Source organism: Zea mays, chromosome 9 (genome assembly GCF_902167145.1).
Source record: "Zea mays cultivar B73 chromosome 9, Zm-B73-REFERENCE-NAM-5.0, whole genome shotgun sequence".
In the NCBI taxonomy this organism is placed as follows: domain Eukaryota; kingdom Viridiplantae; phylum Streptophyta; class Magnoliopsida; order Poales; family Poaceae; genus Zea; species Zea mays.
In genome coordinates this window covers 146,136,003-146,207,426 of record NC_050104.1, presented here as the reverse complement: position 1 = coordinate 146,207,426, position 71,424 = coordinate 146,136,003, and the positions used below count along the sequence as shown (strand labels likewise).

The following is a 71,424-nucleotide window of genomic DNA, read 5'->3' as shown; positions in this document are numbered from 1 at the left end:
GCTGGCGACGACGATGTCGTCCACATATGTAAATATATTTCTGCCGACCTGCCCTTCGAGTACTGTTTTGGTGAGTCTGGAGAAGGTGGACCCGGCGTTCTTGAGTCCCTCCGGCATTCTGATGAAGCAATATGTGCCGAAGGGTGTTATAAAGCTGGTGCTAGCCTTGTCTTCCTCCTTCATGTATATCTGGTGGTAACCGGAGAAGCAGTCGAGGATTGACATGACCTCGCATCCGGCCGCGCTATCGACTATTTTGTCGATCCGCGGCAGTGGGAAATTGTCCTTTGTGCAGGCCTTGTTGAGACTGGTGAAGTCTATGCACATTCGCCATTTCCCGCTTTTTTCTGCACCATTACAACATTTGAGAGCCACGTGGGGTAAGCCACTGGCTCGATGAATTTAGCTTCTAGGAGGCGGTGCACCTCCGCCTTGGCGGCCTCTGTCTTTTCGTCGGACATTTTGCGAAGCCTCTGCTTTTTTGGTCGCACCGAAGGGTCAATTCCCAAGCTGTGCTCAATTATGGATCGACTGACTCCGACCAGGTCGAGGGCGGACCAGGCGAAGAAATCTTTATTCTTGGACAGGCAGCAGAGCAGTTTCTCTTCTTCATGCGAGGTGAGGTCTTCGCTGATAGTGACTGTCTGCTTGGGCGTGGCCTGATCGAGGGGGACAGTCTTGGTCCCGTCTTGGCTCTGCAGCTGTATCTTGTCGTGCTGCTTATCGGTTGGGCTGGCGGGCGCAGGGACCTCGCGCTGGGCCGTGAGGCAGTGCACGTTTCGTTGACCGGGCACGAAGTCCCGCTCTATGTTGCGCGCAGTCTGTTGATTGCCGAAGACTGTGATGACGCCTAACGGACCTGGTATCTTCATACATAGGTACAGTCCGTGAATGGCTGCTTCGAACTTATTGATGGAGCCGCGACCCATGATGGCATTGTAAGGATATACCATGTCCACGATATCAAAGGTTATTTGCTCACTTCGGGCATTGGGTGCTACACCAAAGGAGAGAGGCAGCTCTATTTTGCCGACGGGGAAGGTGCCCTTGCCGCCGAAGCCATACAACGGGTTGTCCGAAGGCTTAAGTAGGCTGTGACTTATGCCCATGCGATCGAAGGCGTGAAGGAAGATGATGTCCGCCTGACTGCCGTTGTCAACTAGGACTTTGTGCAGGTCCCAGCCTGCCACGCTGCAATTGATAACCATGGCGTCGCAGTGGGGGGCGCTGCGCAAGTCGACATCTCGTGCGTCGAAGGTTAGCGGTATGTGGGACCACTTTGTCTGCACGACTGGGCCAGTGACAGCGACATGGTTGATGCTGTGGTAGTGGTCCCGCTTCTGCCGCTTGGTGTCGAAGTCTGTGCTGGACCCCCCAGTTATCATGTGGATGACTCCGCGATATGGTTGGTCGGCGAAGTCTTCCTGCTTTGGGGCATGGGGGATGTTTTGGTGTTGCTGGTGTGGTGGTGGGGGTGGAGGAGGTACGATTTGTACTTCCTGATGGTGTTGGTAAGCGTGGTGCGGTGGATGCGGGGCGGGAGCATGGATATATGGTGGAGGGGGTTGCTGGTAATTGTGCGCGACAATTCTGGGGTTGTCGGCTGGCTGCGCCCGTGCCATTCTGTCTCTGGTGGCCTTCGTCTCGGGGCAGTCTTTGGTTTGGTGGGCGCAGTCTTCGCCATGAAAGAGGCAGTAGAATCGGCGCGACGGCTGTGCGCGCCCTCGGCCCCTACCACGAGTTCCATTTCCGCGGCCCTAGGGGGGGATATTCCTAGCGACGGGGGGGGGGGGGGGGGGGTCAGCAGCAGGATGCTGGTTGGCGATGTTGTGCACTTGCTGCTGATTACGGCCATCTCGACCGGAGTCTGGCTGCGGAGTCCTCGTCCACGTACGGCTGGACTGTGGGGCATCTTTGGGTTTCCGCTGTGACTCGACCTTGCGCTGGTGGAGCTCTTCAGATTTGGCATATTTTTCAAAGAGCTGATATAGCTCCTGGAGGTTCTTGGGCGGATCTCTGATGCAGTGGCTGTAGAGGACGCCGGCACGAAGGCCACTGATGGCATAGTGGATAGCTATCTGATCATTAACGGAAGGCAGCTGCGACTTGAGTGTTAAAAATTTGCGGTAATACTCCCGCAGAGTCTCCTTTTCCAGCTGCTTGCAAAGCGAGAGCTCGGCCAAGGCGTCGGTGTCTGGGCGGTATCCTTGGAAGTTGAGCAGGAACTTGTCCCTGAGACTTCTCCAGGAATCAATGGACAGCGGAGGCAATCTGGTGAACCAGGTGAGAGCTGGGCCCTCTAGGGTGATGATGAAAGACTTCGCCATTGTGGCGTCGTCCCCTCCAGCGGATGCGACGGCGACCTGATAACTCATTATGTATTGCGCCGGGTCGATGCTGCCGTTGTACTTGGGATATGTCCCTGCTCGGAAGTTAGCTGGCCAAGGCGTCACTTGCAGGTGTGGCGCCAGGGGACTTCGCTCATCGAGATAGTTGACTCCTTGGAATGGCGCGGCGTGCTGGAAGATGTGGTCGCGCTGGGGGAAACGCGGGTCTTCCGGTTGTGCTCGGTGTTGCAGGGGTGGCCCATGCTGCAGGCCGAGGTGGCCTTCGCGCGTGTCTTCCAGTTGTGCACGCTGGTGGAGGGGTGGCTCATGCTGCAGGCCAAGGTGGCCTTCGCGCTGCATCAGCGCGATCTCCCGCTCGAGGTCTTGGGCCTTCTGCTCTTCGTCGCGTATCATTTGCCGCACTTTGGCTAGTGCGGACACACGCTGGCGCTTGGCCTCCAGTATCTCTTTTTGCCTCTGGAGATTGCGGTTCTTGAGGCACAGGGCGCGCAGCTGTAGCTGTTCTTCCGCTGAGACGCCGAGGACTTCACCATCCTCGGTGAGGTCCGCGCCCTCCGGTGGGGCGAAGCCTGGGGGTGGCTGCGATTGTCCTTCAGGGCCGCAGGTGCGGAAAGTGTCGTCCTCGCAGGTGCGGGGAACATTGTCTTCGGTGGCCTCTTGGTGGGTGGATTGGGTGAGGACGAGGGCCTTGCCCTTTCTTGCGGCGAGCAGTGCTGCCTTCACAGCCTCGTCAGCCTTCGGGTTAGCTCTCTTGGGTGCCATCGCGGGTGGTTTTCTCGTAGCACGAACGGTGGGCGCCAAATGTTGGAACTTGCTCTCTGTCGCAAGGAGGCCAACAAGGGTGAATAGTGATGACAACAGGGTTACGTGCTAGAAGGCAATAGCTCTGTTGATCTGGCCTCTCACGGGCACTGTGCGGGGGTATTTATAGGTACCTGAGCGCCCAGCGCCTTGTGTTAAGGACGCATGTGCCCTCAGCTACCCAGGTTATCCCCGGAATATTCCCATAAAGCAGGGTTACAGACTGTAATTATAGGAATGCCTTTACAAATGAGGCCTGTAACACACGGCGGCCACGCAGGGCCCATTACGATGGGCCGGATCGCACGTGGGCCTCCGAACTGGACGAGGCCGCACGGTGGGAGGACCTCGTCGCAGGCCTTCGTCTGATGTCGTACCGAGCGAAGGGTGTCCCTGCCCGTTTTGTCTCCGTCGGACCAGCGACTGCGGCGAAGACTTCGAGCGGAGGGTGGCGGCTTTGCCTTCGCCCCAACAAGAGGATCCAGGTGTACAATGGGAGGTGTAGCAGTGTGCTAACGTGTCTAACGGAGAAGAGCTAGTGCCCTAAGTACATGCCGTCGTGGCAGCCGGAGAGGTTTTGGCACCCGGTTCGTGTGGTGTCGTGGCCGTCGGAGGAGCGCTAGAGCCTGGCGGAAGGACAGCTGTCGGGGCTGTCGAGTCCTTGCTGACGTCTCCTTGCTTCCGTAAGGGGGCTGAGAGCCGCCGTCGTCATGGAGCATGCGGGGCGCCATCATTACCTGTTTACCAGGGCGAGCCAGATGGGACGTCGGTCTTGTTCCCCGTAGCCTGAGTTGGCTTGGGGTAGGGTAATGATGGCGCCTCCTGTGATGTGGTCGGTCCGAGCCCTAGGTTGGGCGAGGTGGAGGCTCCTCCGAGATCGAGGTCGAGTCTGTCTTTCGAGGCCGAGGTCGAGGCCGAGCCCCTGGGTCGGGCGAGGCGGAGACCGTCGGCTGAGGCCAGGGCTGAGCCCGAGTCCGAGCCCTGGGTCGGGCGAGGCGGAGTTCGTCGTCTTCCGGGGCTGAGCCCGAGTCCGAGCCCTGGATCGGGCGAGGCGGAGCTTCCTATGGCACCTGAGGCCGGACTTGGCTGCTGTCAGCCTCACTCTGTCGAGTGGCACAGCAGTCGGAGCGGCGCGGGAGGCGCTGTCTTCTTGTCAGGCTGGTCAGTGAAGCGGCGAAGTGACAGCGGTCACTTCGGCTCAGTCGACTTAAAGGCGCGCGTCAGGATAAGGTGTCAGGCCACTTTTGCATTAAATGCTCCTGCGATATGGTCGGTCGGCGTGGCGACTTGGCCAAGGTTGCTTCTTGGCGAAGACTGGGCCTCGGGCGAACCGAAGGTGTGTCCGTTGCTGGAGGGGTCCTCGGGCGAGACGTAAATCCTTCGGGGTCGGCTGCCCTTGCCCGAGGCTGGGCTCGGGCGAAGCGAGATCGTGTCCCTTGAGTGGATCGAGCCTTGACTTAATCGCACCCATCAGGCCTTTGCAGCTTTGTGCTGATGGGGGTTACCAGCTGAGATTAGGAGTCTTGGGGGTACCCCTAATTATGGTCCCCGACAGTAGCCCCCGAGCCTCGAAGGGAGTGTTAATACTCGCATGGAGGCTTTTGTCGCACTTTTTTGCAAGGGGACCGACCTTTCTCGGTTGCGTTTCGTTCCGGTGGGTGCGCGCGAGCGCACCCGCCGGGTGTAGCCCCCGAGGCCTCGGAGGAGTGGTTTGACTCCTTCGAGGTCTTAATGCGTTTCGCGATGCTTCGGCCGGTCTGGTTGTTCCCTCATGCGAGCTGGCCGTAGCCCGGGTGCACGGTCGGGTCCCAAGTTCTCGGGCTGGTATGTTGACGCTGTCAACGGTTTGGTCGGAGCCGGGTTTGCGAGAGCAGCCCCCGAGCCTCCGCACAGAGCGAGAGGGCGGTCAAGGACAGACTCGACTTTTTTACATGCGCCCCTGCGTCGCCTTTCCGCAAGGAGGGGGGGAAAGCGCCATGTTGCCCTTAGAGGGCGCCAAACATGGTGTCTCCAGTGAGCTGCTAACGGGTAATCCGAGTGGACGCCCGTGCCCCATTTGTTAGGGGTCGGCTAGAGGCCCGGAGGCGCGCTCCAAAAGTACCTGCGGGTGATCTGCCGGACCCGGTCCCCTTTTGACGGGGTTTGAGGGCTCGATGCCTCCCTCTGATGGGATTCTGTTACAAGATCGTTCCCGCTGGTCTCAGAAATGTCCTAGGGTACCTCGGGAGCATAGCCCGAGCCTTGGTTATGTATCGAACGTACCCAGGGTCATCCCTCGCTCTGCGTCTGAGGCGGCTGTGAACCCTTCGAGGGCCAGCCTACGAACCCCTGATCAGTAGTGGGCGCGGAGCCTGAGTGGCCTGAGGCGGCCGTTGAACCCTTCCGAGGGGCCGGCCTTCGAACCTCTGAACAGTAGCGGGCACGGAGCCCGAGCGCTCTGAGGCGGCTGTTGAACCCCTCCGAGGGGCCAGCCTTCGAACCTCTGATCAGTAGGGGGGCTCGGGGCCCGTTTCCTTCACGGAGAAGGATCCCTTTCGGGGTATCCCCCTTTCCCGGTCCCTGTTGTAAGAGAGAGAAAGAGGAAAAGGAAAATGATACGAAATCGAATGACGTGGCACACCTTTTTTTGACGCGGTCATTATGGCGAAGGCGAAGCGTCGCCCGCTTCTCCTGCCAAAGGTGCCGCCTGTCCTGCCGCAGAGTTAATGCGACGGAACGAGTGGTTCACGGGGCAGCCGTTGCGCGCATGCGAGCCGTTCGAGGAACGGAACACGGGCGCGCCGTCTTCACACCGTGAGGGAGGGTTCCCTTGCTGTTCCGTGATGGGACGTGAGTGAAAAGGAATTAGGCTTACACCTAGTTCCTAAATAATTTTGGTGGTTGAATTGCCCAACACAAATAATTGAACTAACTAGTTTGCTCTAGTGTACAAGTTATACAGGTGCCAAAGGTTCACACTTAACCAATAAAAAGACCAAGTATTGGGTTCAACAAAAGAGCAAAGGGACAACCGAAGGCACCTCTGGTCTGGCGCACCGGACTGTCCGGTGTGCCACCGGACAGTGTCCGGTGCACTAGAGGACTCCAACTCAAACTCGTCACCTTCGGGAAAATCCAGAGGCGCTCCGCTATAATTCACCGGACTGTCCGGTGCTCCAAGGAAGAGCGGCCTCAGGAACTCGCCAGCTTCGGAAATTCGCAACGGCTAGTCCACTATAATTCACCGGACATGTCCGGTGTGCACCAGACTGTCCGGTGTGACAACGGAGCAACGGATATTTCGGCGCCAACGGCTACCTGCAGCGCATTGAATGCGCGCCAACGCGCGCAGAAGTCAGGCACGCCCATGCTGGCGCACTAGACACTCTACAGTACATGTCCGGTGCGCCATCGGACATCCAGGCGGGCCCAGAAGACAGAGCTCCAACGGTCGGAACCCAACGGCTTTGGTGACGTGGCTGGCGCACCGGACTGTCCGGTGCACCATACGACAGTCAGCCCCACCAAACGGCTAGTTTGGTGGTTGGGGCTATAAATACCCCCAACCACCCACCATTCATTGCATCCAAGTTTTCACACTTCCAACCACTTACAAGAGCTAGGCATTCAATTCTAGACACATTGAAGAGATCAAATCCTCTCCCAAATTCCACACAAAGCTTTAGTGACTAGTGAGAGAGATTTGCTTGTGTTCTTTCGAGCTCTTGCGCTTGGATTGCTTTTTTCTTTCTTGATTCTTTATTGCGATCAAACTCACTTGTAATTGAGGCAAGAGACACCAATCTTGTGGTGGTCCTTGTAGGAACTTTGTGTTCCAAGTGATTGAGAAGAGAAAGCTCACTCGGTCCGAGGGACCGTTTGAGAGAGGGAAAGGGTTGAAAGAGACCCGGTATTTGTGACCACCTCAACGGGGAGTAGGTTTGCGAGAACCGAACCTCGGTAAAACAAATCCACGTGTCTCACTCCTTATTCGCTTGCGATTTGTTTTGCACCCTCTCTCGCGGACTCGATTATATTTCTAACGCTAACCCGGCTTGTAGTTGTGATTATTTTTGAGAATTTCAGTTTCGCCCTATTCACCCCCCCTCTAGGCGACTATCAATTGGTATCAAAGCCCGGTGCTTCATTAGAGCCTAACCGCTCGAAGTGATGTCGGGAGAACTCGCCAAGAGGGAGATGGAGACCGGCGACAAGCCCGCTACAAGCCACGGGTCAACTTCATCGGAAGAGTCCCGCAACAAGAGGAAGGAGAAGAAAAACTCCTCCAACAAAGGGAAGGGGAAGGAGAAGAAACCCTCTTCCCACAAGTCGGATCGGAGAGGCGACAAACACAAGAGAATGAGGAAACTGGTCTACTACGAGACCGACTCTTCATCACCATCGACCTCCGACTCCGAGGCACCGTCCGTTACTTCTAAGCGCCAAGAGCGCAAGAAGTATAGTAAGATTCCTCTACGCTATCCCCATATTTCAAAACGTACTCCTTTGCTCTCTGTTCCATTAGGCAAACCACCGGTTTTTGACGGTGAAGATTATAATATGTGGAGTGACAAAATGAGGCATCATCTAACCTCACTACACACAAGCATATGGAATGTTGTTGAGTTTGGTGTACAGGTGCCATCCGTAGGGGATGAAGACTACGACTCGGACGAAGTGGCCCAAATTCACCACTTTAACTCCCAAGCCACTACTATACTCCTCGTCTCTCTAAGTCGAGAGGAGTATAATAAGGTGCAAGGGTTAAAAAGTGCGAAGGAAATTTGGGACGTACTCAAGACCGCACACGAAGGAGACGAGGTGACAAAGATCACCAAGCGGGAAACGATCGAGGGGGAGCTCGGTCGCTTCATGCTTCACCAAGGGGAGGATCCACAAGCCATGTACAACCGCTTGAAGACCTTGGTGAACCAAGTGCGCAACCTCGGGAGCAAAAAATGGGATGACCATGAGATGGTCAAGGTTATTCTTAGATCCCTCGTATTTCTTAACCCTACACAAGTTCAATTAATTCGAGGTGATCCTAGATATAAACTAATGTCTCCTGAGGAAGTTATAGGAAAATTTGTGAGCTTTGAGCTAATGATTAAAGGCTCAAAGAAAATCATCGAGCAAGGCACCTCCTCCACACCCGAAGCACAACCAGTCGCGTTTAAGGCGACAGAAGAGAAGAAGGAGGAGTCTACATCAAGTAGACAACCCATCGACGCTTCCAAGCTCGACAACAAGGAGATGGCGCTCATCATCAAGAGCTTCCGTCAAATCCTCAAACAAAGGAGGGGGAAGGACTACAAACCCCGCTCCAAGAAAGTGTGCTACAAATGTGGTAAGCCCGGTCATTTTATTGCAAAATGTCCAATATCTAGTGACAGTGACAGGGGCGACGACAAAAAGGGCAAGAGGAGAGAAAAGAAGAGGTATTACAAGAAGAAGGGCGGCGATGCCCATGTTTGTCGGGAGTGGGACTCCGACGAAAGCTCTAGCGACTCCTCCTCCGACGAGGACGCCGTCACCAAAGGCCTTCTCTTCCCCAACGTCGGCCACAAGTGCCTCATGGCAAAGGACGGCAAAAAGAAGAAGGTTAAATCTAAATCCTCCACTAGATATGAGTCTTCTAGTGATGAAAATGCTAGTGATGAGGAAGATAACTTACGCACTTTTTTTGCCAACCTCAACATGCAACAAAAAGAGAAACTTAATGAATTGGTTAGTGCTATTCATGAGAAGGATGATCTCTTGGACACCCAAGAGGACTTCCTTATTAAAGAAAATAAGAAGCATGTTAAGGTCAAAAATGCTTACGCTCTAAAAGTAGAAAAATGTGAAAAACTTTCTAGTGAGCTAAGCTCTTGCCATGAAACTATTGACAACCTTAGAAATGAAAATGCTAATTTGTTAGCTAAGGTTGATTCTCATGTTTGTAATGTTTCAACTTCCAATCCTAGAGATGATAATGTTGATTTACTTGCTAGGATTGATGAGTTAAATGTTTCTATTTCTAGCCTTAGGATTGAAAATGAAAAATTGCTTGCTAAGGCTAAAGATTTTGATGTTTGCAATATTACTATTTCTAACCTTAGAAGTGAGAATGATATATTACATGCTAAGGTTGTAGAATTAAAATCTTGCAAACCCTCTACATCTGTCGTTGAGCATGTATCTATTTGTACTAGATGTAGAGATGTTGATATTAATGCTATTCATGATCACATGTCTTTAATTAAACAACAAAATGATCATATAGCAAAATTAGATGCTAAAATTACCGAGCATAACTTAGAGAATGAAAAATTTAAATTTGCTCGTAGTATGCTTTATAATGGGAGACGCCCTGGCATCAAGGATGGCATTGGCTTCCAAAGGAAAGACAATGTCAAACTTAATGCCCCTCCTAAAAGATTGTCTAATTTTGTTAAGGGCAAGGCTCCCATGCCTCAGGATAACGAGGGATACATTTTGTATCCTGCCGGTTATCCTGAGAGCAAGATTAGGAGAATTCATTCTAGGAAGTCTCACTCTGGCCCTAACCATGCTTTTATGTATAAGGGTGAGACATCTAGTTCTAAGCAACCAACCTGTGCTAAGTTGCCTAAGAAGAAAACTCCTAATGCATCAAATGTTCATGACATTTCATTTAAAACTTTTGATGCATCATATGTTTTAACTAACAAATCCGGCAAGGTAGTTGCCAAGTTTGTTGGGGGCAAACACAAGGGCTCCAAGACTTGTGTTTGGGTACCCAAAGTTCTTGTTTCTAATGCCAAAGGACCCAAAACCGTTTGGGTACCTAAAGTCAAGAACTAAACTTGTTTTGTAGGTTTATGCATCCGGGGGCTCAAGTTGGATCATTGACAGCGGATGCACAAACCACATGACAGGGGAGAAGAAGATGTTCTCCTCCTACGAGAAAAACCAAGATCCCCAACGAGCTATTACATTCGGGGATGGAAATCAAGGTTTGGTCAAAGGTCTTGGTAAAATAGCTATATCTCCTGACCATTCTATTTCCAATGTTTTTCTTGTAGATTCATTAGATTACAATTTGCTTTCTGTATCTCAATTATGCAAAATGGGTTACAACTGTCTTTTCACTGATGTAGGTGTCACTGTCTTTAGAAGAAGTGATGATTCAATAGCATTTAAGGGAGTGTTAGAGGGTCAGCTATACTTGGTAGATTTTGATAGAGCTGAACTCGACACTTGCTTAATTGCTAAGACTAACATGGGTTGGCTCTGGCACCGCCGACTAGCCCATGTTGGGATGAAGAATCTTCATAAGCTTCTAAAGGGAGAGCACATTTTAGGACTAACCAATGTTCATTTTGAGAAAGACAGGGTTTGTAGCGCATGTCAAGCAGGAAAGCAAGTTGGTGCCCATCATCCACACAAGAACATCATGACGACCGACAGGCCGCTTGAGCTACTCCACATGGATCTATTCGGCCTGATTGCCTACATAAGCATCGGCGGGAGTAAGTATTGTCTTGTAATAGTGGATGATTATTCTCGCTTCACTTGGGTATTCTTTTTGCAGGAAAAATCTCAAACCCAAGAGACCTTAAAGGGATTCTTGAGACGGGCTCAAAATGAGTTCGGCTTAAGGATCAAGAAAATAAGAAGTGACAACGGGACGGAGTTCAAGAACTCTCAAATTGAAGGCTTCCTTGAGGAGGAGGGCATGAAGCATGAGTTCTCTTCTCCCTACACGCCACAACAAAATGGTGTAGTGGAAAGGAAGAATAGAACTCTATTGGACATGGCAAGAACCATGCTTGATGAATACAAGACTTCGGATCGGTTTTGGGCCGAGGCGGTCAACACCGCTTGCTACGCCATCAACCGGTTGTATCTACACCGAATCCTCAAGAAGACATCCTATGAACTCCTAACCGGTAAAAAGCCCAATATTTCATATTTTAGAGTCTTTGGTAGCAAATGCTTTATACTTGTTAAAAGAGGTAGAAAATCTAAATTTGCTCCTAAGACTGTAGAAGGCTTTTTACTAGGATATGATTCAAACACAAGGGCATATAGAGTCTTTAACAAGTCCTCTGGACAAGTTGAAGTTTCTTGTGACGTTGTGTTTGATGAGACTAACGACTCTCAAGTAGAGCAAGATGATCTTGATGAGATAGGTATTGAAGAGGCTCCGTGCATCACGCTAAGGAACATGTCCATTGGGGATGTGTGTCCTAAGGAATCCGAAGAGCCTCCAAATGCACAAGATCAACCATCCTCCTCCACGCAAGCATCTCCACAGACTCAAAATGAGGATGAAGCTCAAGTTGATGAAGTAGAGGATCAAGCAAATGTGCCACCTCAAGATGACGACATTGATCAAGGGGGAGATGCAAATGATCAAGACAAGGAGGATGAAGAACAAAGGCCGCCACACCCAAGAGTCCACCAAGCAATCCAACAAGATCACCCCGTCGACACCATCCTCGGCGACATTCATAAGGGGGTAACTACTAGATCTCGTGTTGCACATTTTTGTGAGCATTACTCTTTTGTTTCCTCTATTGAGCCACACAGGGTAGAGGAAGCACTACAAGATTCAGATTGGGTGGTGGCGATGCAAGAGGAGCTCAACAACTTCACTAGGAATGAGGTATGACATTTAGTTCCACGTCCTAATCAAAATGTTGTAGGAACCAAATGGGTCTTCCGCAACAAGCAAGATGAGCATGGTGTGGTGACAAGGAACAAAGCTCGACTTGTGGCCAAGGGATACTCCCAAGTTGAAGGTTTGGATTTCGGTGAACCTATGCACCCGTAGCTAGGCTTGAGTCAATTCGCATATTATTGGCCTATGCTACTTACCATGGCTTTAAGCTTTATCAAATGGACGTGAAAAGTGCCTTCCTCAATAGACCAATCAAGGAAGAGGTCTATGTTGAGCAACCTCCCGGCTTTGAAGATAGTGAGTACCCTAATCATGTCTATAAACTCTCTAAGGCGCTTTATGGGCTCAAGCAAGCCCCAAGAGCATGGTATGAATGCCTTAGGGATTTCCTTATCACTAATGGATTCAAAGTCGGAAAGGCCGATCCTACTCTATTCACTAAAACTCTTGAAAATAACTTGTGTGTATGCCAAATTTATGTTGATGATATTATATTTGGGTCTACTAACGAGTCTACATGTGAAGAATTTAGTAGGATCATGACACAAAAGTTTGAGATGTCTATGATGGGGGAGTTGAAGTATTTCTTAGGATTTCAAGTGAAGCAACTCCAAGAAGGCACCTTCCTAAGCCAAACGAAGTACACTCAAGACATTCTAAGCAAGTTTGGAATGAAGGATGCCAAACCCATCAAGACACCCATGGGAACCAATGGGCATCTCGACCTCGACGAGGGAGGTAAATCTGTCGATCAAAAGGTATATCGGTCGATGATAGGTTCTTTGCTATATTTATGTGCATCTCGACCGGATATTATGCTTTCCGTATGCATGTGTGCAAGATTCCAAGCCGACCCTAAGGAAGCTCACCTTACGACCGTAAAACGAATCTTGAGATATTTAGTGTATACTCCTAAGTTTGGGCTTTGGTATCCTAGGGGATCCACTTTTGATTTGATTGGTTATTCAGATGCCGATTGGGCAGGGTGTAAAATCAATAGAAAGAGCACATTGGGGACTTGCCAGTTCTTGGGAAGATCCTTGGTGTCTTGGGCTTCAAAGAAGCAAAATTCCGTAGCTCTTTCTACCGCCTAAGCCGAGTACATTGCCGCAGGCCATTGTTGCGCGCAACTACTTTGGATGAGGCAAACCCTTAGGGACTATGGTTACAAATTAACCAAAGTTCCTCTTCTATGTGATAATGAGATTGCAATCCGCATGGCGGATAATCCCGTTGAGCATAGCCGCACTAAACACATAGCCATTCGGTATCACTTTTTAAGGGATCACCAACAAAAGGGAGATATCGAGATTTCTTACATTAATACTAAAGATCAATTAGCCGATATCTTTACCAAGCCACTTGATGAACAAACTTTTAACAAACTTAGGCATGAGCTAAATATTCTTGATTCTAGGAACTTCTTTTGTTAATTTGCACACATAGCTAATTTATATACCTTTGATCATATCTCTTTCATGTGCTATGACTAATGTGTTTTCAAGTCTATTTCAAACCAAGTCATAGGTATATTGAAAGGGAATTGGAGTCTTCGGCGAAGACAAAGGCTTCCACTCCGTAACTCATCGTTCGCCGTCGCTCCGCGCATCTCTCCATCTTTTGAGGGAGAGTCAAAAGCAAAAGGACTCCATCTTTGGTATAATCTTCACTCATTTATTTATAACCAAAGGGGGAGAGAATAATTCTAAGGGCTCTAATGATTCCGTTTTTGGCGATTCATGCCAAAGGGGGAGAGAGTATGAGCCCAAAGCAAAAGGACCGCACCACCACCAATTTCCAAAAATTTTAGTTTTTCAAAGAGTATTTTCAAATTGGTATCTCACTTGTGATATAATTTCAAAACTAATATCAAAACCTTCTTGAACACTAAGAGGAGGATTTCATTAAGGGGGAGTTTTGTTTAGTCAAAGGAAAAGCATTTCAAACAAGGGGAGAAAATTTCAAAACTTAAAAATGCTTAGCAAAATCTTATTCATTTACCTTTAACTATTTTGCAAAAGGACTTTGAAAAGGATTTACAAAAAGATATTGCAAAAACAAAACATGTGGTGCAAGCGTGGTCCAAAATGTTAAAAATAAAAGAAACAATCCATGCATATCTAGTAAGTAATATTTATTGGCTCAATTCCAAGCAACCTTTGCACTTACATTATGCAAGCAAGTTCAATTATGTACTTTCATATTTGCTTTGGTTTGTGTTGGCATCAATCACCAAAAAGGGGGAGATTGAAAAGGAATTAGGCTTACACCTAGTTCCTAAATAATTTTGGTGGCTGAATTGCCCAACACAAATAATTGAACTAACTAGTTTGCTCTAGTGTACAAGTTATACAGGTGCCAAAGGTTCACACTTAGCCAATAAAAAGACCAAGTATTGGGTTCAACAAAAGAGCAAAGGGACAACCGAAGGCACCTCTGGTCTGGCGCACCGGACTGTCCGGTGTGCCACCGGACAGTGTCCGGTGCACCAGAGGACTCCAACTCAAACTCGTCACCTTCGGGAAAATCCAGAGGCGCTCCGCTATAATTCACCGGACTGTCCGGTGTACACCGGACAGTGTCCGGTGCTCCAAGGAAGAGCGGCCTCAGGAACTCGCCAGCTTCGGGAATTCGCAACGACTAGTCCACTATAATTCACCGGACATGTCCGGTGTGCACCAGACTGTCCGGTGTGACAACAGAGCAACGGATATTTCGGCGCCAACGGCTACCTACAGCGCATTGAATGCGCGCAAGCGCGCGCAGAAGTCAGGCACGCCCATGCTGGCGCACCGGACACTCTACAGTACATGTCCGGTGCGCCACCGGACATCCAGGCGGGCCCAGAAGACAGAGCTCCAACGGTCGGAACCCAACGGCTTTGGTGACGTGGCTGGCGCACCGGACTGTCCGGTGCACCATACGACAGTCAGCCCCACCAAACGGCTAGTTTGGTGGTTGGGGCTATAAATACCCCCAACCACCCACCATTCATTGCATCCAAGTTTTCACACTTCCAACCACTTACAAGAGCTAGGCATTCAATTCTAGACACATTGAAGAGATCAAATCCTCTCCCAAATTCCACACAAAGCTTTAGTGACTAGTGAGAGAGATTTGCTTGTGTTCTTTCGAGCTCTTGTGCTTGGATTGCTTTCTTCTTTCTTGATTCTTTATTGCGATCAAACTCACTTGTAATTGAGGCAAGAGACACCAATCTTGTGGTGGTCCTTGTAGGAACTTTGTGTTCCAAGTGATTGAGAAGAGAAAGCTCACTCGGTCCGAGGGACCGTTTGAGAGAGGGAAAGGGTTGAAAGAGACCCGGTCTTTGTGACCACCTCAACGGGGAGTAGGTTTGCGAGAACCGAACCTCGGTAAAACAAATCCACGTGTCTCACTCCTTATTCGCTTGCGATTTGTTTTGCACCCTCTCTCGCGGACTCGATTATATTTCTAACGCTAACCCGGCTTGTAGTTGTGATTATTTTTGAGAATTTCAGTTTCGCCCTATTCACCCCCCCTCTAGGCGACTATCAGTGAGCTTGGCTGATGACGTGACCGCTGCTTCCGCCCGCCTGCCACCACCATTACTGCCGACCCATTTTCGGCCGTATCGACCGTCGTGCCTCCTCCCGCGGCTGACTGACCCGTGACCGATGTGCTGGCTGGCACTGTTGGGTCATACGCAGGGTTGCCTCGAGTCGCGGTACTGGTTCCGCAGTCGAGGAGGCACGGTAGTGGCGTGAGGGGCGGTGCAGTTGCTCGCACGTAGCCACCGGCGCGCCGGTTGCATGACGTGTGGGCCTGGGCCTCCATGCTGGGCGCGTTGGAGTCGAAGGGGCGCGCCCACTTGGCGCGGTTGCATGCCGCCTGCATGGCTGTCCGCCCTTTCGCCCGCTGGTCTGGGCGAAAGTGGAGGAATGCTTGTAACCGCTGGGCAGTTGCGCGCACCGCGCGCGGCGGTTTGGCTTCTTCTGCCCTGGGCCAGCTCGCATGACGCGTGGGACCCAGCCCCCGTGTCGTAGGGGGAGGACCTTGGAGCGTGTTGGAGAAGACTCAGCCCGCGATGGCTGAGGACGCAAGTGGGTAGAGTTGCCTTTAAAAGGAGGGTGACCCCCTTGAAAGGCAACCATGTCTTCGCGCTGAGTTACTTATCGCAGAAGGTGATGAGTGAGGTATCCGTATCCCGAAGGCGTAGGAGTCTCTCGGCTCGGTCAGCCTTGGCTGCTTACGTGTACTCCGTCGTTTTCAGGATCCCACTTTCGAAGCAGTCGAAAAGCACGAAAGACATTCTGGCAGAAAAGATCTTTTCCGAGGAAAATTTTGACGCAGAGGGGGTTCCCCCCTTCTAGCCCCCGAGGGAGGGTCGGGCTTTGCCGAGGCAAGGCTGACCCTTCCTTGATGGTTAGACTTTGTGTGTGAACGAAGTGTACGAACAACTTGAAAGCATCTTTAGGGTAGAAGCGACGTAGCTGTCGGATGTTCCAAGCGTTGTTGTAGACCTCGCCTTGACTGTTGGCCAGCTTGTACGTCCCGGGCTTCAGAACCTTGGCGATGACGAACGACCCTTCCCAGAGAGGCGTGATCTTGTGCCGCCCTCGGGCGTATTGTCGCAGCCGAAGCACCAAGTCGCCCACCTGGAGGTCTCGGGACCGAACCCCTCAGGCGTGGTAGCGTCGCAGGGACTGCTGGTACCGCGCCGAGTGTAGCAAGGCCATGTCCCGAGCCTCTTCCAGCTGGTCCAGTGAGTCTTCTCGATTAGCTCGATTGCTTTGGTCGGCGTAGGCTTTCATCCTTGGGGAACCGTATTCTAAGTCTGTGGGCAAGATGGCCTCGGCCCCATAAACTAGAAAGAACGGTGTGAAGCTCGTGGCTCGGCTCGGCGTTGTCCTCAGACTCCAGACCACCGAGGGGAGCTCCTTCATCCATCGCATGCCGAACTTGTTGAGGTCGTTGTAGATCCGAGGCTTGAGCCCTTGCAGAATCATGCCATTGGCACGCTCTACTTGTCCATTCGTCATGGGGTGAGCCACGGCGGCCCAGTCCACCCGGATGTGGTGATCCTCGCAGAAGTCCAGGAACTTTCTGCCAGTGAACTGGGTGCCGTTGTCGGTGATGATGGAGTTCGGGACCCCAAAATGATGGATGATGTTGGTGAAGAACGCCACCGCCTGTTCGGACCTGATGCTGTTTAAGGGTCGGACCTCGATCCACTTGGAGAATTTGTCGATGGCGACCAGCAAGTGCGTGTAGCCCCCGGGTGCCTTCTGCAAGGGGCCGACGAGGTCCAGACCCCACACAGCAAACGGCCAGGTGATGGGTATGGTCTGCAGAGCCTAAGCGGGCAGGTGTGTCTGCTTCGCATAGAACTGACACCCTTCACAGGTGCGGACAATTCTAGTGGCGTCGGCCACCACGGTCGGCTAGTAGAAACCTTGTCAGAAGGCGTTTCCAACAAGGGCCCGAGGCGCTGCGTGATGGCCGCAAGCCCCCGAGTGTATCTCTTGTAAGAGCTCCTGGCCTTCGGCGATGGAAATGCATCGCTGGAGGACGCCCGAGGGGCTGCGGTGGTAGAGCTCCTTCCCGTCTCCCAGCAAGACGAACGACTTGGCGCGCCGCGCCAACCGCCAAGCTTCGGCTCGATCGAGGGGTAGCTCTCCTCGGTGGAGATATTGCAGGTACGGGGTCTGCCAGTTTCGATTAGGCGTGACCCCGCTCCGCTCCTCCTCGACGCGCAGTGCCTCACCTTCGGGGGCCGAGGGTGCCTCGAGCTGAGCCGAGGGTGCCTCGGGCTGAGCCGAGGGTGCCTCGGGCTGGGCCGAGGCCTTCTCGGGCTCGGGCGTGTCGTCGGTCTTGACGGAGGGTTGATGCAGGTCTCGGAAGAAGACGTCCAGGGGAACCGTTGTTCGCCCTGAGGCTATCTTAGCCAGCTCGTCTGCAGTCTCGTTGTAGCGTCGGGCGATGTGGTTGAGCTCGAGCCCGTAGAACTTGTCCTCCAGGCGCCGAACCTCATCGCAGTAGGCTTCCATCTTTGGGTCGCGGCAGTGGGAGTTCTTCATGACTTGGTCGATGACGAGCTGCGAGTCACCGCGAGCGTCGAGGCGTCGGACCCCTAGCTCGATGGCGATGCGCAACCCGTTGACCAGAGCCTCGTACTCGGCCACATTGTTGGACGCCGGGAAGTGGATGCGTAGCACGTAGCATAGGTGCTTCCCGAGGGGCGAGATGAAGAGCAGGCCCGCGCCTGCCCCTGTCTTCATCAGCGACCCGTCGAAAAACATGGTCCAGAGTTCCGGTTGGATCGGAGCTGTCGGGAGCTGGGTATCGACCCATTCAGCCACAAAGTCCACCAAGACTTGGGACTTGATGGCCTTCCGAGGGGCGAACGAGATTGTCTCGCCCATGATTTCCACCGCCCACTTTGAAATTCTACCCGAGGCCTCTCGGCACTGGATGATCTCCCCCAGGGGGAAGGATGACACCACAGTTACCGGATGAGACTCGAAGTAGTGTCGCAACTTCCGTCGCGTCAGGATCACCGTGTACAACAGCTTCTGAATTGGTGGGTAGCGGATCTTGGTCTCGGACAGTACCTCACTGATGAAGTAGACTGGCCTCTGGACGGCAATGCATGCCCCTCTTCTCGTCTCTCAACCACGATCGCGGCGCTAACCACCTGAGTGGTAGCGGCGACGTAGATCAAGAGGGCTTCTCCAGCGGCGGGAGGCACCAAGATGGGCGCGTTCGTGAGGAGCGCCTTCAGGTTCCCGAGGGCTTCCTCGGCCTCAGGGGTCCAAGTGAAGCACTCAGCCTTCCTTAAGAGGCGGTACAGAGGCAGGCCTCTTTCGCCGAGGCGTGAGATGAAACAGCTCAGAGCCGCAAGGCATCCCGTGACCCTCTGTACGCCTTTCAAGTCCTTGATGGGCCCCCTTATTGGTGATGGCCGCGATTTTCTCCGGGTTGGCCTCGATGCCCCGCTCGGAGACGATGAACCCCAAGAGCATGCCTCGGGGGACCCCGAAGACACACTTCTCAGGATTGAGTTTTACGCCTTTCGCCTTGAGACATCGGAATGTCACTTCAAGGTCGGAGGCTTTCCTCGTCTTGACTACGATGTCATCGACGTAGGCCTCGACCGTTCGACCAATGTGTTCGCCGAACACGTGGTTCATGCACCTTTGGTATGTCGCACCCGCATTCCTCAAACCGAACGACATGGTAACATAGCAGTACATGCCGAAGGGTGTGATGAAAGAAGTCGCGAGCTGGTCGGACTCTTTCATCCTGATTTGGTGATACCCTGAGTAGGCATCGAGGAAAGACAGGGTTTCACACTCAGCAGTGGAATCCACGATTTGATCGATGCGAGGCAGAGGGTAGGGAACTTTTGGACATGCTTTGTTTAGACCAATGTAGTCTACACACATCCGCCATTTCCCTCCTTTCTTTCTCACAAGCACGAGGTTGGCAAGCCATTCGGGATGGAATACCTCTTTGATGAACCCCGCCGCCATTAGCTTGTGAATCTCCTCGCCTATGGCTCTGCGCTTTTCTTCGTCGAATCGGCGCAGAGGCTGCTTCACGGGTCGGGCTCCAGCTCGGATATCCAGCGAGTGCTCGGCGACATCCCTCAGTATGCCAGGCATGTCCGAGGGACTCCACGCGAAAACGTCGGCGTTTGCGCGGAGAAAGTCGACGAGCACTGCTTCCTATTTGGGGTCGAGCTCGGAGCCGATCCGGATCAGCTTGGAGGCGTCGTTGCTGGGGTCGAGGGGGACATACTTAACCGTCTCCGCTGGCTCGAAGTTGCCGGCATGGCGCTTCATGTCTGGCGCCTCCTTGGAGAGGCTCTCCAGGTCGGCGATGAGGGCCTCGGATTCGGCGAGGGCCTCAGCGTACTCCACGTCGCATTCGTACGCGTGTCGGTACGAGGGGCCGACGGTGATGACCCCGTTGGGGCCCGACATCTTGAGCTTAAGGTAGGTGTAGTTGGGGACGACCATGAACTTGGCGTAGCATGGCCTCCCCAACACCGCATGGTAGGTTCCTCAAAACCCGACCACCTCGAACGTGAGGGTTTCCTTTCAGAAGTTGGAGGGTGTCCCAAAGCAGACGGGTAGATCGAGTTGTCCGAGGGGCTGGACGCGCTTCCTGGGGATGATCCCGTGAAAAGGCGCAGCGCCTGCCCGGACCGAGGACAGATCGATCCGCAGGAGCCCGAGGGTCTCGGCGTAGATGATGTTGAGGCTGCTGCCTCCGTCCATGAGGACCTTGGTGAGCCTGACGTTGCCGATGACGGGGTCGACAACGAGCGGGTATTTCCCCGGGCTCGGCACGCGGTCGGGATGGTCGCCCTGGTCGAAGGTGATGGGCTTGTCGGACCAGTCTAGGTAGACTGGCGCCGCCACCTTTACCGAGCAGACCTCCCGACGCTCTTGCTTGCGGTGCCGAGCCGAGGCGTTCGCCACTTGCCCACCGTAGATCATGAAGCAGTCGTGGACCTCGGGGAACTCTCCTGCCTTGTGATCCTCCTTCTTATCATCGTCGGGGGCCCTGCCACCTTCCGCAGGTGGCCCGGCCTTGTGAAAGTGGCGCCGAAGCATGGCGCACTCCTCAAGGGTGTGCTTGACGGGCCCCTGATGATAGGGGCACGGCTCCTTGAGCATCTTGTCGAAGAGGTTGGCACCTCCGGGAGGTTTCTGAGGGTTCTTGTACTCAGCGGCGGCGACATGGTCCACGTCGGCGGCGTCGCGTTTCGCTTGCGACTTCTTCTTGCCTTTCTTCTTAGTGCCGCGCTGAGCGGACGCCTCGGGAACATCTTCCGGCTGGCGGCCCTGGGGCTGCTTGTCCTTCCGGAAGATGGCCTCAACCGCCTCCTGGCCAGAGGCAAACTTGGTGGCGATGTCCATCAGCTCGCTGGCCCTGGTGGGGGTCTTGCGGCCCAGCTTGCTCACCAGGTCGCGGCAGGTGGTGCCGGCGAGGAACGCGCCGATGACATCCGAGTCGGTGACGTTGGGCAGCTCGGTGCGCTGCTTCGAGAATCGCCGGATGTAGTCCCGGAGAGACTCCCCTGGCTGCTGGCGGCAGCTTCGGAGATCCCAGGAGTTCCCAGGGCGCACGTATGTGCCCTGGAAATTGCCAGCGAAGGCTTGGACCAGGTCGTCCCAGTTGGAGATCTGCCCCGGAGGCAGGTGCTCCAGCCAGGCCCGAGCGGTGTCGGAGAGGAACAGGGGGAGGTTGCGGATGATGAGGTTGTCATCGTCCGTTCCACCCAGGTGGCAGGCCAGCCGGTAGTCCACGAGCCACAGTTCCGGTCTCGTCTCCCCCGAGTACTTTGTGATAGTAGTCGGGGTCCAGAACCGGGTCGAGAACGGCGCCCGTCGTATGGCCCGACTGAAAGCCTGCGGACCGGGTGGTTCGGGCGAGGGACTCCGATCCTCCCCGCTGTCATAGCGTCCCCCATGCCTGGGGTGGTAGCCTCGGCGCACCCTCTCGTCGAGGTGGGTTCGACGGTTGCGGTGAGGGTGTTCGTTGCCGAGGCGACCCAGGGCCGCAGGCGCTGTGTTGCGCGTGTGCCCGGTGTGGACCGAGGCTTCCCGCATGAATCGGGAAGTCGCGGCGCGATGTTCCGAGGGGTACCCCTGCCTTCGGGAGGCAGAGCTTTCGGCCCGTCGGACCGCGGCATCTTCCAGGAGATTCTTGAGTTCTCCCTGGATACGCCGCCCCTCGGCGGTAGATGGCTCCGGCATCGCGCGGAGAAGTATTGCCGCTGCAGCCAGGTTCTGGCTGACCCCACTGGAAGCCGGTGGTGGCCTTGCCCTGACATCGTCAGCGATGCGGTGCTGGGTGCCCTGGGGTAGATGACGCGCTTCTCCGGCCGGAGGTTGACCCGCCCATTCCTGCCCGATGTCCCGGCGGAACGGCTCAAGTGTTCCTGCTCCCTCGTCGAGCCTGGCCTGCATCTCGCGGATTTGCTCGAGCTGTGGGTCATGACCCCCCGTCGGGACGGGGACCACAGCTAGCTCCCGAAGGATGTCAACGCGAGGCGCAGGCCTAGGGGGATCACCGTTTTCTGGTATACCAAGATGGTTGCCTTCGCCGGGACCCCCTAGATCGACGTGGAAACATTCACGACTTGGGCCGCAGTCCTCGTCGCCGAAGCTGTGGCTACCATCGGAACAGTCGGAAAAGCAGTAGTCGCATGCGGTCATGAAGTCCCGCATGACACTGGGGTTACCAAGTCCGGAGAAATCCCAACAAAAGTCGGGCTCGTCATCTTCCTCGGAACCCGAGGGCCCGTAGGTCGAGACGGCCGTCAGCCGGTCCCAGGGTGACCGCATACGATACCCCAGAGGGTTTGGACTCGCCTCTATGAAAGCGTCCACCGAAGCGAAGTCGCTTGGTGGGTCGAGGCTGAATCCAAAAGGCATGAGATGGGAATCGGTCGGTACCTCTTGGTCGACGGGCAGTGACGAAGTCACGTCAGGGGTAGACTGCACCGTCGTCTCAGGTACGAGGGTGACACCCAGCAAGTCCTTTGCGAGCGTGCTGGCGTCGTCCGTTTGCTTGGAGTTGGCGTGTTGCGGGGAGACGACGCTCGTCTTTGTCTCAGACGCGAGGTCGATGCCCGACGTGCCCCCCGTTGGGGCGCCGGCGCCGTCGACTCGCTCGACAGCCGACGAGGTGCCGCCTCCTGCTTGGCCTTGGTTGCCCCGCCTCCTCCTCCGTCGGTGGGGGAGGGGACGGGACAAGCCCGAATGTTGTTCTTCCGCCACGTGGGGAAGACGTCGTCGATTCCGCCGCCGGCGGGCGGGTCGTCAACCGCCATTGTCGCTGTCGCGCGGCGGAGGAAGGAGTATCATGTCGTAGCTGCTGTCGAGGGACATGAACTCAAGGCTCCCGAAACGGAGCACCATCCCGGGCTGGAAAGGTTGCTGGAGACTACCCATCTGGAGCTTGACGGGAAGCTGTTCGTCAACACGCAGCAGGCCCCTACCTGGCGCGCCAACTGTCGGCGTTTCGACCCCGGGGGGTCCCTGGACCGACGAGTAAATTGTCGCCGCGTGCCCCAGCCCAGATGGGTTCGGCGCGAGACGGAGCGCGAAGGGGGGAAGAAGCCGGTGGGAGACAGGCGTAAAAGGGGAAACCTGCGGCCTTCGTGTTTGTCCCGCACCCAGGTCGGGTGCGCTTGCAGTAGGGGGTTACAAGCGTCCGCGAGGGAGGGAGCGAGAGGCCTAAGCGCGTGTCGTCCCGTCCTTCCCCGCGCGGCCAACCTTCTGTAAGAGGGCCCTGGACCTTACTTTTATAGGCGTAAGGAGAGGATCCAGGTGTACAATGGGAGGTGTAGCAGTGTGCTAACGTGTCTAGCGGAGAAGAGCTAGTGCCCTAAGTACATGCCGTCGTGGTAGCCTGAGAGGTTTTGGCACCCGGTTCGTGTGGTGTCGTGGCCGTCGGAGGAGCGCTGGAGCCTGGTGGAAGGACAACTGTCGGGGCTGTCGAGTCCTTGATGACGTATCCTTGCTTCCGTAAGGGGGCTGAGAGCCGCCGTCGTCATGGAGCATGCGGGGCGCCATCATTACCTGTTTACCGGGGCGAGCCAGATGGGACGCCGGTCTTGTTCCCCGTAGCCTGAGTTGACTTGGGGTAGGGTAATGATGGCGCCTCCTGTGACGTGGTCGGTCCGAGCCCTAGGTTGGGCGAGGTGGAGGCTCCTCCGAGGTTGAGGTCGAGTCTGTCTTCCGAGGCCGAGGTCGAGGCCGAGCCCCTGGGTTGGGCGAGGCGGAGACCGTCGGCTGAGGCCAGGGCCGAGCCCGAGTCCGAGCCCTGGGTCGGGCGAGGCGGAGTTCGTCGTCTTCCGGGGCTGAGCCCGAGTCCGAGCCCTGGGTCGGGCGAGGCGGAGCTTCCTATGGCGCCTGAGGCCGGACTTGGCTGCTGTCAGCCTCACTCTGTCGAGTGGCACAGCAGTCGGAGCGGCGCGGGCGGCGCTGTCTTCTTGTCAGGCTAGTTAGTGAAGCGGCGAAGTGACGGCGGTCACTTCGGCTCAGTCGACTTAAAGGCGCGCGTCAGGATAAGGTGTCAGGCCACCTTTGCATTAAATGCTCTTGCGATACGGTCGGTCGGCGTGGCGACTTGGCCAAGGTTGCTTCTTGGCGAAGACTGGGCCTCGGGCGAACCGAAGGTGTGTCCGTTGCTGGAGGGGGTCCTCGGGCGAGACGTAAATCCTCCGGGGTCGGCTGCCCTTGCCCGAGGCTGGGCTCGGGCGAGGCGAGATCGTGTCCCTTGAGTGGACCGAGACTTGACTTAATCGCACCCATCAGGCCTTTGCAGCTTTGTGCTGATGGGGGTTACCAGCTGAGATTAGGAGTCTTGGGGGTACCCCTAATTATGGTCCTCGACAGTTATAAACTAAAAACCATGCTCCAACTATTCCTAAATAAGATCCTCAAATATACAAACTTCCTAAATATTCCTATTTAGTCACCACACTTAGAGAGTTGTTTGGCACTCCCAATAGCATATTTAGCGTTTAGAGCGCACCCTAAAATCACTCGTATATAATCAAGTTTGCGTTCATGTACAAATAATGCACTTTGAATAATTTGAGTTGTGGAAAGGATAGTTTCATCATCTTATTTGATAAGTCTGAAGACGATCCGTCCAAAAAATTAGAGACAAATGACCCAGTGTCATTCATACGAATGAAAAATAGTAATCAAGAGAAGAATAATGATTATTGAACTTTATTGTACAAATAAAACAAAATTTAAAGCTGCAAGTAATAATTAGAAAGAACGAATTAGTATAACATAAAATATTTAACAACCTAAGAATTGAGTAACTGTTGGAGGCAGTTATTTTTGTTCCCTATACATTTGGTAACTTGCTAAATCTAAGTTTAAGGAGCATTTTTTAGGGAACTAATGGATATGCTCTTAATCCCCCCAATCCACGTCCCCTCCTAACCGAAAAAGCCCTCATATTCCTCTAATCCACCGTGCTCCCAAACAAGCTCTAGAGCTATATTCGGATACTCTAGGATACTCTAGTATTTACCACAATTTATATGAGTGCATTATAATGTAAATTATTTTAATTTACACCTAAATCCACCTCAACCTATGTAGATTGGGATGAATACTAGTTATCTAAACAAAGACCTAAGGGCCCGTTTGTTTCGTTGGAATTGAATTCCATTTTAATAATTATAATTTAGACAAAACTAATTAAGTTTATATATTTATGTATGTAATATATTTGTATATTATCCTAAATCATATTAGAGAGATAGTTATATAGTATATTTATGTTGTAGAGGCGCAAGTAGAAGAGTGTGTTATAAGTTGTACATCGGAAAATTAGCATGTAAATCTATAGAATCAATTTCCATCTCTCACCCCATGAATTTGATATAGGCTTATATGATAACTTTGGAAAGTGGTGGAATGTCATATTCTAAAAAAAGTAGCCTATTCCATTAATAAGATTCCAATTCCTCGAAATGAAAGGAAACAAACGGGGCCTAAGAGGAAATGCTGGGCAATCTCATCTAGCCACGTGCCCACAAAAAAAGTGTGGCTATTACCGTCTACTCTTTTCTTAGTTTTTTTTTCGAAGGACTTCCATCTTCTGACTGGGAGTCCTCATTGACTTTAGACAAATATTTCTTTGCATCATCAGAACCATCATGCAAACCCCTCATGACATGCTCACTGTTTCTACCATTCTTCGAATAAGAGTCATCATTTTCAATTCTAGTCGGGGAATTATGTTTCCCACGATGATCATCAGGAGAATCAGTTTGACGCTTTGTTCTTCTACCAGCAAGCTCATCTTCTGATGATTCTGATAGTTGATCAGGGTGTTTCTTCTGGACGCCCTTGCCACTGGAGAACAGAAAACAATATCATACAATATCTGAAAAGATGCACATTGTGCGCAGTGAGGTGGTGCTTTCTGATAGACACATGCATTGAACTAGATTGCAATTAATTTATGCCTGACATTATCATAGTCATTAGGTGAATTATATAACAATAAGAATTGCCACCACGACCAAAATAATGTGTATTTACTTGGTACCATGTAGTATAAACTCAAACAAATGCCTTCCTGCTAGATATGGTTGAAAATAACTCTATCAAAACATGCATCCTCATCTGAAATTTACCAACTAGTATTCAATTTTCAGTTAGAGAAAAAAAAACACATGATATAAAATTTGATTTCCGGGCATTTTCTCTGAAAAAGGAAAGAAATAAGAAAATAGAAAGCGTATTTTCAGAAAATGCTAAAAAAGTTTGCAAGTGCAATATTATAGGAAATATGGCACCAACCTAGCATGACTGCCTTCCTCATCTCCACTTGTATCTATGCTGCCCTGACTAGGTATAGGTTTGCCTGAGTTCTTGAAAGAGCTGCCAAATTGAATATGAGACCTCTCTACATCCAAATATGCACTCTAATCTGCGGGGAAAAGAATATGGACAAAAAGATGTACAACACAATGTGGAAAAACACACCTATCAAGTGTGGAGTTCCTTTCTTCATTGTTAGGAGACCTCACGGATTTTGACAATCTATGCTCAAAATCTGGGGAATGATGGCCACCAATCCTTGCGCCATCCCTATCATTATCATCTGTTTTTTGTTCTCGGACCCTAAGACAAAAAAAAGGTCATAAGTTAATAGTTTCTGGATACAGGTAAAAGACACATCTAGAACATTTTTTTCGTTCCATGCATATTACCTAGAGTGCACAGCTCTGTTTTTAGTGAAGGGGGTGCCATTTGTTTCTTTCTCGATGTCTCTACTTAAACTCCGGCAAGAACGACTAGGACTCCTGCAGTCCTGCTAGTGTAGGGACTGATACTCCTGCAAGTATTTGTATATCACAATTGGTGGCTGATTCCACAGAGAGGTAGAAAAGAAATCTGGCTGCAGCTTTACCTCCTTCCCTGTGGCGATAAACGTCGATTTGCAGAACAAGTCCTCGGTGAGCTTGGTGACCTCCTCCGCCGTTTTGGAGATGGGGACCGACGTCTTATTGGAGACCGAGACCATGGCCTGCGGCTTCCTGGAGATGGGGACCGTGGTCTGCTCCTTCCTGGGGATGGGGACCGTGGCCTGCGCCTTCGTGGAGATGGGGACCTTGGCCTGCGCCTTCGTGGAGATGGGGACCTTGGCCTACGCCTTCTTGGTGATGGGGACCTTGGCCTGCGCCTTGCTGGAGATGGAGATGGACGTCTACCTGGTGAGAATCTGCGTCGAACAGGAGACCTTCGAATTGTAGATGGTGATCTCCTTGGTGCATGAGCTGGTGAACGACGATGACAAGGAGAAAGTGACCTTCGTGGCCCAGATGATGGTGATTTCATGTGAAGAGGTGATCTCCGGCGTGAAAATGGAGATGGATATCTTGACAAGGAAGTGACTTTCTCCTTGAGTACGGTGATCTCCTAGAAATTGAAGGCATACTTCTTGGAGAATGCCTTCAGGGAGAAACAGAACATTTAGAGCCAGTTTGGAAGTCAAAGGGAATTGGAAGGACTAAAATCCTCTTTTTTTTTCTCTCGAAAGAACTAAAATCCTCTCATTATTCAATTTTGAATAAGAAAGAGATTTTAGCCTCTCCAATCTCCTCCGGTTTTTGAACTTCCAAACTAGCCCGCAATCTCTTCCGGTTTTTGGACTTCCAAACTAGCCGGTGAAACTGAACGCCATGATGATCTACGGTGTCTATCAATAGAGCGGGAACGCCTAGAAGGAGAACGAGAATTATTTCTGGGAGAAATAGATCTTTGCCTAGCACGTGGCAACAAAGATATGCTCCTGGATCTGCAACTTCCCCTAGAAAAGAAAAATATATAAAGTCCCCATGGGTAATGTGCCTATGTTTACTGCATTGTGCACTCTACACATAATAATTGGGTAGAACATTTGGAAGAATTGAACTTGACATATCTTACAATTTCATTTTTTTAAATACAATGAACTAGTAAAGGGACAACATCGTTATATATCATTTTTTAGAATACTCATCTAAGAGGCACCCACCTTATAACTTATAAGTAATAATAATCAATCAAATCAAACACCATGACAAGATCATAGAAATCAAGTTCATACTTAACATTGGTAAACTGACTGTACAAATCCTGCATTTGGCATGTGAATATCTCCTTAACAACAAGCATCATTTTTGTGGCATCCTTACAATCTGTGAAATTTCCTTTCTTAATATAATGATGCGCAGCTCTCCTACGCTTTCGAGAAAAAAAAACAATCTGTGAAATCAGGGCCCAGCGTCAGTACTTACACACTAATTCAAGGTGCAGAATTTTCAAAGGTCTTCAAGATTGGTCATCTAGTGTGGACTTTTGGTTCACAGAGAAAAGAAAAACTTTGGTGACTACTACCCAGTAACCAGGCTACTTTGATAGTTTACTGTTCTAAAAAATGCTATGGATTCCTAAAAAAGTCTATCCAAAGGAGTGGCCAAAAAAATATTGGTGGGGATTGTTACATATAATCAGTTATAAGTCGAACAGACAACAGGCAAAACACACAAATGGGAGTTCCAAGGAAATAGATATTCATCACGCGGAGGTTAATATACAGATAGAAAAGGATCTGGATCACCTAAATATGGGCACCTAGTAACAACATCTAATGCAAAGCATGCATCTAAGTTGTAGTAAAATCCTACAAGATTATGCAAGAAAGTGATAACGAACCTGTTTTTTGGTCTTGAGGTGCGCTTGAAATCATTGTCCTTTTCTTCCTCGATATTGAAATTTGTACTGTTTAAAGCAGAGGCAACTGGATCACCATAGGATCTTGAGTTACCAGCATCCCCATCCTACAGTAGTTGATGTAAATAACGATATGAACCCAAATAATCGGAGAAGCTATCTGAATGTCATCAGAAACAAAGTGTCACAACATAACCCTAATATCGATTGTACAAAAAAATAGCTGAAATGAATAGCTCACCATCGTTTTGTTCTTTTCCAGTTCTGAGTCCATTCCCTCCTTTTCTGGCTTCTTTTGGATCTCCTGCGCAATCCTGTCATCCTATGCCTGTGTTAAGTAGAAGGCCTTCAAATTTCTTAAAGCTAAATATAACCTACATTTTGATGCTGTCTGAAAAATGTTCTGGTTTCACCAAACAACAAAGAAAAAACACTAAATACGAGCTAACTGGTTGTCCTAACAATTACATGTAAAGGATTTTTTTCGAAAGCGCAGGGGAACTGCGCATCATTTAATTAGAGAAGAAAAAAGGTCCAAAATGGACCAAGGTACAAAGCCCTAAGCAGGCTTAATCAAAACAAAAAAACCTCACACCACTCCCTAGACCCTGTGAAGGTTACGCGCGAGCTCTAAGCCAAAGCTCTGAAGATGCTTGGCTCTAGCCGTAATCCAACACCCAATCTCATCGAGAAAGACGCATCTGATAGAACTTAGCGAAGGGGTCTCCCCATTAAAGACAACTTTGTTGCGGTGGATCCATAAACACCAGGCCCCCAAAATGATGATGATGTTCATGCCCTTTCTCTTGCTTTTATGAATCTTCTTACTTGTTTTTCGCCACCAATCAGCAAAGGAGGTCTCATCTCCTGATGGAGAGAGATTACCTACATCCAACATGAAAGGGAATTAGGCTTACACCTATTTCCTAATTGATTTTGGTGGTTGAATTGCCCAACACAAATAAATTGGACTTACTAGTTTTGCTCTAGTGTATAAGTTATACAGGTGCCAAAGGTTCACACTTAGCCAATAAAAAGACCAAGAATTGGGTTCAACAAAGAGAGCAAGGGATAACCGAAGTGTGCCCTGGTCTGGCGCACCGGACTGTCCGGTGTGCCACCGGACAGTGTCCGGTGCATCACCGGACTGTGTCCGGTGCACCAGGGGACTTCACGCTGAACTCCTCACCTTCGGGAAAACTCAGAGCCGCTCCGCTATAATTCACCGGACTGTCCGGTGTACACCGGACAGTGTCCGGTGCTCCAGGGATGAAGCGACTCTGAACTCGCCAGCTTCGGGAATTCGCTCCGCTATAATTCACCGGACATGTCCGGTGTACACCGGACTGTCCGGTGAGCCAGCGAGGCAACGGCTACTTCGCGCCAACGGTCACCTGCAGAAGCATTAAATGCGCGTCAGAGCGCGCAGAAGTCAGGCACGCGCGAAGTGGCCCACCGGACATCGAGGCGAGCCCAGCAGTCAGAGATCCAACGGCCGGAACCCAACGGCCTGGTGACGTGGCTGGCGCACCGGACACTGTCCGGTGCACCATGCGACAGACAGCCTCCACCAAACGGCTAGTTTGGTGGTTGGGGTTATAAATCCTTCCAACCACCCCACATTCAAGTTATCCAAGTTGTCCACCTTCCAACCACTTACAAGAGCTAGGCATTCAATTCTAGACACACTCAAGTGATCAAATCCTCTCCAAACTCCACACAACGCCTTAGTGATTAGTGAGAGAGATTTGCTTGTGTTCTTTCGAGCTCTTGCGCTTGGATTGCTTTCTTCTTTGATTCTTTCTTGCGATCAACTCAATTGTAACCAAGGCAAGAGGCACCAATTGTGTGGTGGCCCTTGCGGGGAAGTTTTGTTCCCGTTTGATTGAGAAGAAGAAGCTCACTCGGTCCGAGGGACCGTTTGAGAGAGGGAAAGGGTTGAAAGAGACCCGGTCTTTGTGACCACCTCAACGGGGAGTAGGTTTGCGAGAACCGAACCTCGGTAAAACAAATCCGCGTGTCATACTCCTTATTTACTTGCGATTTGTTTTCCTCCCTCTCTCGCGGACTTGATTATATTTCTAACGCTAACCCGGCTTATAGTTGTGATTAACTTTGTAAATTTCAGTTTCGCCCTATTCACCCCCCTCTAGGCGACTTCCACAACACGAACCAAATGGATGCCAGAACTGTCTTGCAAAGACACATGTACACAAAATATGTTGTATGGTTTCCTGCGATTGATCGCAGAGTAGGCAAGACACTGGGTGGTCCAGACCTCTCTTCTCCAATCTATCTGAAGTCCAACATTTATTCCGAATAGCCAGCCACAAGAAATACTTGCACTTTGGGGGAGCCCAAGATTTCCAAAGCCTCTTCCAAGGTTCAAAAATAATAGCTCCCATAAAAAAAGCCTTGTAACAAGACCTAGAAGAAAACTGACCAGAGGAAGTATGCAGCCAGGTGTGAATATCCGCCTCCTGTGTTAACACAATATTGCTTACAACATCCCAAATCAGCAAAAATTGTCGGATCCCCATCCAGGAAAGAGGTGTCAAGATGTCACTGATCCATTGCTATCCTCCAAGAGCCTGGGCCACTGTTCTAGTGGAGACAATAAGTTTATCAACCTTGGAAACGACATCAGGAGCAAAATCATTGATGCAGCCGCCATTTATCCATCTATCAGTCCAAAATAAAGTTCTGTTTCCGTTGCCCACCGCAGTAATAACCGAAGCATGAAAGAACTTCTTGACCTGCAACGGCACAGGTAGCTTAAGCCCATGCCAGGGCTTGTTTGAATCTGTTTTCTCCAGCCACAGGCATTTAGCTTGCAGTGCCCAGCTCTGATAATACAAATTTGGGACCCCAAGCCCACCAAATAAAAGCGGCCTTGTAACGACATCCCAAGAGACTAAACAGTTACCTCCATTCACGTCCTTTCTGCCTCTCCATAAGAACCCTCTGTGAATCTTATCAATCGATTTGATCACCCACTTGGGAATACTCATGGCAATGAGAAGATAAATAGGGATGGCAGAGAGAACAAAACGCACCAACGTCGTCCTGCCAGCGAGATTAAGTAGTCGAGCCTTCCAATTGGGGAGTCTATCTGCTATCTTCTCAACCTAGTCCATAAGATCTGCCTTTCTGAGCTTTCTATCTGATATTGGGAGACCCAAATAAGTACAAGGGAAGGACGCCGAGCTGCAAAGAAGAAGGTTGCATCCCTGCTGCACAGCTTGGTCGCTACATTTAATTGGGATGGCGCAGCTCTTGTTCATATTACACACCAGTCCAGACGCTGAACCAAAGCAGTCCAATATTACCTTAACACAGTTCAGATCTTCCACTATAGGTTTAACAAACAGAACCACATCGTCGACATAAATATAAATTTTGTTTCGGACATTCCCTTCCTGAAGGTTATGAAGCAACCCCCTATCTTCGACTAGCAGAAACATACTGCTAAGGACATCCATGATTAGCACAAATAGCATGGGGGAAAGGGGATCACCTTGGCGAAGCCCTCTCTGATGCCTAATAGGAAGACCAGGAGACCCATTTAGCAGCACTTGAGTGGAAGATGAAGCCAACATATTCGAAATCCAAATCCCTGCCAAACCAATTTAGCGAAACTGTGAATTAGGCTAATAGGTCGGAAATCCCTGGCTGACAAGGCATCCGTTTTTTGGGGATAAGCACAAGATATGCTGAATTCAGCTGCCCCAAACTGTGAGCATTTCCAAAACGAAGATATTCCAGCGCAGCCATAATATCTGTCTTAATGATGTGCCAAGCAGATTTGTAAAACCTTCCTGTGAAACCATCAGGGCCAGGTGCTTTATCATTGGGAAGGCTTGCAATCGTATCTTGAACCTCCCTTTCGGAGAAAGGAGATTCTAAATCGCTTAGGTCAACTGGATCCCTGTGGCAATTTAGCAAATTAAGAGTGAAAGGTCTCTAGATTTCAGTCCCCAAAAGATTTGAAAAGAAACTATCCAACAGCTCCTGCATCTGGTCATGGTTAGTCACAGTCCTGCCCTCATCCTCCAAATGAGAAATAAAGTTTCTCTTTTTTCTAAAGCAAGCCTACATATGGAAAAATCTTGTATTTGCATCCCCTTCCTTCAAATATTGGATCCGAGACCTTAATCGGGTGATTGTCCTTTGTAAAGAAGTTAGGACGAGACAATGTTGTTTCAGTTTTCGCAGCAACCAAACCTCTTCTACAGCCAGGGTCCTAATATCCTGAGCAATCTCCAGCCTGTGCAACACCTCGCGAGCTAAGCCCAATTGAGTCCCAACATTACCCACCATTTTGTGCCCCCAAGACTGCAGTCTTTTGGACAATCTCTTCAGCTTCATGGACACTTTCTCAAGAGGACAGTAACAATGAGCTGGCTGATTCCAGGAGGCAGCAACCTCCTCAAGGAACCCAGGGAGCTTAAGCCAAAAACTTTCAAAATGAAATCTGCGCTTCCCCCTAAGATCCATCTTGAGTTTGAGAGTCAAGGGACAGTGATCAGAGGCCTCAGTGGCATTACTAAAGAGCATACAATCTAGAAAAAATTCTTCCCAGCTGTTAGTGCAGAAGACATGATCCAGCTTGACAAGGGTAGGGTCTTCTCTCTGATTTGACCAGGTGATCTCCTCCCACTTAGCGGTATTTCTTTTAACTCCAGAGAATTGATCCAGTTTCTGAAATCTCCCATCAAAGGTCGATTAATATTGGAATTATTCTTATCTTCTGCTCTATAAATCATGTTAAAATCCCCAGCAATGATCCATGGCCCTTCACATTCATTCCTGACCACACCGAGCTCCTGAAGAAAGGCTAGTTTGAGGTTATCTTGATGAGGCCCATACACACCTGTGAACCACCAGAGTTGACCTGACATCAACTGAAATTGAACTGACACTGAGAACTCCTTGATGACAGAAACTCCAATGGAAAGGGTTCTGTCGCGCCATGCTACAAGAATACCCCCTGGTTCCAATGGCGGGGCTAAAAATAAAATTACCATATGCCGACCCAAGAATTGTAATAATATCAAAATCAGAGATGGATGACAACTTGGTCTCTTGCAGGCACACAATAGAAGGCATTGTGTCAAGAACCAAAGATTTAATAGAGTCTCTCTTAGCACGATCGTTGAGACCCCTCACATTCCATATCAGAATACCATTTGAATCCATGAAAAACAAATTCAGCCAGCTCCACTAAAACGCACAGCTCAGGACTGCCCAGGTGGGGGCACCTCCCAACCGAACAGGGCTGCCAGCGCAGTAATATGCTCTCTAGAAAGAGGTGAATCAAACAGTTTAGCATATCTTCTTGCATTCGTGAAGGAAATATTCTCTCTCTCGTCACAGAAACCCAGATGCTTACACACCTTTGCAGTAGAGGGAGAGCCTAATTCAGGTGGTATCTTGGCCACCCTCCTGCTTCGCCTTAGGTTGAAATTGCTAGGAATCAGCTTTCTCTTTCGTTTGACTGGTTGGATAGGGGCCGGCAGGATTCCATTGATCTGTTTTGTAATTCCATCTTTAAATTTATGCAAAGGAGTAGAAGTTCCAATCTCCTTAGACTGTGCTAGCTGAACCAGGATTTTTTTACGAGCATAAACCTTGAAGCAGGGAGGTTTGGCTCTGATCTTGTAGTCCCATGAAGAAACCAGAAATCTTGACTCAGATTGCTCCTCCATAATAAATGTTGATTCCAAAGGAACTAGAGCATTCCCGGAAAATGGCGCCAAAGTCATATCAGCAGTCTTCCCACAGGTGGAAACTACAGAATCCCCAACTGAAGCAGGAAGGGGTCCAATATTGGCAATAATTGGCGCCCCTAACGCAGGAGACGAAGGATTGCCAGGGAAGAAGGGAACAGGCGCCTGCAACTCATCAACCGAGGAATTCGGGAGAGGAGCGGCATCAACTGTTCCACCTCCCCCACAAGGAGTGATACGTGGTCCCAACCGTGCATGAACGGAGGTCCGGACCGAAGAGAACTGATGATTCGGAAGGTGCTGCCTCTGACGCTGATGCTTGCTATCCCGATCTTCATCATCATCTAGGGAGGAAAACAGAGGCTGCTCCTCAACTGGCAATGCAACCAGAGTAGTCACCTTCACCGAAACGGAGTAAATCAATGTGCGAGGGAAGCAGGATCCATCTTCTCCAATAGACGTCGGCTCTTCAACATGGAGACCACAGCGAGAAGGCAAGCAATCATAGAGAAACCCCAAGCCTTTAGTTTCAGAACTGACATATCCGTCCCATCAGCAGAATCCGGATGTAATCCCTGAACAATGCAGTGTCCACCGAGTAGATGCTCTGTCGTATCAATCCCCCAGAGGTGTGCTGGAATCCCGCCAAGTTCAACATCCATAAGCACAGGGAGGGCACCTCCACCAGAGGCCAACACCTGATGTGACCACCTCCTAAGATGCAGCCGGAGGGGGGGTATGGAAATGGAATGTCCACCAGCCAAGGCGCGAACAACGTGTTCCACGGAGGGGAAGAAAGCCAGGTACGAGTTGGACGCAGCACGTCGGATTTGGAGCGCATCAGCCTCAAGACCATACTTCGAGGCGAGTGCCTCCAAAATCACAAGGGCGCAGTCAGGACCCTCTTGGCCAAGAACATTGACGATCAATGCACGATGAAAATTCTCCTCCGCCTGGTCGAGCAACCTTGAACGCCTAAGAATATGCGAACGAGGGGGGTGCACCACCGAAGGCAAGGAAGATGAAGCCATCGATGAGACCCGACCAGGTGCTCCCAAATCCTCCCGGTCCATCCTTCGGTGCCTCTGTCCACGGCGAGTGCACTTCATCTTCTTCATTCCATCACCGCCGACCCGCGAAACACCTTCCATATCGCAGAGAGGAACTTTCTCCGGGACGACCTTCTTGGCAACTGGACGCCACACCAACACCTTCGCTGGGTGATGCAGAGTCTTCTTCCGACGTGGACACGTGCGCACCCGATGCCTAGGCAGGCGGCAATGGAAGCACCACACCAAACTGCCACAGTCAGCCGCACGGTGGGACGGTGAGAAACAGTTGAAGCACTTCCCACGTAAATCAGTGGGAACGGGTCTGGGGGTGCAAGGGAAGAGGGGGGCAGGGACTTCGACGGCGAGACCGACGTCCCACAACCTTCACCCAGCCACCGTCACCAACATCAGCGCCGCAGGCAGTGGACCTTCCATCCACCAGCGCCTCCTTATAAGAGCGACATAAATCACTCCGGGAAGCAGCCGAAGGAAGATCCTGTTCACACCATCGTTGTGCCTTTGAACGGCCACCAGGAAGAGCAGCCACAGACTGGGCGAAGAGAGGAGAGGAGGCTGACGCCGAGGTAGCAGGTTGGGTGGCCGCCGGCCTTGGGAGGATGACCGGCGTGAGGCTGTGGGTTGGAGGGGCTGAGGCGTCGGCCGGAGGTGGAAGGTCAGGGGACGGGAGCGGAAGGGGCGGGAGCGGAAAGGACATCGCGCTTTGTTCAGGTTTTTTTACATGTAAAGGATGAAGAAAAATATGCTCTGCACCTCCAAAGATTTCATGCAAAAAAGGTCCATAAACATATAAACCCTGTCATATGAATGAACTGTCATTATTGGTCACACAATGCACAAAAAAAACAATAGGCCATAAACTCCCATTATAATATCTGAATTAGTTGAAAATAGCATCCAATGTTGGACCAGCCATATGGTGATTGTAATCTAGCATATTTTTTATTGAAACAAACCTTTTTCTTATGTATCTCAGCTTCCTTTTCATCCAGAAACTGTTGAGGCACCCCACTGGCATTCTGCTGCGCACTGAGGAGAAGGCTCCAGAGCTCCTTCATGAACTTCATTGTGTTCTTTTCCATGAACCCTGTCAGCTGGATCTGAATCTTCTTTCCATCCGCTTCCTGCCATTAACAAACCAAAAACATAAACACACCTCATTGCCATAAGCTACCATCTTTGATACAGACAATTAATGTCTAAAATCAGAAGAAACAATCTAGCTATCTGTACTTGACTTCAGCTAACATCAACAAAAATACAATACTACAACTGAGCAACATTGGATTCCTAGATCAGTCAAGAAATACAACCTCCCGACAAATAGATTTGTCATCGGGCACAAGCAACTATTCCAAGACACAAGATGGGGCATTGTGTGGCTACAAGACAACTAAGTCTTTAGTTGAAAATTTGTGAAACTAGAAATTAAACAGTACTACCCTTACATGATTGGTATGATCACAGGTTTGATTTAACTCCTGAACTAAACCATAATACCAAGCCATATTTCAGTTCTGTCCTGAGCTAGACCACAAAATGGCTGCTCTGTAGTTTCTGAGCTGCAGTACTCAAGCTGATTAAACTAAACCCACCCTATCGCGGCAGCCCTACATGTACCAGGTTTCTTACTGCTTTCCAAAAAAACAAATTCAGTCAAATTTGATAACTGCCGAGCAACATGCATGCACAACTCAATAAGGACAATATATACGATTATACGTGCAACATTGCTGGACTCGAATAAGGACAATAAAGTGTGTCTCCAGTACAAATAGAAACCACCTTCTCCTCGAGGAGGCCATAGATAAAGTTGTCCTGAGCTAGACCGCAAAATGGCTGCTCTGTAGTTTCTGAACTGCAGTACTCAAGCTAATTAAACTAAACCCACCCTATCGCGGCAGCCCTACATGTACCAGGTTTCTTACTGCTTTCCAAAAAAACAAATTCAGTCAAATTTGATACCTGCCGAGCAACATGCATGCACAATTCAATAAGGACGATATATACGATTATACGTGCAACATTGTTGGACTCGAATAAGGACAAATGGACAATAAACTGTGTCTCCAGTACAAATATAAACCACCTTCTCCTCGAGGAGGCCCTAGATAAAGTTGATCAGAACTTCGTCCTCAAACCCAATGAGCTCAGTGACCCACTTGGCAATCTAGAGTTTCATCATGTCCATCTTGACCTTTGACTTATCCACCTATAACCAACCCTAAGTATAAAATCACCAAATCAGAAGAAGCCCTTCCAGATTAAAGTAGTATGCGCTCATTACAGCATAACTGAGAAACGAAGAGTGAGTGAGAGAACAAACTAACCACATGGTCAAGCTCAGGCGCGAACTTCTACGTCTTAAATAGCTTGGCTTGCTTGTTGGAGAAGCGTGTGTCCTGGTCAGCGCACGTCCCCTACGAAATAAAAAAACACGGCACGATCTCTTTCAGCAATAGATCCGACGAGAACAACGTCGATCAGATGAAGCGCGCGTTAGGTAGATCGAGGCAACGAGCTCAAGGACTTACCCGGAAAAGGCCGCCCGACATCTTCGCTGACGCCGATGCCGCAGCCGCCTCCGAGGGAGGAAACGGGGGCGGAGTGGAGGGGGCGCGGGTGACTAGGGTAGGCATCCGCTTTGGACTGGGACTGGGAGGGCAGGCGATGAGACGAGGGCGGGTGGGAGTGGACGAAAAACGCGAAACTCCGCTGACTCTCTCATTAGCGGCCCTGTTTGACTTTGACTCGTTTGTATTTTTGTATTTTGTAACAAGTTAAGTCAGTATTTTAGCTTGGTTTGTTAGTGAGTTTGCTCGAGTCATCTCATGATTTTGATGTTAAAAGGGAGTACCATTGGATGTCTAGAGTAGAGACAGTAGATTTTGTCTTTGTGTCTGTTTCTATGTTAGCTTTAAAATTCTCTTATTGACCTTTTTCAATTGGAGAGTGCGAATTGATGTATCTAAGTCCATAGACTGAGCTTATGATGGATTGTTGTATTTGATGTGTAATGTCGATATGTGGGCATGTCACATGTGTCTGCATATTTTTACATTTCATATTAGTATTTTGGATTGATGGACTGCTGCCTAGACCGGACACGGAGTGACGGAGATATGGAATGTAAGAATTAAAATATGAATTATGGAAGTGGTTCAAATATTTATTTCCATATTTTGTGTTGTATGCTACTGTTATATGCATGTTGTTATACACTTCTATGCGTATATGTTTATGAATTCATGTCTTCTGTTAGTATGACTCACGAGCTTATCAAACCAGCTTAAGCTGGCTAACGAATCGAGTCAAGCTGAACTTTTAGCTTATTATTATAACTTATAATGAGTCGAGCTGGCTCGTTACATTAACAAACTAGAACGAGCCAAACCAGAACGAGCCGAGCTGACTCATTATCCAGTGCTAGTGAAGCCGTGAAGCGGCGCCGGCCACGTGCCTACGTGAGCGTGAAGCGGCCAAGGGCCGATTTGGTGGGCGTTTCTAGTTCCTAACTTGTTTATCGTTTGAATTGTTTGTGAGCATTGTGTCGTGAACTTGTGAAATTGTGATCCGTTTTAGGACGAGGGTGTGTTTTTGGTGAATAATGTTTTCATGGTCAAATTTGATATATGAGTAACTGATTTAGATAGAAGCAAGAAATAAAAAAATGTGTGAACTTATATGAGTTTGGGATGGTCTTTTCTCTGTCCAATCTGTGTACCATTTGTTTATGTATAATCTCAACACCAATCGGAACAAGATGATTTGGAAACTTAAAATCCCCCTGAAAATAAAAGTGTTTTTGTGGAATTTAGGTCGGGGAGCGCTCCTCACCAAAGATAATTTAACCAAAAGACGATGGAAAGGTAGCTTGACTTGTTGCTTTTGCAACCGTAATGAGAGTATACACCACCGCTTTTTCGATTGCTATATTGACAAAAATATTTGGAGGATAATTTATCTTGCTCCAAAAATAGAAACACCAGTCAACATTAATCATATTATCGGGTCTTGGGTAAGTGTCGGCGTTTCGAACCCGGGGGGTCCCTGGACCGACGAGTAAATTGTCGCCGCGTGCCCCAACCTAGATGGGTCGGCGCGAGACGGAGCGTGAAGGGGGGAAGAAGCCGGAGGGAGACAGGCGTAAAAGGGGAAACCCGCGGCCTTCGTGTTTGTCCCGCGCCTAGGTCGGGTGCGCTTGCAGTAGGGGGTTACAAGCGTCCACGCGGGAGGGAGCGAGAAGCTTACGCGAGCGCCGTCCCGTCCTTCCCCGCGCGGCCAACCCTCTGTAAGAGGGCCCTGGACCTTCATTTTATAGGCGTAAGGAGAGGATCCAGGTGTACAATGGGAGGTGTAGCAGTGTGCTAACGTGTCTAGCGGAGAAGAGCTAGTGCCCTAAGTACATGCCGTCGTGGCAGCCGGAGAGGTTTTGGCACCCGGTTCGTGTGGTGTCGTGGCCGTCGGAGGAGCACTGGAGCCTGGCGGAAGGACAGCTGTCGGGGCTGTCGAGTCCTTGCTGACGTCTCCTTGCTTCCGTAAGGGGGCTGAGAGCCGCCGTCGTCATGGAGCATGCGGGGCGCCATCATTACTTGTTTACCGGGGCGAGCCAGATGGGACGCCGGTCTTGTTCCCCGTAGCCAGAGTTAGCTAGGGGTAGGGTAAGATGGCCCCTCCTATGACGTGGTCGGTCCGAGCCCTGGGTAGGGCGAGGCGGAGGCTCCTCCGAGGTCGAGGTTGAGTCTGTCTTCCGAGGTCGAGGTCGAGTCCGAGCCCTAGGTCGGGCGAGGCGGAGTTCGTCGTCTTCCGGGGCTGAGCCCGAGTCCGAGCCCTAGGTCGGGCGAGGCAGAGTTCTTCGTCTTCCGGGGCTGAGCCCGAGTTCGAGCCCTGGGTCAGGCGAGGCGGAGTTCGTCGTCTTCCGGGGCTGAGCCCGAGTCCGAGCCCTGGGTCGGGCGAGGCGGAGCTCGTCGTCTTCCGGGGCTGAGCCCGAGTCCGAGCCCTGGGTCGGGCGAGGCGGAGTTCGTCGTCTTCCGGGGCTGAGCCCGAGTCCGAGCCCTGGGTCGGGCGAGGCGGAGCTTCCTATGGCGCTCGAGGTCGGACTTGGCTGCTATCAGCCTCACTCTGTCGAGTGGCGCAGCAGTCGGAGCGGCGCAGGCGGCGCTGTCCTTTTGTCAGGCCGGTCAGTGGAGCGGCGAAGTGACTGCGGTCACTTCGGCTCTATTGACTGAAGGGCGCGCGTCAGGATAAAGGTGTCAGGCCACCTTTGCATTAAATGCTCCTGCGGTATGGTCGGTCGGCGTGGCGATCGGGCCAAGGTTGCTTCTTGGCGAAGACTGGGCCTCGGGCGAGCCAAAGGTGTGTCCGTTGCTTGAGGGGGCCTTCGGGCGAGACGTGAATCCTCCGGGGTCGGCTGCCCTTGCCCGAGGCTGGGCTCGGGCGAGGCGAGATCGTGTCCCTTGAGTGGACCGAACCTTGGCTTAGTCGCACCCCATCAGGCCTTTGCAGCTTTGTGCTGATGGGGGTTACCAACTGAGATTAGGAGTCTTGGGGGTACCCCTAATTATGGTCCCCGACAGTAGCCCTCGAGCCTCGAAGGGAGTGTTAATACTCGCTTGGAGGCTTTTGTTGCACTTTTTTGCAAGGGGACCGGCCTTTCTCGGTTGCGTTTTGTTCTGGTGGGTGCGCGCGAGCGCACCCGCCGGGTGTAGCCCCCGAGGCCTCGGAGGAGTGGATTGACTCCTTCGAGGTCTTAATGCGTTTTGCGATGCTTCGGCCAGTCTGGTTGTTCCCTCATTCGAGCTGGTCGTAGCCCGGGTGCACGGTCGGGTCCCAAGTTCTCGGGCTGGTATGTTGACACTGTCAACGGTTTGGCCGGAGCCGGGTTTGCGAGAGCAGCCCCCGAGCCCCTGCATAGAGCGAGGACGGTCAAGGACAGACTCGACTTTTTTACATATGCCCCTGCGTCGCCTTTTCGCAAGGAGGAGGGGGGAGAAGCGCCATGTTGCCCTTGGAGGGCGCCGAACATGGTGTCTCCAGTGAGCTGCTGACGGGTAATCCGAGTGGACGCCCGTGCCCCATTTGTTAGGGGTCGGCTAGAGGCCCGGAGGCGCGCTCCAAAAGTACCTGCGGGTGATCTGCCAGACCCGGTCCCCTTTTGACGGGGTCCGAGGGCTCGATGCCTCCCTCTGATGGGATTCCGTTACAAGATCGTTCCCGCTGGTCTCGGAAATGTCCTAGGGTACCTCGGGAGCATAGCCCGAGCCTTGGTTATATATCGAACGTACCCAGGGTCATCCCTCGCTCTTCGTCTGAGGCGGCTGTGAACCCTTCGAGGGCCAGCCTACGAACCCCTGATCAGTAGTGGGCGTGGAGCCCGAGTGGCCTGAGGCGGCCATTGAACCCTTCCGAGGGGCCGGCCTTCGAACCTCTGAACAGTAGCGGGCGCGGAGCCCGAGCGCTCTGAGGCGGCTGTTGAACCCCTCCGAGGGGCCAGCCTTCGAACCTCTGATCAGTAGGGGGGCTCGGGGCCCGTTTCCTTCGCGGAGAAGGATCCCTTTTGGGGTATCCCCCTTTCTCGGTCCCTGTTGTAAGAGAGAGAAAGAGGAAAAGGAAAAGGATACGGAATCGAATGACGTGGCACACCTTTTTTTATGCGGTCATTATGGCGAAGGCGAAGCATCGCCCGCTTCTCTTGCCAAAGGTGCCACCTGTCCTGCCGCAGAGTTAATGCGACGGGACGAGTGGTTCACGGGGCAGCCGTTGCGCGCGTGCGAGCCGTTTGAGGAACGGAACACAGGCGCGCCGTCTTCACGCCGTGAGAGAGGGTTCGCTTGCTGTCCCTGGATGGGACGTGAGCTTGGCTGACGACGTGACCGCTGCTTCCGCCCGCCTGCCACCGCCATTACTGCCGGCCCATTTTTGGCCGTATCGACCATCGCGCCTCCTCCCGCGGCTGACTGACCCGTGATCGATGTGCCTGGCTGGCACTATTGGGTCATACGCAGGGTTGCCTCGAGTCACGGTACTGGTTCCGCAGTCGAGGAGGCACGGTAGTGGCGCGAGTGGTGGTGCAGTTGCTCACACGTAGCAACCGGCGCGCCGGTCGCATGACGTGTGGGCCTGGGCCTCCATGCCGGGCGCGTTGGAGTTGAAGGGGTGCGCCCACTTGGCGCGGTTGCATGCCGCCTGCATGGCTGCCCGCCCTTTCACCCGCTGGGCTGGGCAAAAGTGGAGGAATGCTTGTAACCGCTGGGCAGTTGCGCGCACCGCGCACGGCGGTTTGGCTTCTTCTGCCCTGGGCCAGCTTGCATGACGCATGGGACCCAGCCCCCGGGTCGTAGGGGGAGGACCTTGGAGCGTGTTGGAGAAGACTCAGCCCGCGATGGCTGAGGACGCAAGTGGGGAGAGTTGCCTTTAAAAGGAGGGTGACCCCCTTGAAAGACAACCATGTCTTCACGCTCCCTTATGCATCGCGTCTTTCCACCTTTCGAGCCCCCGGATGGGGAACACTCGCAATCCTTCCGCCTTGTCGTTGGAGGAACGCAACTTCGCGGAAGTTGGTACCTTTCAGCCATCGTTCGACTTCAAGGATTTTCATCAGGCAGCCCGGCCGCATCCCCTCGCCGGTGGTCACCCAAGACGGTGACCACCAGCTCCTGGGTGGGGAGAAGCAAGCTGGGCTGCGATCTTGGTCCCGCCCTCAGCTTCAAGGATCTTCATCATCCTTGCTGGGGCGGAGAGCGGGGTGAGCCAGGGCTCTACCTCCCGCGCGGGTCGGCTGGCCACCTCCTCTTCTAGCTTCTAGTGGTGGAAACCATCCTCCAGCTCTGCGGAAGAGGCATCCTCCAGCCATGTTGGGGAAGGCGAACTGTTGCTGCCCAGCTAGGATGCAACATTCCGTCCTCCTCCTCGCTTTCGTGGCGAGGACGGGAGCGAGGACCTGCCGGTGCGCTTTGGAGCGGCCCGCGCTTGCCGGTGCGGCGTTGGTGGAGAGGCAGACGCCGCCGTCGGTGCTGGTGTGGTGGCAGCTGGAGGAGGCTTCCCCACCGTCGAGGCCGTCAGCGCCGCCTACGGACCGACCTCCGGATCTTTGGCTTTAATGTCTGGTTCGCGTCCCTTGAGCGAGGACGCGAACGAGAGCCTTCCGGTGGCTGCGTCCGTCCTGGGACCATAGCTGCTGCTGCAGAGGTCGCTGGCGAGTCGCCCGGAGCTTGTCGCCCCGCAGGCTCCCCGGTGTGGAGGTTGTTCATACCCGCGGGGACGGAACCGGAGTTCCGTTTGTAATGGCACCTTGAGTGCCGGTGTCTGTTCATTATGGCTGTCGGGGCCTGAACATGTATGTATTTTTGGCACGGAGCCGTGTTTTTTCCTCATTTCGAGCACTAAGACTCGCCTGTCGGCTATCTAAACCGCTTCACCAAGTGTGAGTCGCCTCGTGCGAAGGTGACGAGTGAGGTATCCGTATCCCGGAGGTGTAGGAATCCCTCGGCTCGGTCGGCCTTGCCACCCGAGGCTTCTCTTGCTTAGTTAAAGGAACCCCTCGGCCGCCCTTCGATGAGTCGAAGCCGGAGGTAGCGGTGTCAGCATGGACATGGGCAGAGTTGGCTCGAAAAGAAGATTTGGTCGGCCGGAGCCTGGCCGGGTCGTCCGCTGGCGGGACCGACGCCGGAGTTGAGTTGCCGAGGCCATGAGCCGGGCTGATGTCCTCGGGGGACAGCTGGCTGAGGCTTCGGGGTGGCCGGCCGAGCCGTCTGCTCGAGCCGGATTCCTGGAGAAGACCCTGGCGGCGATGGCCCGGGTGTGGTGCTGATGTCGTCCTTCGGAGTGGGGATCCTCCGACCGCGTCGCCGTCCGAGGCTAGTTCGGACCTCGCCGAAGGTGTAGTTGACGCCGAGGGTGCTGCTGCTCCCTTCAACTTGTCAAGGTCCGAGCCTGCAGGATCGGGTTATCTTGTAGTGTGCGTATGTTTTCTGCGGCCGCCGAGGCCCAAACATACTGTCGTCGTGTTGTAAAGCTGCGTTTCTTTTCCTCTTGTTTCGAGTATCTGGACTTATTTGTCGGTAACAGAATTGTTTGTGTGAGCGAGAGTTACTTTTCAGGGAAGGTGATGAGTGAGGTATCCGTATCCCGGAGGCATAGGAATCCCTCGGCTCGGTCGGCCTTGCCGCTTACGTGTACTCTTACTCGTCCGTAGGATTCTGCTATCGATGTAGTCGAGAAGGCCCGAAAAATCGTTTCGGCAGAAGAGTTTTCGAGCGTGAAGACTTGTTCGGTCCATGGAATCACCTACCCGAGCGTGAGTTACTTATCGCAGAAGGTGATGAGTGAGGTATCCGTATCCCGGAGGCGTAGGAGTCCCTCGGCTCGGTCAGCCTTGGCTGCTTACGTGTACTCCGTCGTTTTCAGGATCCGCTATCGAAGTAGTCGAAAAGCACGAAAGACATTCTGGCAGAAAAGATCTTTTTCCGAGGAAAATTTTGACGCAGAGGGGGTTCCCCCTTTTTAGCCCCCGAGGGAGGGTCGGGCTTTGCCGAGGCAAGGCTGACCCTTCCTTGATGACTAGACTTTGTGTGTGACCGAGGTGTACGAACAACTTGAAAGCATCTTAAGGATAGAAGCGACGTAGCTGTCGGATGTTCCAAGCGTTGTTGTAGACCTCGCCTTGACTGTTGGCCAGCTTGTACGTTCCGGGCTTCAGAACCTTGGCGACGACGAACGGCCCTTCCCAGGGAGGCGTGAGCTTGTGCCGCCCTCGGGTGTCTTGTCGCAGCCGAAGCACCAGGTCGCCCACCTGGAGGTCTCGGGACCGAACCCCTCAGGCGTGGTAGCGTCGCAGGGACTGCTGGTACCGCGCCGAGTGTAGCAAGGCCATGTCCCGAGCCTCTTCCAGCTGGTCCAGTGAGTCTTCTCGATTAGCTCGATTGCTTTGGTCGGCGTAGGCTTTCATCCTTGGGGAACCGTATTCTAAGTCTGTGGGCAAGATGGCCTCGGCCCCATAGACTAGAAAGAACGGTGTGAAGCCCGTGGCTCGGCTCGGCGTTGTCCTCAGACTCCAGACCACAGAGGGGAGCTCCTTCATCCATCGCTTGCCGAACTTGTTGAGGTCGTTGTAGATCCGCGACTTGAGTCCTTACAGGATCATACCGTTGGCACGCTCTACTTGCCCATTCGTCATGGGGTGAGCCACGGCAGCCCAGTCCACCCGGATGTGATGATCCTCGCAGAAGTCCAGGAACTTTCTGCCGGTGAACTGGGTGTCGTTGTCGGTGATGATGGAGTTCGGGACCCCAAAGCGATGGATGATGTTGGTGAAGAACGCCACCGCCTGTTCGGACCTGATGTTGTTTAGGGGTCGGACCTCGATCCACTTGGAGAATTTGTCGATGGCGACCAGCAGGTGCGTGTAGCCCCCGGGTGCCTTCTGCAAGGGGCCGACGAGGTCTAGACCCCACACAGCAAACGGCCAGGTGATGGGTATGGTTTGCAGACCCTGAGCGGGCAAGTGTGTCTGCCTCGCATAGAACTGACACCCTTCGCAGGTGCAGACAATTCTAGTGGCGTCGGCCACCGCGGTCGGCCAGTAGAAACCTTGTCGGAAAGCGTTTCCAACAAGGGCTCAAGGCACTGCATGATGACCGCAAGCCCCCGAGTGTATTTCTTGTAAGAGCTCCTGGCCTTCGGCGATGGATATGCACCGCTGGAGGATGCATGAGGGGCTGCGGTGGTAGAGCTCCTTCCCGTCCCCCAGCAAGACGAACGACTTGGCGCGCCGCGCCAACCGTCGAGCTTCGGCTCGGTCGAGGGGTAGCTCTCCTCGGTGGAGATATTGCAGGTACGGGGTCTGCCAGTTTCGATTGGGCGTGACCCCGCTCCGCTCCTCCTCGACACGCAGTGCCTCACCTTCGGGGGCCGAGGGTGCCTCGGGCTGAGCCAAGGGTGCCTCGGGCTGGGCCGAGGGTGCCTCGGGCTCGGGCGCGTCGTCGGTCTTGACAGAGGGTTGATGCAGGTCTCGGGAGAAGACGTCCGGGGGAACCGTTGTTCGCCCCGAAGCTATCTTAGCTAGCTCGTCCGCAGTCTCGTTGTAGCGTCGGGCGATGTGGTTGAGCTCGAGCCCGTAGAACTTGTCTTCCAGGCGCCGAACCTCATCGCAGTAGGCTTCCATCTTCGGGTCGCGGCAGTGGGAGTTCTTCATGACTTGGTCGATGACGAGCTGCGAGTCACCGCGAGCGTCGAGGCGTCGGACCCCCAGCTCGATGGCGATGCGCAACCCGTTGACCAGAGCCTCGTACTCGGCCACATTGTTGGACGCCGGGAAGTGGAGGCGTAGCACGTAGCGTAGGTGCTTCCCGAGGGGCGAGATGAAGAGCAGGCCCGCGCCTGCCCCTGTCTTCATCAGCGACCCGTCGAAAAACATGGTCCAGAGTTCCGGTTGGATCGGAACTGTTGGGAGTTGGGTATCGACCCATTCAGCCACAAAGTCCGCCAAGACTTGGGACTTGATGGCCTTCCGAGGGGCGAACGAGATTGTCTCGCCCATGATTTCCACCGCCCACTTTGCAATCCTACCCGAGGCCTCTCAACACTGGATGATCTCCCCCAGGGGGAAGGATGACACCACAGTCACCGGATGAGACTCGAAGTAGTGTCGCAACTTCCGCCGCGTCAGGATCACCGCGTATAGCAGCTTCTGAATTTGTGGGTAGCAGATCTTGGTCTCGGACAGTACCTCACTGATGAAGTAGACTGGCCTCTGGACGGGCAATGCATGCCCCTCTTCTCGTCTCTCAACCACGATCGCGGCACTAACCACCTGAGTGGTAGCGACGACGTAGATCAAGAGGGCTTCTCCGGCAGCGGGGGGCACCAAGATGGGCGCGTTCGTGAGGAGCGCTTTCAGGTTCCCGAGGGCTTCCTCGGCCTCAGGGGTCCAAGTGAAGCACTCGGCCTTTCTTAAGAGGCGGTACAGAGGCAGGCCTCTTTCGCCGAGGCGCGAGATGAAACGGCTCAGAGCCGCAAGGCATCCCGTGACCCTCTGTACGCCTTTCAAGTCCTTGATGGGCCCGTGCTGGTGATGGCCGCAATCTTTTCTGGGTTGGCCTCGATGCCCCGCTCGGAGACGATGAACCCCAAGAGCATGCCTCGGGGGACCCCGAAGACACACTTCTCGGGATTGAGCTTTACGCCTTTCGCCTTGAGACACCGGAATGTCGTTTCAAGGTCAGAAAGGAGGTCGGAGGATTTCTGTAACACCCTGAATTTGGGGGTATAAAATTTCTTTGCTCATATCCACAAATTCAGGTGTTATCCCTCCCATCTCATCTTCTCCAATCTCTTGTTCTCTTTTTCTATAGAAGAAGAGTGGATATTTTCAAGTGTAGATGCAAGTATAATTTAATAGGTTAAACCCTAAGGGAAACAATGGTTGTTGCATCATGTTGGAGAACATTTATTTTGTTTGTTTGTTGTTTGATGAATGGTTTGCTTGATCTTTCAATTAATCATTTGTTTGTGCATAGAGTTAAACTGAAATAAATAGAAAACAGAAAGAAAAGAGAAAGAAAAAGGGAAAGGGATTTCAGCCCAGCTCCCTTCCTTGGCCCAGCTCGGCCGGCCCAGCCGCCCCCTTTTCCCCCCTCTTTTCCCCCCCTCGGCCCACCGCGTGCAGCCCAACCAGCAGCGCGCGCCAGCCCAGCTCCCGCGGCCCACCCCAGCTCCCGCGGTAGCCCAGTGCCGCGCTCCCCCCCCCCCCCCGCGCGCGCGCGCGCCTGCAGCCGCGCGGCCCGCCGCGCCCCAGCCCAATTCCCCGCCCGCGCGCGCAAGGCAGCCCAGCACGCAAGGGCGCGCGCCCAGCCCAACTCGCCCGGCGGCCGCTGCAGCCCAGCGCGGCCAGCGCGCTCTGTGCGCACGTGCCTAGCGCGAGGAGCGTCCGCCGCCGCCGCTCCAGCCGGGCCCGCGCGTCAGGACGCCCTGTTCATCTCCCAGAAACCGCCAGACGCACGACTTCTTCGCACGCCGCACGATTTCTTCGCCCGACGCGCAGTTTTCTTCGCCCGTGAGCCTGGTTTCTCGCCCAGCACCGCTCCTCCTTGCCTCGCCCTCGCTCTCTGCGTCTCCTGCGTCGTCGAAGAGCCGCCGTGGTCGCCGTGTGCGCGCTCGCCGCACTCGCTGCGTAGCGAGTCTCGCCGTCGCGCCGCCGTCGAGCCCACGTCCCCGCAGCCGTCGTGCTCGCCGCCGAGGTGAGCTCACCCTCTTCCTCTCTCTCCCCCACTCTTCTCCTCTCGATGTACTGCTAATTCGCCATGGCTAGAGCTCGGCTGAGCCGACCCGGACGCCCCGTTCGTCTCCGTCCCGTCGTTTCGTCGGTCGAGTGCCCCAGCCCAGTCGTCGTCTCGCCAGTTGGCCCCTGCGCAGTGCTTAGCCCGCGCGTCCAGCAGGCCCAGCGCGCGGCTGCTTCCCTGCCGTCGCGAATCGCGCGCGCAGCAAGCCGGTGCCCCGGCGTGTAGACCCCGCGCGCCCTCGCCCTGCTCCTTCGCGCAGCCACGTCGACGTAGCAGCAGCGTCCCCTCGCCGGTGAGCCTAGCCCCTGCGCGCCGTGGCCGAGTTGCTGCGCGCAGCACGCCCAGCCGCGTTTACATTTAGCGCCGTAGCAGTCATTCGCCGTCGAACCTCGCCCCTGCGCGTCGCAGCTGTGTTGCTGCGTGCTCGCCGCTGCCCAGCTCGCCCCGGCCGTTCGTCTACCGTCGCCGTGCCTCGCTACGGTCACCTAGCGCATCGCGTACTCGTCAGTCTCGCGCGCGCAGTTTCGCACGTGATCACGGGTATCGCGCGCGCCGTCGTCGTTGTTTGTAGTGTCCTCGTGCTATTTCGCGCGTGTCGCGCGCGCAGTTTGCGCGCAATAATTATTTACTTCGTTATAATCGTCCGTACGCGTTAGTCAATTAGTTCTCGTATTAATCACCGATTAATTGATAATTCTTTTGTTATCTAAAATATTCCACATAAGTAGTTAACGTCAACTAAATTGAACTTAGAAATATAACTTTCACGTTTAAACGTAATATAGGTTGTTCGTCGTCACGTCATTATTTAGCCGCGGTTTGTTAATTGTTTAATGTGTCGTGCGTCACACAACGTGTGCGCGCGCTCGCATATGCTTGCGCGCAGTGCGTCGACGGGACTCCGTCTACGTTCGCCTACCCTTTGTCTACCCCTAGACGACTCTCGTCTACCCCCGTCTACCCCCCCCCCCCCGTCTAACCCCGTGCGCGTTCGTTTCGTTCGCCATCACCCGCGTGTCGCGCAATAAATCGTCGCGTGCTGTCCGCGCGCGTTGTGCGTGTTGTTCACACGTGTCGTCGTGCGTTTTACGCACACTAATGATTCATCACACCTAGAATAGCTCGCGCTAATTAAATATATATTTAAGCAACGGTTATTCGAACAACACACTAATCGGGACTAAGTAGTAATATTTACTCGGCATGTAAATATTATAATTCATATTCGCTTAGTATGCATGTGATATCCCTCGACCGTAGTATCAGTCGTCTCGGTTCCGTTCTCGCGTAGTCGTAGATGCGAATTCTTTGTCGCGTGCATATTCATTTGATATATACTGCTGTATGGTGTACTGTTTTCTACCATTTCAAGAATGTTGGATGTATGTTTGCACTCGCGTAGATATCGGGCCGTTCGTGGAGTCTGAGGGAATTGCAGGAGAAGACCCTGAGCAACAACAACTTGGTGAAGGCAAGTGTCCTCTGACCTATTATGTCCCATTTACTTATAATTTATTGTCCCGCATTACTCAATTGAAACCTAAGGATTGACTAGCTTTCCATTTATCTTATCCTTGTTTACCTTTGGGTTATCATGGTTAGCATTCTGCTATTGCTTTAACTTAATCAATGAACATGATGAGACTATTTATGATACGGTTATCCTGCTGATGTTGATGATCCTGTGATACTCTAGGGGGCTCAGGCTGTTTCCTGAGTACCTCTCCGTAAGGACCTGTTCGTTGATAGACCACCCGGGATAACAGTGCAACCATGAGGGTGGAATGGGGTGCCCTTAGCTAATTAATTAGGGGAACTAGAAGTGTAGTTGCTTCGCCGTCGTGCCGTCAATGGGGTCCAGGCACAGTGCTTGCTCTGCCGAGGCTGGGTGCCGAGGTTCTTTCGTTTTGCTTTTTAGTCGCCCTCCTGCGGAGAGAGGTACTGTGTTTATCAAACTGGAGAAACCTAACGGGCAGCTATGACCTCTAGGGAACCTTTGTAAAGGCTTCGTAGTGAATCCCTGGCCATTCACCTCGAGAGTGAATAAGGGTCTTGCAAGCCCGGGCTAGAGAGGGAATCACGGCTCATGGGTAAAGTGTGCGACCTCTGCAGAGGGTAGTGAAACTGGTATATCAGTCGTGCTCACGGTTAAGAGCAGCCTTGGGATCCTCTTTGATTAGAGATACAGATGGTTCGGGATACAATGATTATGTTTATGGGTTTGGTTCGACTATGATGATGGTGTCCCTCGACGAGGAAATGGTTCATGGGTTGGTTATTGCTAAAACCTGGCTTCACTAATAATAAATACCTGACCAACTAAAAGCAACTGCTTGAGCCTAACCCCACATAAAGCTAGTCCACTTCAGCCAAACGGGGCATTTGCTGAGTACGTTGATGTGTACTCATCCTTGCTTTACCACAAAACACCAGGTTGTCCACATTGCAACCACTGCTCAGGAGAAGACGAAGTCGTGGAAGGAGACTTCCAAGAGTTCCAAGACTACGACGAATTCTAGGTGTGGGTTGGCGGCAACCCCCAGTCAGCTGCCTGTGAGGGCCTTATCTTTACTGCGTTTCGCTAGCACTTTGATTTAACTGTTAAGTTGATGACTATGTGGATGTCTATGACTCTGTGATGTAATAAGTTAACACTCTTTTATGTTATTATTCGAGCACTGTGCGATGATGTTCATTTATGTAATCGCTGTGTACGTGAGTTCTGATCCTGGCACGTACATAGTTCGCATTCGGTTTGCCTTCCAAAACCGGGTGTGACATAAGTGGTATCAAAGCCGTGCTGACTGTAGGACCGCTGACCTAGAGTAGCACTGGTCGTACTAAGGACTATTGACCTTCCCTCTCACCTTGACCTCTGATGTTACTTCAAAAGTCGGTCACCTCGACCAACCCTATGTTTTACTACATATATATATATATACACTATATTATACCTTGTTAAAATTTTATTTTGTTCTATCTATGGTTTACTCACTTGTCATATTAGTTCTGTTCTTACTCTTATGCTTACGGTGTCTTTTGTAGATGGCTCGACTTAGACACACTGCTCGTAAGTCGGTGATTCCTTTCCTGCCGTCTCGCCTTGCGGAGCGTCCCCTGCGCCGCACTGTGTCCGGTCAGTCGAGTCACCTGGAGAGACTGCACCACCGCCTGCGTGAGGAGCAGGAGCGCCAGCGTCAGCACAGGGAGCAACAGGGCTCTTCCTCCCCACCTGAGCAGGAGGTGGAGTCCGTGAGGCGCCGCTCCTCTGTTCCCCAGCTGGAGGCGCCCCCTACACCACCGCGAGACGCCCCGGTTGTTGGAGGAGCTACTGGAGGAGGTCCTGGAGGAGACCCCGACGACGACGACTCAGACCACAGCACGGAGTCCTCTGAGCCGCAGGAGGCGGAAGGATGGGTCGCCCGACCCATCACTCGTGACGCCGCTCGCGGTTGTCACTTCCACGACGCACTCGACACCTTGCTGCGCCAGGCTTTCGACCGGCACACCTGGTCGATCGAGTATCGTTGTGTAGTCTACCAGCACAGCCGCGGGAGGTACCCGGACCGCTGGGAGGCTACCTGCCTAGTTCGCCGTCCGGAGGATGACCTCCGGGGTGCAGAGGCCGTTTCGGAGCACTACTCCATCTCCAAGAGGGACACTGCAGAGGCGGCTATGCAGGATGCAGCACGGCGTGCACTCTCCCAGTACTGTTCCTTGTTCGGTGGGGTGGCCGACGGTCTTAACCTTAGGTACTACCCCCGCCGTCCTACTGGCAGCACAGAGAGTGTGGTTGTCTCACCTGTTGGTGAGGGTAACCCTAGGTTGAGCAGCACAGTCAACCTAGTCGCGGTGCTTAACACCGAGCTGGATCACTCTCTGAACGAGCTGAGCAGGGCTCGAACGGAGATTGCCGAGTTGCGGACTGAGCTAGCAGAGCGCCGCCACCAGGAGGGTGGTTCTCCCGCTCCTGTTGGGACTCAACACCCTTACCGCTCGCCGCCACGTGGTCACCACACTTATGGTTCCCCCGCCTGTAAGACCAAGATAGATCTGGATCCTTAGATCGTTAGCGTCGGAGTTTGTAATAATCCTTAAGTCAGATGTCTCAGTCTTAGGTAGTCAGTTTAGTTTGCTTATCAGTTGCTTCCATTCAGTTTAGTTTGCTTATTAGTTGTTTACATGCTTGTTATGATGAACTTGTGCTGGATTTGAATCTTTGTAATGACTGTAGCCAACATGTGGGTTTCCCCTGCAGTTTGGCTTAGCTAGTAATGTTAATGAAGTCAGTTGTTTAGCTGGGAAACCATTTACTTCTACTTTCCTTTTTATCTGAGAAGCTGTGTTGAATCATAATGAGGATCAGTGAAGCTCTTTATTTACTCAGTGTCATGAAGAATTTTGTATTCCCTTTTCTTATGCTGAAAGATTGTGAGATCAATGCTGATGTGTGAATGTCTTCCACAGATGTCTGACAACAAGCGCCGATGCAACAGGCGTGCTCAGCAAGAGCAGCGTGCCCAGCAGGAGGAACATCGGGGGCAGCCTCCCCCGCCACCCCCGATGTCCGTGGAGCAGATGTTCTTGATGCAGACTCAGGCAGTGCAGGCCATTGGGCAGACTCTGGCAGCCATGCAGCAGGCTCAACAGCAACCCCAACCCCAGTTGCAAGTGCAGATGCCCCAGATGCCACGGGATAAGCGTGGCGAGTTCATGAGAGGGCACCCTCCTACCTTCGCCCATTCTGCTGACCCCATGGATGCAGAAGACTGGTTGCGTGCAATGGAAAGGGAACTGCGCACCGCCCAATGTGACGACAGGGAGAAGGTCCTGTATGGTCCCCGCCAGCTAAGGGGAGCAGCCCAGTCCTGGTGGGAGTCCTACCTTGCTACCCATGCTGATCCTGAAGCTATCACTTGGGAGGAATTCAGCGAGAGTTTCCGTCGGTACCATGTTCCAGAGGGACTGATGATCGTGAAGAAAGAGGAGTTCTTGGCTCTGAGGCAGGGACCCCTTTCTGTTAGTGAATACAGGGACAAGTTTCTGCAGCTATCTCGTTATGCACCTGAAGACGTCAACACTGATGCTAAAAGGCAGTACAGGTTCATGAGGGGTTTGGTGGATCCCCTGCAATACCAGCTGATGAACCACACCTTCAACACTTTCCAGCACCTGATCGATAGGGCGATCATGACCGAGAGAAAGCGCAAGGATATGGAAGATCGGAAGCGCAAGATGAGTGGACCACAGTAGGGCTGGAAAATTAGCTCGAGGCTCGCGAGCCGGCTCGAGCTCGGAGCGGCTCGGCTCGGCTCGGGGCGGCTCGCGAGCCTCGAACGAGCCGAGCCGAGCCTCTTCTTCGAGCTCGTTTTTGCAGCGAGCCGAGCTGAGCCGGCTCGTTCCAGCTCGCGAGCCTCGCAAAAATGATCGTTTTATGGAATAATAATGAATATTAGATAATTTTATGGATAATAGCTCATTTTTTAGTTTTTGATGATGAATATATTACAAGTTATAATTTAATTTACTCATAATGTAGAATGATGATTCTATATTTCGAATTTATATAATGTTAATTCACCAAATAATGCAACGGTAAGTACCAGAATATGGCTCGCGAGCCGAGCTGGCTCGCGAGCCAAAGTCGAGTCGAGCCGAGCCTCTTTCGCTAGCTCGTGAAATGGACGAGCCGAGCCGAGCCGAGCTCGTTCAGACACCGAGCCGCACCGAGCCGAGCCGAGCCGAGCTCGGCTCGGCTCGTTTCCAGCCCTAGACCACAGTCCGGGAGCATCAGCCATCCCCGCTTCTCAGGCAGTTCATCTTAGCAAGGCAGGTCCGGTCACCCACAGGGATATCAGCATCAGAATCAGCGTCCGTACCAGCAACAGTCTCAGAGGCAGTACCCACAGCAACAGCAGTATCGTCAGAACAGCCAGCAGGGAGGTAACCAGTATCAAAGGCAGAACAACCAGGCACCTCGCCTTCCTGCCCCAGCAGCAAATCAGAGCAACCAAGCAGCCCCAGCACAAGGAGGAGGCAGAGGATGTTTCCACTGTGGAGAACAAGGCCACTGGGCGATGCATTGCCCAAAGAAGATGGCACAGCAGCAGACCAACCCCAATGCTCCAGCAAGGCAAGGTGTACTGCAGCCGGCAGCAGGCAATCGTGGCCAAGCGTACAACCGTGGAAAGGTGAACCACTTGGAAGCCGAAGCGATCCAGGATGCACCAGATGTGGCAGTAGGTATGTTCTCAGTCGAATCTCATCCCACGAAAGTGCTATTTGATACTGGTGCAACTCATTCATTTGTCACTGCAATATGGGTAGAAATGCATAACATCTCAGTAGAGGCAATGATGCCGCCCATGAGGATTAATTCGGTTGGTGGGAAAGTGCAAGCAGATAGAATATGCTCAAACATAAGGGTGGAAATAAGGGGGATAGGGTTCCCCAGTGATCTAATAGTAATAGACACCCTTGGGGTAGATGTCATCCTAGGGATGAATTGGTTAATGAAATATGAAGCGAATGTTAGCTGTGACAAGAGGACCGTAACATTGAAGTCCCCATCCGGAGAGGAGGTAGTGGCTGAGCTAAGGATGCCTAAATCAGCGGAGGGAGATTGTCACCAGATTTCAGTTGATAGTAAGGAGGCCAAACCGCTTGAGGCTATCAAGGTCGTGTCAGACTTTCCAGATGTGTTCCCCGAGGAGCTAACGGGCATGCCACCCGAGAGAAAAGTCGAATTTGCCATAGAGCTTATCCCTGGAACCGCCCCCATTTCTAAAAGAGCCTATCGAGTGTCTGGACCAGAATTGGTGGAACTCAAGAAGCAGATTGATGAGCTGTTAGAAAAGGGTTACATCAGACCAAGCACCTCGCCTTGGGCCGCTCCAGTATTGTTTGTAGAGAAGAAAGATGGTACCAAAAGGATGTGCATAGATTACAGAGCCCTGAATGAAGTCACTATTAAGAACAAGTACCCCCTGCCAAGAATAGAAGATCTGTTTGACCAACTCAGAGGTGCCAGCGTATTCTCGAAGATAGATATGAGGTCAGGCTACCATCAACTCAGAATCCGACCCTCGGACATACCGAAGACGGCATTCATCACCAAGTACGGGTTATATGAATTCACAGTTATGTCCTTTGGTTTGACAAATGCACCAGCCTTCTTTATGTATCTGATGAACAGCGTGTTCATGGACTATCTAGACAAGTTTGTGGTAGTGTTCATCGACGAATTCTAGGTGTGGGTTGGCGGCAACCCCCAGTCAGCTGCCTGTGAGGGCCTTATCTTTACTGCGTTTCGCTAGCACTTTGATTTAACTGTTAAGTTGATGACTATGTGGATGTCTATGACTCTGTGATGTAATAAGTTAACACTCTTTTATGTTATTATTCGAGCACTGTGCGATGATGTTCATTTATGTAATCGCTGTGTACGTGAGTTCTGATCCTGGCACGTACATAGTTCGCATTCGGTTTGCCTTCCAAAACCGGGTGTGACAATTTCCTCGTCTTGACTACGATGTCATCGACGTAGGCCTCGACCGTTCGACCAATGTGTTCGCCGAACACGTGGTTCATGCACCTTTGGTATGTCGCACCCGCATTCCTCAAACCGAAGGGCATGGTAACATAGCAGTACATGCCGAAGGGTGTGATGAAAGAAGTCGCGAGCTGGTCGGACTCTTTCATCCTGATTTGGTGATACCCTGAGTAGGCATCGAGGAAAGACAGGGTTTCGCACCCAGCAGTGGAATCCACGATTTGATCAATGCGAGGCAGAGGGTAGGGAACTTTCGGACATGCTTTGTTTAGACCAGTGTAGTCTACACACATCCGCCATTTCCCTCCTTTCTTTCTCACAAGCACAGGGTTGGCAAGCCATTCGGGATGGAATACCTCTTTGATGAACCCTGCCGCCATTAGCTTGTGGATCTCCTCGCCTATGACTCTGCGCTTTTCTTCATCGAATCGGCGCAGAGGCTGCTTCATGGGTCGGGCTCCAGCTCGGATATCCAGCGAGTGCTCGGCGACATCCCTCGGTATGCCGGGCATGTCCGAGGGACTCCACACGAAGACGTCGGCGTTTGCGCGGAGAAAGTCGACGAGCACTGCTTCCTATTTGGGATTAAGCTCAGAGCCGATCCGGATCTGCTTGGAGGCGTTGTTGCTTGGGTCGAGAGGGACGGATTTAACCGTCTCCGCTGGCTCAAAGTCGCTGGCGTGGCGCTTCACGTCTGGCGCCTCCTTGGAGAGGCTCTCCAGGTCGGCGATGAGGGCCTCGGATTCGGCGAGGGCCTCGGCGTACTCCATGCATTCCATGTCGCATTCGTACACGTGTCGGTACGTGGGGCCGACGGTGATGACCCCGTTGGGGCCCGACATCTTGAGCTTGAGGTAGGTGTAGTTGGGGACGGCCATGAACTTGGCGTAGCATGGCCTCCCCAGTACTGCGTGGTAGGTTCCTCGAAACCCGACCACCTCGAACGTGAGGGTCTCCCTTCGGAAGTTGGAGGGTGTCCCAAAGCAGACGGGTAGATCGAGTTGTCCGAGGGGTTGGACGCGCTTCCCGGGGATGATCTCGTGAAAAGGCGCAGCGCCTGCCCGGACCGAGGATAGATCGATCCGCAGGAGCCCGAGGGTCTCGGGGTAGATGATGTTGAGGCTGCTGCCTCCGTCCATGAGGACCTTGGTGAGCCTGACGTTGCCGATGACGGGGTCGACAACGAGCGGGTTTTTCCCCGGGCTCGACACACGGTCGGGGTGGTCGTCCTGGTCGAAGGTGATGGGCTTGTCGGACCAGTCTAGGTAGACTGGCGCCGCCACCTTTACCGAGCAGACCTCCCGACGCTCTTGATTGCGGTGCCGAGCCGAGGCGTTCGCCACTCGCCCACCGTAGATCATGTAGCAGTCGTGGACCTCGGGGAACTCTCCTGCCTTGTGATCTTCCTTCTTATCGTCGTTGCGAGCCCTGCCACCCTCCGTGGGTGGCCCGGCCTTGTGAAAGTGGCGCCGAAGCATGGCGCACTCCTCAAGGGTGTGCTTGACGGGCCCCTGATGATAGGGGCACGGCTCCTTGAGCATCTTGTCGAAGAGATTGGCGCCTCCGGGAGGTTTCCGAGGGTTCTTGTACTCAGCAGCGGCGACAAGGTCCGCATCGGTGGCGGCGCGTTTCGCTTGCGACTTCTTCTTGCCTTTCTTCTTGGTGCCGTGCTGAGTTGACGCCTCGGGGACATCTTCCGGTGGGCGGCCCTGAGGCTGCTTATCCTTCCGGAAGATGGCCTCAACCGCCTCCTGGCCGGAGGCGAACTTGGTGGCGATGTCCATCAGCTCGCTCGCCCTGGTGGGGGTCTTACGACCCAGCTTGCTCACCAGGTCACGGCAGGTGGTGCCGGCGAGGAACGCGCCGATGACATCCGAGTCGGTGACGTTGGGCAGCTCGGTGCGCTGCTTCAAGAATCGCCGGATGTAGTCCCGGAGAGACTCTCCCGGCTGCTGGCGGCAGCTTCGAAGATCCCAGGAGTTCCCAGGGCGCACGTACGTGCCCTGGAAGTTGCCGGCGAAGGCTTGGACCAGGTCGTCCCAGTTGGAGATCTGCCCCGGAGGCAGGTGCTCCAGCCAGGCTCGAGCGGTATCGGAGAGGAACAGGGGGAGGTTGCGGATGATGAGGTTGTCATCGTCCGTTCCACCTAGGTGGTAGGCCAGCCGGTAGTCCACGAGCCACAGTTCCGGCCTCGTCTCCCCCGAGTACTTTGTGATAGTAGTCGGGGTTCGGAACCGGGTCGGGAAAGGCGCCCGTCGTATGGCCCGGCTGAAAGCCTGCGGACCGGGTGGTTCGGGCGAGGGACTCCGATCCTCCCCGCTGTCGTAGCGTCCCCCACGCTGGGGGTGGTAGCCTCGGCGCACCCTCTCGTCGAGGTGGGTTCGACGGTTGCGGTGAGGGTGTTCGTTGCCGAGGCGACCCGGGGCCGCAGGCGCTGTGTTGCGCGTGCGCCCGGTGTGGACCGAGGCTTCCCGCATGAATCGGGAAGTCGCGGCGCAATGTTCCGAGGGGTACCCCTGCCTTCGGGAGGCAGAGCTTTCGGCCCGTCGGACCGCGGCATCCTCCAGGAGATTCTTGAGCTCTCCCTGGATACGCCACCCCTCGGTGGTTGATGGCTCCGGCATCTCGTGGAGAAGTATTGCCGCTGCAGCCAGGTTCTGGCCGACCCCACTGGAAGCCGGTGGCGGCCTTGCTCTGACAACGTCTGCGATGCAGTGCTGGATGCCCTGGGGTAGATGACGTGCTTCTCCGGCCGACGGTTGGCCTGCCCATTCCTGCCCGATGTCCCGGCGGAACGGCTCAAGCGTTCCTGCTCCCTCGTCGAGCCTGGCCTGCATCTCACGGATTTGCTCGAGCTGTGGGTCATGACCCCCCGCCGGGACGGGGACCACAGCTAGCTCCCGAAGGATGTCAACGCGAGGCACAGGCCTAGGGGGATCACCGTTTTCCGGCGTACCAAGATGGTTGCCTTCGCTGGGACCCCCTAGATCGACGTGGAAACATTCACGACTTGGGCCACAGTCCTCGTCGCCGAAGCTGCGGCTACCGTCGGAACAGTCGGAAAGGCAGTAGTCGCATGCGGTCATAAAGTCCCGCATGGCACTGGGGTTACCAAGTCCGGAGAAATCCCAACTAAAGTCGGGCTCGTCATCTTCCTCGGAGCCCGAGGGCCCGTAGGTCGAGACGGCTGTCAGCCGGTCCCAGGGTGACCGCATACGATACCCCGGAGGGTTTGGACTTGCCTCTATGAAAGCGTCCACTGAAGCGAAGTTGCTTGGTGGGTCGAGGCTGAATCCAAAAGGCACGAGATGGGAATCGGTCGGTACCTCTTGGTCGACGGGCGGTGACGAAGTCACGTCAGGGGTAGACTGCACCGTCGTCTCAGGTACGAGGGTGACGCCCAGCAAGTCTTTCGCGAGCGTGCTGGCGTCGTCCGTCCGCTTGGAGTTAGCGTGTTGCGGGGAAACGACGCTCGTCTTCGTCTCAAACGCGAGGTTGATGCCCGACGTGTCCCTCGTTGGGGCACCGGCACCGTCGACTCGCTCGACAGCCGACGAGGTGCCGCCTCCTGCTTGGCCTTGGTTGCCCCGCCTCCTCCTCCGTCGGCGGGGGAGGGGACGGGACAAGCCCGAAAGTTGTTCTTCCGCCATGTGGGGAAGACGTCGTCGATTCCGCCGCCGGCGAGCGGGTTGTCGGCCGCCATTGTCGCTGTCGCGCGACGGAGGATGGAGTATCATGTCATGACTGCCGTCGAGGGACATGAACTCAAGACTCCCGAAATGGAGCACCGTTCCGGGCTGAAAAGGTCGCTGGAGACTGCCCATCTGGAGCTTGACGGGAAGCTGTTCGTCAACACGCAGCAGGCCCCTACCTGGCGCGCCAACTGTCGGCGTTTCGAACCCGGGGGGTCCCTGGACCGACGAGTAAATTGTCGCCGCGTGCCCCAGCCCAGATGGGTCGGCGCGAGATGGAGCGCGAAGGGGGGAAGAAGCCGGAGGGAGACAGGCGTAAAAGGGGAAACCCGCGGCCTTCGTGTTTGTCCTGCGCCCAGGTCGGGTGTGCTTGCAGTAGGGGGTTACAAGCGTCCACGCGGGAGGGAGCGAGAGGCTTACGCGAGCGCCGTCCCATCCTTCCCCGCGCGGCCAACCCTCTGTAAGAGGGCCCCGGACCTTCCTTTTATAGACGTAAGGAGAGGATCCAGGTGTACAATGGGAGGTGTAGCAGTGTGCTAACGTGTCTAGCGGAGAAGAGCTAATGCCCTAAGTACATGCCGTCGTGGCAGCCGGAGAGGTTTTGGCACCCGGTTCGTGTGGTGTCATGGCCGTCGGAGGAGCGCTGGAGCCTGGCGGAAGGACAGCTATCGGGGCTGTCGAGTCCTTGCTGACGTCTCCTTGCTTCCGTAAGGGGGCTGAGAGCCGCCGTCCTCATGGAGCATGCGGGGCGCCATCATTACTTATTTACCGGGGCGAGCCAGATGGGACGCCGATCTTGTTCCTCGTAGCCAGAGTTAGGGTAGTGATGGCCCCTCCTATGACATGGTCGGTCCGAGCCCTGGGTAGGGCGAGGCGGAGGCTCCTCCGAGGTCGAGGTTGAATCTGTCTTCCGAGGTCGAGTTCGAGCCCTAGGTCGGGCGAGGCGGAGTTCGTCGTCTTCCGGGGCTGAGCCCGAGTCCGAGCCCTGGGTCGGGCGAGGTGGAGTTCGTCGTCTTTCGGGGCTAAGCCCGAGTCCGAGCCCTGGGTCGGGCGAGGCGGAGGTCGTCTTCCGGGGCTGAGCCCGAGTCCGAGCCCTGGGTCGGGCGAGGCGGAGCTCGTCGTCTTCCGGGGCTGAGCGCGCGTCAGGATAAAGGTGTCAGGCCACCTTTGCATTAAATGCTCCTGTGGTACGGTCGGTCGGCGTGGGGATCGGGCCAAGGTTGCTTCTTGGCGAAGACTGGGCCTCGGGCGAGCCGAAGGTGTGTCCGTTGCTTGAGGGGGCCTTCGGGCGAGACGTGAATCCTCCGGGTCGGCTGCCCTTGCACGAGGCTAGGCTCGGGCGAGGCGAGATCGTGTCCCTTGAGTGGACCGAACCTTGGCTTAGTCGCACCCCATCAGGCCTTTACAGCTTTGTGCTGATGGGGGTTACCAGCTGAGATTAGGAGTCTTGGGGGTACCCCTAATTATGGTCCCCGACACTAAGTGATTGTGGTCTAGTATACAAAAAGTTACTACTTACTGGAATATCAGCTTAATTTTGGTCTATTTGGCTTACTCGAAATGAGATAGCTTTTAATAAAAAACCAATACCATCAATTGTGCAGGTCATTTTCAGAGGTACCCACTGATTCAGGTTTTGAAGACTCCTACAGAAGGAGTAAGTACATCAACAAATTCTCGATGTGTGTCAAGCTTTAGAAGTGGTGGTAATGGAAATCTTTGTGATTCATGGATGACGATCAAATGCAAGACTTGAGTGTGCCTATTATTTTTCATAGCCATGTTATTTGGTTTCGTCGAGTTAGTTTCATTTTTCAAAGAACTGTCCATTGAGTCAATAATTGACATGTAATGGTTGTACGCATCTGATGCAAAAAGCTGAAACTCTTGTTTCCATTATCAAAAAAAGTATAGGACCATGTTTGTTTTCCTCCTAGATTATATAAGTTGGACTAGGTATGTGCCTGTGCATTATGACGGGAGTAAAGAATTTGTATGAAACATAGATATGAAACGATAAACATCACTATGATATGCAAAATCTATGTGACAAATATTATTAATATCGTAAAACAACTCTATGTACTGCTACTGTTGGCCTCGGTCGAGTCGTGACTACGTCTCCCGCCCGGGTTGGTCTCGGGCGAGTCGTGACTGCGTCTCCTGCTCGAGGTTGGCATCGGACGAGTCGTGACTATATCTCCGCCCGGAATTGGCCTCGAACGAGTCGTGACTGGATCTCCCGCTCGAGGTTGGCATTGGGTGCGTCTCCTGCCCAGGGGTAGCCTCGGGGGAGTCGTGACTACGTGTCCCGGTCGAAGTTGGCCTCGGACGAGTCGTGACTGTGTCTCCCGCCTGGCGTTGGCCTCGGGCGAGTCATGACTAGATCTCCCGCCCGAGGTTGGCCTCGGGCAAGTTGTGACTGCGTCTCACTGATTGTGTCTCTAGCCTAGGGTTAGCCTCGGGCGAGTTGTGACAGCGTCCCCCGCCCGGGGTTGACCTGGGGCGAGTCGTGACTGCGTCTCTCGCTTGGGGGTGGCCTCGGACGAGCCGTGACTACCCCTCCCGTCTGAGGTTGGCCTTAGGTGAGTCGTGACTTAGGTCCCTTATGCCTTCATAAGGTTGGGAGCGTGTTTGGTTATGACCCTTTCTTACTCAAGCGTTTAGGCACTTTAGGGTTGTGATCTGGGTATCCCTAGTTCCATAGATCGAACCAATCAAATCGAGGGAGGTGGTTGTACCGATCGGTGCAGGGGGGCAGGCAGGGGTGGCGCGAGGTCGGTGCAGCGACCACCTCCTTCTCTTCTCCGAGGCGCACAACATCGACAACAAGTCACTTGGACTCAGGCCACAAACGGGAGGAAGCGAGGAGTCAGAGGAGAGAACACAGTGGAGAATGAAAAGTCGACGAGAAGGGGAAGGGATGCCGCTTCGGCAGTAGGGGCAGGCGCCTCCCTTGGCGTGACGATGGAGGCCACAGTGGATGGCGTCGCTTGAGGGTGAGGATGGCATCGACGTCATCGGGGCTGGGGCGAGCGTAGGCGATGCTGCGTTTGCAGGGGCGAGGGGGAGGGGGCTCTTCACGTTGGGCATTGTGGGGGTTTGGGGTGGACGAGGCGGGCAGCATGGAGATATGAGAGGTAGAAGAGTGGGGGAGACGATCGCACAGACGTGGGTGGGAGAGACGATCTTACGGTTAGAGAGAGTGTGGGGCGTAGCCATGGTATCGCTAGGCGCCTAAGTTAGATTTTTAATAGAATATTATAGATTATGGTGGAAAGGTGGAGGACAAAATATCACTTTAGGATTATAAATAAGCTAAAATAAGCTAGCACCCTAAGAAGGATTGGAAAACGTATATTTGCATGCTAGCACGGTTGACTGAATAGGAAATGAGATTTCAATATAAGAAATTTATATAAGATTCAGTCCAAATTTTGTATCCACTACCGGAATCAATAGCTTCGCCGAGTGCCGGAAGCACTCGGCGAAGCCTTAAAAACACTCGGCAAAGGCTTTGCCGAGTGTAGCACTCGGCAAACAGTGCATCGGCAAAGACTTCTTTGCCGAGTACTTTTTCTCGGGCACTCGGCAAATATCTTTGCCGAGTGTCAGGGAGCACTCGGCAAAGAAAAGCGACCATTACGGCGCCGGTTGACGGAGACGGCGGCTTTGCCGAGTGTCAACGGTGACACTCGGCAACGAAGATAACTTTGCCGAGTGTCTTCCTGGCAGCACTCGGCAAAGAGGTCGGCTTTGCCGAGTGCCAGTTGGGACGCTCAGCAAAGAGCCCGCCAGGGAGGGTCCCCATGTCAGGCTCTTTGCCGAGTGTCCCAATTGGCACTCGGCAAAGCCGACCTCTTTGCCGAGTGCCAGCGACATAACACTCGGCAAAGAACCTAAGCCGGTGCCCAGGTCTGTGCTCTTTGCCGAGTGTTATGACCCAGACACTCGGCAAAGAGGCTCTTTGCCGAGTGTTACACTCGGCAAAGTGACCAGTATGTACCTTTTTTATTTGTTTTTTGTTTTCCATCCACACAAATAGAAGATATCACATATATACATCACAGATATCATCACAGACATAAATAGCCAACACAAACATAAAACCGTCACCACAAACATAAATATCCATCACAAACATAAGTGTTCAACACAAGTATTAAACACAAACATAAGTCTCAAACGTCGCAAGCTCTCACATAAGTATCAAACAGAAACATAAGTATTATACATAAGTTCTGAAGTCTAAAACAATGACTCATGGAGGTGGGCGGTTTGGCCGGGGCTGCGTTGGGCTGAACCCTTCCGGAGGGTTGTTGGATGCCGCCCCAGATTGCCCCTGCACAGAGAAGAGATAGCATGTGTTATACCAGATGCATTACAAACATCTAACTACAATTTTGATACTCACAGGAGTGTGGAAGAGAGTAGGGTCAACTGGGGGGAACAATGGAGGTGGCGGAGCGATGCCCTGTGCGGCGCCAAGGCTCTGCATGTACTGGAACATCTCCGCCATCCTCTGATCAGCCGCCGCCCGCTCCGCCATTATCCTCGCCTCCATCTCTTCTAGTTGGGTCTGTAATATTACAAGCCAACGTTATAGTAACTCAAAGACTAGATATATAACTAAAGGAAGGACGAGTTATAGAAGCACTAACCTCGAGTTGCTGTATGCGATGCTGTGAGCTGTCGTGCCGAGGTCGAATGGCTGGGCTCGAGCCCGTGCTCCTTGCTCTCACCTGAGACAGAGTGGGAGTGGAGGACGAGTCGATTGCCCCGTCGGCAATCCAGTACCGCCCATGTCTCTTGCCTCCTCCGACCCTCATGAGCACATCGGGGTCGATAGGCTCGGTGCTCGGATCATAGTCTGGGCCATGGACCTCCTGCGCCATGGCGGTGTAGTCATGGAGGCGGCTGTAGACGGCGGGGTTGGTGTAGGCCTCGGGCCCATCATCCGGGTTGTAGGTGACGTCGGACGTCGCCTTACCCTTATGGGCCATAGCATAGGCCGAGAAGGTGGAACAAGGCCTGCCACCATGTGACGCCGACTGCAACGAAAACCAACGAGATAGTTAGAAATAATATCTAACTTAGTGCTATATATCTAAATAAAAAAGGTGGCGTACCCATGCTTCGGCATATTGGCCCAGGCTCCGGCTGCCTTGGTGGTGCGAGGGGCCTTGCATCTGCAAACGTCGTTCCCGGCTAGCTGTGTGCGCCTCGTCCCACTCAGCCGAACACCACCTATCCACCATCTGCTCCCAGCACAGAGGATGTGCGGCGCACCAATGTGGAATCACCTGCAAAGTAAACACATAAAGTGCATATCAGACATGCATGACTTTACCTGCAGGTACTGCTCCCTGGTACTACTCCCTGGTACCAAACATGCATGACTTTACCTGCAGGTACTGCTCCCTGGTCAACGACATGGTTCGGGCTTGAGGTTTGGTCACCTTCTCCCCAAGGACGGAGTCGTGGTAGGTGATGATGGCCTGGATGCGGGCCTCATAGTGCATGTCCACGACGAGCTTCTTACAGCACGTGGTGGCCACCACATCCGCCCTAGCCTCGTATCCAGCATCGCATCTGAAGAAATCCTGCATACAAAAACGATGTATCCATACATTATTTCAAGAATTTGCAACGAATGCGACATATTTTATATTATACTAAGACTTACCCACAGCTCTTGCTTCACCCGCTCCGCCTTGTTATTGAATTCCCTGCCGTCCCGGTCTACTGCATCGGGGGCGACGGCGTAGTGGTCGAAGGTGAAGGCTGGGCCCGTCACTCCGGCGTACTCCACAAGTCCAGGGAAGTGTTCCCTGCACAGCAGGCCGAGGATGTTGTTGGGGGGGGCGACGATGACCCCCAGCATAATCCAAAACCGTCCAAGACCTGTCCAAGTGATAAATAAAAAGTATTAGTTTATATTATGATTTTGAACACATAATATGAACAAGAATGAAGAACATAAAGTTACATACCTCTCCCCTTCCGGCCGAATCAACGGTCGTCTGTCCCGAAGTATGGGACGCGGCGGGAGACTCACGGGGCCTCGCAGGTAGATGCTCCTCGAACTAGAGCCGCCTGAACCTGAGGCGTCCTGCTGCTGGTCGTCGTCGTCCTGAGGCGCCGCCTGCTGCTGCGCTGCCTGCTCTGCCTCGTGCTGCTGCGCTGCCTGCTCTGCATCGTCCGCCGTCCTACTCCTCCTCCCCCTCCTCCTCCTCAGGAAACCGCCCACCATATTATCCAACAACCTGCAATTAAGAGTAAACAAATAAGCACATATAAAAAGATGTATTAAAAAACAGGTGCGAAATAAAAAGTCATATAGCATTACATCGATTAAAAATAATCTTCATATGTGTCAGGGTTAGCCGGATCATAACTCTCATCATCACTATCAAGCATTTCAATCTCAACACCATCGGAAGACGCAACCTCATCATTGCCTTCAAGGATTACTAAGTCATTATCATTTTGCACCTCATCATCCTCCTCATCAACAACCATTTCAATATCTACGTCCATTCCGATAGCTTCTGTTAAGTCTATCTCAAATCGCCCTTCTAGCCCATCTTCTTGGAAGAACTCTCCATCATATGTGTCCGGGTCTAAGTTGTAATCTTCATCGTTAGGAACAGGTAACCTCCCATGCGGCGATACCTTATACACAACATCCCAACCCTTAAGATGTTCTTTCGTTTGACACACATATGGGAGATAATACACTTGTGTGGCCTGTTGGGCCACGATATAGACATCGTCTCCTGCTAAGGTGGAATCTTGTCGAATTTCGACTATCCCAAGATTAGAATGTGTCCGTCTCGTCACTTGAGGGTCAAACCAATGACATTTGAATATCACTGGAGTAAGAGGTTTGGAACCATAAAAATTGAGCTCATATATTTCTTCAATTCGTCCAAAATAATCGACATTGTCAAGGCCCGGCGTAAAGACTCCAGAACACGTTGTTTTCCGATTGGGCCGACTTTGGTCGTAGTGTGTTGTGCGAAAACGGTATCCATTGACGTCATACCCAGAATATTTCTTGACCCTATAAGCAAAGCCGTTGGCTACTTGTCTCAACTCGGCACTCATAGACGGATCTCTTTGGCCCTGCAAGTATTCGCAAGTTAAAAGACGCTAAATTGAGTTCAAAGACGTATCTCTTTTACAAACTAAGCATGTACCTTACGTTTGAACCAGGAAATGAAATCGGGCAACCCATTTCTCGCACCCTTTCTAAGAAGAGCGTCATATTCCTGTGGAGTGGGGTCCCTTGATCGACGCCAGAATTCATGAAGAAATTGTTCCATGTATGGCGTCACCTCTTCAAGGTTGGTCAATACGTATAGCATGATATGTCGCCACTCTTCATGATTCAGGGTCTTGGTGGTCGAGCCACTTGCGCTTCCGAGTTGGCCTCTGCAATGGAAGCCTCGATTTTGCATTTATTTCTACATTTCTTTCGAATAGTCTTTAGACATCTCTCGATTGGATAGCACCAACGTCCCTGCACGGGCCCCCCATTCGTGCCTCATAGGGGAGATGAAGAATCAAATGCTGCATTGGATTGAAAAAGCCGGGTGGAAATATCTTCTCAAGCTTACACAGTAACACGGGGGCCAATCTTTCCAAGTCTGCAACAACGGTCCGAGACAACTCTTTTGCACAAAGCTGACGAAAGAAATAGCTCAACTCTGAAAGCGCTAGCCAGACATGCTCAGGGACATAGCCTCGAACCATCGCAGGAAGAATCCGTTCAATCCATATGTGGAAGTCATGACTCTTCATCCCTAAGACTCGCATAGTAGATAAGTTCACCCCCCTACTCAGGTTAGATGCATAACCATCAGGGAACATCAACATCTTGATCCACTGAAGTACTTCCTTCCTCTGGGCCCTGCTTAGGGCGAAATCGGCCTTAGGCCTTCTCCATGTCTTTCCGCCACTTGGCGGCTTCATCTCTAGTTTTGGTCTATCACATAACGCTGTCAGATCCACTCTTGCCTTCACATTATCCTTTGACTTATCAGGAATGTCCATAATTGTTGCCCACAGTGCCTCGGCAACATTCTTTTTAGTGTGCATCACGTCAATGTTGTGTGGAAGGAGCAGGTCGTCATAATAGGGGAGCCGAGTCAAGCCAGACTTATGTGTCCACATATGCTGCTCACCATATCCCACAAAACCACCTTCTGTATTGGCCACGAGCCCATCTATCTGTTGACGAATTTCGGCACCAGTCATCGCTGCAGGTGGGCGGTCTGTAACTACGACACCTTTCGTAAAGTTCTTGATGTCTAGGCGGAATGGATGGTTAGCAGGAAGAAATTGTCGATGTTTATCGAAGGACGAATATTTGCCACCCTTTTTCAACCAAATGAACCTGAGAGCTTCCTTGCAAACTGGGCATGGGAACTTACCGTGAACACACCAGGCACAGAATAGCCCATAGGCCGGTAAGTCATGCATGGAGTACTGGTACCAAACATGCATTCTGAAGTTTGTCTTCGTAGCTCGGTCAAACGTCCATACCCCTTTCTCCCAGGCACGTACCAATTCATCGATCAAAGGCTCCATGTACACGCCCATTTTGTTCCCCGGGTGTCCGGGAATTATCAACGACACGAATATATTCTGCCTTTGAAAGCACACACCAGGGGGGAGATTGATTGGGATAACAAACACGGGCCAACATGTGTACGGGGCAACGCTCATTCCATAGGGATTGAACCCATCTGTGGCCAACGCAACACGTACATTACGAGCCTCTTCGGCTTTCTCACGGTGAATGTCATCAAAGTGTTTCCATGCTTCACCATCTGATGCGTGCACCATCTTGTCAGGATTGTATCGTTTTCCATTTTTGTGCCAAGTCATCTGTTTCGCGGATTCCTCTGTCATGTACAGACGCTGGATCCTCGGTACGAACGGAAGGTGTCGTAGGATTGTCAAGGGGATGTCGAGCTGCCTCTTATGTCCATCACCAGAGTCTACCTCTATAAACCTAGACGAATTACACTTGGGACAGTACTTTGCCTCCGCGTATTCTTTCCTAAATAGCACGCAGCCCTTCGGACAAGCATGAATCTGCTCATACGTCATCTTGAGTGCACGAAGTAGTTTCTGTGCCTCGTACATGCTCTTTGGCAGAACGTGATTATCCGGAAGCAGACTCCCAATAATCGTCAACAAGCCATTGAATGCATCTCTACTCATGTTGTACTGCGACTTGAACGCCATTACACGCCCAATGGCATCCAGTTGAGAAACCTTTGTCTGGCCGTGAAGGGGCTTCTGTGCCGCGTCGAACATGTCGTAGAACGCCTTTGCAGTCGGCTCTGGCTCGTCATCCATACATCCTCCCGTGTACTGTGCCTCCTGATAGTCGTTCAACATATCCGCTACCCCCGCATCCGCGTCATAATCCTCGACACGTTGTCTCAGCACCTCCTCTCTCGTACGATGCGCTTCACCATGAAATATCCACCGAGTATAGCCCGGCGTAAATCCATTCTTCCAAATATGTTCTACCATGGTCTTCTTTGGTTTTCTTTTCCGGTTGTCACATTTGCTGCACGGGCATGGGACTAGACTCGCTCCTTTAGCAGCTTCGCCATATGCCCGTTCCACGAAATCATCGGTCTTTCTAATCCATTCAGTAGTGACATCGTTCCTTCCTCTACGGGCCGTGTACATCCACTCACGGTCCTCCATCCTATAACATATTTAACCAAAGCCTATCAACAAAAAAATCCGGCAGCACCTCCCCTGCACGGGGAGGTTTTCAAAGCCTGTAAATATAAGTAGCAGCACGATGGCTGACATCCACACATATACATATCCACACATATACATTAATGCCTAAATAACCACATAAACAATTAGAAGACTTACCTAACGCATGCAAAGTGAGGACTAAAAACCTAACTCTATTTCACAATACACAATCACACACAAAAAACCTAATTCTATTTCACAATACACAATCACAATACACAACCACACATATACATTTATTTGACAATATTTAGCAACTAAAATGTGAAAATTAGTTTATACCTATTTGCTCGGCGTGGACGGTGCACGACGGCGAACGGACGTGACGGCGTGGAGGTCGTGGGCGGTCGACGACGTGGAGGTCGTCGGCGCGGGGTCGTCGGCGGTCGTGGACGGCGCGCGGCGAGCACGGGCGGCGCGGGCGCGCGGGCGAGCGGGCGCAGGGCCGGGGGCGGCGCGTGGCCGGCGGCGAGGGTGGGCGCGGGCGCGGGGTCGGCGGCGTGCAGCGAGTGAGCGTGAGTGAGAGAGAAGAAGGAGAAGCCGTCGGATTGGCTAAGTTTATGTTCTTTGCCGAGTGCCCGCGATGCGGCACTCGGCAAAGATTTTTTTTTATTTTTAAAATATGGTTTGTCGAGTGCCAGATCGGCGGCACTCGGCAAAGGGGCCTTCTTTGCCGAGTGTCATCCAGGGGCTCTCGGCAAAGACTACTTACCACTTCTTTGCCGAGTGCCACCCCGGGACACTCGGCAAAGCCTACTTTGCCGAGTGTCAACCACTCGACACTCGGCAAAGTACATTTGTATTTTTTTTGTTTTCAGCACCAAACTTTTTGTGGTATGTTTCTAAACTATATAGACCTACATGTATCATTTTGGGACAATTATAACAGTGTTTGCAATATCTAGTAGATTTAGTTCGTTTATTTGAATTTATTCGGAAAATTCAAATTTGAACTGCAGGTCACTCGAAACTTGGAAAACCGTGCATGAAAAAATGATATTCATGGTACTTAGCATAAGTTACGACCGATTTCAGAAGCGTACCGGAAACTTCGAGCAACATGCTCACTAAACATGGTCGTGAACTTGGCATCCACGTGTTTAAAAATTGTATAAAACACAAACAAAGTCAGAAAATCATGAAACTTGTCCCCGTGTCATGATATCATATGTATAGGCTGTGATAAAAATTTTAGAGTATTTGGAGAAAGTTGTGAGACACTATGTGTAGAAACCTAAGAGATCCACATTGAAACTCTATGATTTCATGTGTAGTCCTCTTAGGTTTCTACACATAGTGTCTCACAACTTTCTTCAAATACTCTAAAATTTTTATCACAGCCTATACATATGATATCATGACACGGGGACAAGTTTCATGATTTTCTGACTTTGTTTGTGTTTTATACAATTTTTAAACACATGGATGTCAAGTTCACGACCATGTTTAGTGAGCATGTTGCTCGAAGTTTCCGGTACGCTTCTGAAATCGGTCGTAACTTATGCTAAGTACCATGAATATCATTTTTTCATGCACGGTTTTCCAAGTTTCGAGTGACCTGCAGTTCAAATTTGAATTTTCCGAAGAAATTCAAATAAACGAACTAAATCTACTAACGATTGAATCTCTATTATAATTGTCCACAAATGATACATGTAGGTCTACATAGTGTAGGAACATACCACAAAAAGTTTGGGAGACAAAATCAAAAAAATAAAAATATACTTTGCCGAGTGTCTAGAGATGACACTCGGCAAAGAGGTCTTTGCCGAGTGCTAGATGT

At 52.4% G+C, this 71,424-nt stretch overlaps 1 long non-coding RNA gene across 1 annotated transcript; it reads right to left on the bottom strand.

The window, feature by feature from the left end:
- Window positions 1–25,194: 25,194 nt before the first annotated feature.
- LOC103639317 (serine/arginine repetitive matrix protein 1) lies at window positions 25,195–37,880 on the bottom strand. The gene is made up of 13 exons (XR_002749278.2): window positions 37,860–37,880; window positions 37,656–37,745; window positions 37,415–37,537; window positions 36,282–36,449; window positions 28,768–28,854; window positions 28,509–28,633; window positions 27,479–27,621; window positions 26,722–27,288; window positions 26,522–26,646; window positions 26,295–26,432; window positions 26,109–26,189; window positions 25,980–26,013; window positions 25,195–25,771 (listed from the first exon to the last, which is right to left on the bottom strand). It is a non-coding gene; the product is annotated as a serine/arginine repetitive matrix protein 1 (long non-coding RNA).
- Window positions 37,881–71,424: the final 33,544 nt, after the last annotated feature.